Source organism: Prunus mume, linkage group LG5 (assembly GCF_029339155.1).
Source record: "Prunus mume cultivar Tortuosa linkage group LG5, ASM2933915v1, whole genome shotgun sequence".
Lineage (NCBI taxonomy): Eukaryota > Viridiplantae > Streptophyta > Magnoliopsida > Rosales > Rosaceae > Prunus > Prunus mume.
The window spans coordinates 5188714-5260317 of record NC_142702.1 but is presented as its reverse complement, the minus strand read 5'-3'; the positions used below and the strand labels follow the sequence as shown (position 1 = coordinate 5260317).

The window sequence follows — 71604 nt, the reverse complement described above, 5'->3', positions numbered from 1 at the left end:
GAGAGCAGAATCAAGAAGTGGAGTTACATCTGAAGCAAATAGTCCAAGATCACATACCCAAAGAAGTTCTCCTTTGAGCTCTCCATTTTGTAGTGGTGATAGTTCGCAGAAGGTGTTCTATTTTTGCCTCTCTTGTTAATTCCATGTGTAAAACTGTAATATACAAGTAAATAGTCTTCTTATAACTGATGCAGGATGGTGTGGAACCTTTTCATCTTCAAGCTACATTTGAAAGCCCTCCAAAAGTTGGTTTGGAGAAGGCTTTATCAGATGTCATGTTATATGCCCTGCCTCCCAAAATTCCATTTCCTTCAGACGCTGCATGTGGCTCGGTCCAGTCTCTGTCATCAGGAGGTTCAGATGGAATGAATGGACGAATAAAGGGTGCAGGTGTGGATGCTTTTAGAGTAAGTTTATCAAGTGCTGTTAGCTCATCAAGTCAAGGCTCTGGTCATGATGATGGTGATGCTTTAGGGGATGTTTTCATTTGGGGGGAAGGCATTGGTGATTGCTTTCTGGGTGGAGGATCACATAGAGTTGGAAGTTCTTCTAGTTGTAAGATGGACTCTTCTGTGCCTAAAGTCTTGGAATCTGCTGTAGTACTTGATGTTCAAAGTATAGCTTGTGGTGGACGACATGCTGCTTTCGTAACCAAGCAAGGAGAGGTATTTTCTTGGGGCGAAGAGTTAGGAGGCAGACTTGGACATGGTGTGGATGCTGATGTTTCGCATCCGAAGCTCATAGATGCTCTTAAAAATATCAATGTTGAATTTTTAGCATGTGGGGAATACCACTCTTGTGCTGTAACACTTTCCGGTGACATGTACACATGGGGTGGCAGTACTTGCAATTTCTCGCTCCTTGGCCGTGGGTTTCAATCAAGTCAATGGGTCCCGAGAAAGCTAAATGGACCTTTAGAGGGGATTCATGTCTCATCGGTTTCTTGTGGACCATGGCACACAGCTGTTGTGACCTCTGCTGGCCAATTGTTTACTTTTGGAGATGGAACTTTTGGTGTTCTAGGTCATGGGGATCGAAAGAGTATTCCGGTACCCAGGGAGGTTGAGTCCCTTAAGGGTCTCCGCACTGTGCGAGTAGCTTGTGGTGTTTGGCACACTGCAGCAGTGATTGAAGTTATGATGGGGTCATCAAGTTCCAGCAACTGTTCTTCTGGAAAGCTTTTTACATGGGGAGATGGAGATAAAGGTCGACTTGGACATGGTGATAAGGAAGCAAGACTTGTGCCCACTTGTGTTGCTGCTTTGGTTGAACCCAACTTCTGTAAAGTTGCTTGCGGACAAAGTCTGACTGTTGCACTTACAACTACGGGCCATGTTTACACAATGGGAAGCCCTGTTTTTGGTCAACTAGGGGTCCTTCAAGCTGATGGGAAACTTCCATGCCGTGTTGAGGGAAAGCTAATGAAGAGTTTTGTTGAAGAAATTGCTTGTGGTGCTTATCATGTTGCAGTTTTAACTTCAAGAACTGAAGTTTACACTTGGGGAAAGGGTGCAAATGGTCGATTAGGTCTTGGGGATACAGAAGATAAATTTTCACCAACATTAGTTGAAGCTTTGAAAGACAAACAAGTCAAGAGTATTGTTTGTGGCACTAACTTTACAGCAGCTATCTGTCTGCATAAATGGGTCTCCGGTATTGATCAATCGATGTGTTCTGGCTGTCGCCTTCCATTTAATTTTAAAAGAAAAAGACACAATTGTTATAATTGTGGACTTGTGTTATGCCATTCATGCAGCAGCAAAAAGTGTCTCAAGGCTTCCATGGCACCAAACCCAAACAAACCTTATCGTGTCTGTGACAACTGTTTTAGCAAACTTAGGAAGGCAACCGAAACCAACTCTTCATCTGGACCTGCTTTTAGTAGAAGAGGAAGTATGAATCAGGGATTCAATGAACTAATTGAAAACAATGTTAAGGAAATGGAAAGTGGATCTTCCAAAAGAAACAAGAAACTGGATTTTAGCAGCAATTGCGTTACTCCCATTCCAAATGGAGTTTCTGAGCGCCGTGCAGTCAATACGACTAAATCTTTCAACCCAATGTTTGGATCATCCAAAAAGTTTTTCTCAGCTTCGCTTCCTGGATCCAGAATTGCATCCCGAGCAACATCACCAACATCAAGACGATCTAGTCCACCTCGTGCAACAACCCCAACCCCAGCTCTTTCAGGGCTTACTTTGCCAAAAGTTGTGGATGATGCTAAAAGGACAAATGACAGTCTGAGTGAAGAAGTTCTTAAATTAAGAGCTCAGGTATATTGATTGTTTTTTGTTTGTTTTTTATTTAATGTCAATTTGTGTGGAAAGTTGCTTCTGCTGTTCAGTATATAGCTATCCATGTTGGTAAAAAGGAGAATAATAAATTCACTTTGTCCAGAGGATAACTTGTCCAGCGGTTTAAGTAACAATTTAATGTTGTTTGCAACTCCTGAGGTGATAACTAACTGTCTTTATTACTAATTGTAGTGGGTCTGTTAAAAAAAAGAAAAAAGGTTGTAGTACTAGTGATGCTTATAGTTATATAACAAGTTTTTGGGCTATGAAAAGCAACAAAGTATCTCAACTATCTTTTCTTGTTTTCTTACAGTTGTTTCTTTCATGCTAACTTACCATGGAGATTAGGTTTCTAGAGTTCATATTTCTGGTAGAACGGAGTCTATGCAAGTTTACAATTTCCACACCATCTGTGCTTTTTATTGTGTTTCCTTTGCCTTCACTACGCAAAATTACATGGATGAGTCTAACTTCGTGCTTTTCAACTAATCAATCTCATTATGTAGGTTGAAGATCTTACTCGTAAAGCTCAACTTCAAGATATTGAGATGGAACGAACTACCCAACAGTTGAAGGAGGCTCTCACAGTAGCAGGGGAAGAGACTACAAAATGTAAAGCAGCGAAGGAAGTAATTAAGTCGCTCACAGCCCAAGTAGGTTTCATGCTCATGTTTATTGTGTTTTTGCATAAGGAAGGATGTGTAGTGTTTTAAACTCATCTGCCTTATTTATAGTTTATAACCAATAATATGGCAATTCTATTAGGATGTGCTAAAATCTAAGTTTTATCAGTGATGCGTCTTATCCAAAAAATCTAGGACAAGGTGCAAACAGAAGTCAAAATTATTATGTAGTTAAGAAAACTGCAACTTTATCCCTTTTCAGAAGCGCAGTGCAGTCCCTATCATGTGTAGGACGTTTCATATTACCCTTTATTTCACTAAGCCTTTTGAGTTCCAGGATAGTATGACATTCTTTTTGACAATGCTATAGCCACTTAACCATGTAGCTGAAATATCATTGTCTCAACAATCTGAATTAATGCCTTGTTTATTTATGTTAGTTAAAGGAAATGGCTGAAAGGTTACCGATTGGAACAGCAAGAAACATTGATACTCGTCCATTAGACTCTCCCAGTCCCACTCATGAAGTTTCTACTGCAGCCATTGAGAAAACAAGCAGTCCATTGACTTTCCATGAACCATATTCAGTTGTATCAAACAGCTTGACGATTTCTGACTTGCCAAAGTCCTACAATAACCACACTTCAAATCACACTGAAGTGACACATTCAGAAGCAACAGCTAGGCATAAGAACAGGGGAACAAAAACTGAAGCAACACATGGGGTTGAATGGGTTGAGCAAGATGAGCCTGGTGTATATATTACCCTTGTTTCCTTGCCTGGAGGAGTCAAAGATCTCAAGCGTGTCCGCTTCAGGTATGTCTCCTTTTGTGATTATGTCGTGCAGCCACTTTTTAACGATAGATTCTCCTAAATCTGTTCTGAAATAAATTTGTGTCTGTTTCCCAAAGTGGGACTTAATGTTGTCATTGTACGCATATGCATACCACAAATTAGGAGCTTTCTAATCTAGTCGAGGGCTAATGGAACTAATGACATTCCACAACTTATGTATTGCATACATGGTAAATTTCAGGGCCTGCTCATGCTATTAGGTTTTCATTTTGACATTCATAAATATGAAGTTTCACCTTATCGAAGAGTATAACCTTTAAGTCTAAAAGTTGGTGTGTATTTAATCACATCTCTGTGTTAACCTTTATCTTTTATTTCTTTTCATCTTGCTGCTAGTAACTCTTCTTCATGGGTTCCTGTATGTCTTTTGCTTAAAGGCCTATGTATTTTCTTAGTAACGGAAGATGACATCTGTGTTAACTATACTTTTTGCCTATTCTATCAAATTGTATTTGTATTTAAATTTTTTTTTGCCATGTATTTAATTGACAATGACTAAATTTTAAGTGCCTGAATTCTGTCAGTCGAAAGCGGTTCAGTGAGAAACAAGCAGAACAGTGGTGGGCGGCAAATAGGGGTAGAGTATATCAGCAGTACAATGTTCCGGTGGTTGAAAAACCGGGTATTCCCATGGGGAGAGAAGGGTTAGCTCATTGAGCTTGTAATGTGAAGATAAAAGTGGAAGGGCATGGGGAGAGAGAATGGTTAGCACATTGCACCTTTAGTTTTTCATTTTAAGGAGGCAATATGGTATTTTTTTCCTCTCTTCCCTTGAATTTTGTCGTTACCCTTCTTATTCTTTGGCCCTTGAATGTATTGTCAACTCACCTATGCCTTTTTCTTTTCTTTTTTTATTTTCTTCTTTTGGGGAGGGAAGTGATAAGAGTAGGTAGGCCATGTATATTCTTTGTAAGTACTCGAGTTAAATTCAAAGTAGCTTTCCTTGTAAATCCTTACTGAAGAACTATTTACATAAACAGCTCAAAAAGAAAAAAAAAAAATCAAATACAAAAGTTTCAGAAACTTATCTTTTGCTGGTTACCATGAATTACAAGGTGATTTTCTGATCCCCTACTTTTCCTTGGGTCAGATTTCTGATGCCTATTTCCTCATTCTTGAAACTGACTCAGTTTGATCCCTCTATGCATGAAACCTACGTATTTAGGCTACCAAAGAATAAGAAACGAAAAGGCAACAAAATATAATATGATCTGCAAAACAAGAGGATGTCGTTGTTAAGCACTGCCTTTTTTTTATTTAAGAGGGTAAAACGTCCTGGCGCTTAAATTCAGTTTTACAACTAGAATTATCAGTGGCATGATATATATAAATTAAAAAAAGAAAGTCTTATCAACGGGCCTAGCCGAATGGAAAAAGATCTTGACTTGTATTCTAGAGGTCTCAAGTTCGTATAGGTAAGAGATTGTAATACAAAAATGTTAAAAGGTTTCTCCTTTTGTTTCTATTTATTATCCAAGTTTGATTTATTTATTTATAGGTCTAATGACATTTTAGTCCCTAGAGGTTTAGATTAGTATCGAAATGGGCCCGATGTTTGATTTCATCAATTTACATACATTTAAAATATAACCAATTTACATTACATTTGATCGTCAGGTCTGACGTTAAATGTTGACGTGACATTCGTGGGACCCACCACAAAACCTATTTCTCTCTCTTCCCCGCGTCTCTCTTTCCCCCCTTCAAACAATGACTGTTCGTCTTCCTGGCTACACAACTCCGCCTTCTGGGCACCTCTTATATCAACACAAGTAGACTAACTAGGGGAGCAAGTTTTGTTCTCGAACCCCAGCCAAAAACTGACCGAAATTGATCCAACTCTCAAATCATGAAATTGATCCAAACTACATATACCAACAACAAGAACACGTAGAGGGGATTAAGTCAATAGCCGTCGGAATAGGCATCGAAAGGCAAAACCCTCATTCTCCCTTTCCGAGCTCGTTTTGGAGTTGTGAGGAATTGGGGAGGTCGAGCATTGGCCTAGACATGGTCGATGGAAGTAGCCGGTCTTTTCCGACCAGTCTCGTAGTCGAAGGTGGCCGAATGGCGGTGTTGTGTCACCAGGAAGACGAACAGTCACTTTTTGCACAATGACTGTGTCGAATGGGAAGAGAAAGATGTGGGGAAGAGAGAGAAATAGGTTTTGTGCTGGGTTCCACGACTGCCACATCATCATTCAACGTCTGACCTGAAGGTCAATGTAACATTCGGTGTAAATTGGTCATATTTTGAAATGTCAGGTATGAAATTGATAAAATTAAAACATTAAGGCCCATTTCGATACTAACCCTAAACCTCCAGGGACAAAAATGTCATTAGTCCTTAATTATATATATAAGATTTTGAAAACTATTCTTTCTGTTCATTTTATAACCGGTCAAGTCAATCTGTAAGTAAGAATTTACCGGGTTGCCATGTTCTTGTGGATCTTCTATCTTTTGTGGGAACGTTAACAGAAATGCTACAATGGAGGAGTTGTGAAAAGGATTCAATCCCACCATCCAATGAGATAAAATATTAGACTTGAACTTTTTTAATGATTGAGTGGTTGGTTTGAACCCTCACTCAACCCCCACTAAAATTCCTCCCGGACGGTTAATATTTTGAGGATTTTGTTTGGGCTTCGGCCCTCCAAATTACCCACACGCAGAAAGCCTTGGAACGATTTAGGATCATGGAGTGAAACAATAAATTTAATCGGCAATAAACATTACAAGCATTTTCTTTTCCGGCCTTACGTTAACTTAGACCTGAGCACTTGTAGAAGCCATACTACTATGATACAATTCCCAATTAAAAAATTACTATCGGATGCTCCCAAAAACAAAGCTGAAGCAAAGTTGGCTTTGTTGGTCAAACACCAATCACCATAAATGAGTCCTAAGATCTGCATTTGATTCAATTGTGGGCCTTCTTGACGGAAAATGGCATCTGCAAGATATCAGCAAAAATGGCAGGTTATCAAAAGTTGTCATGCAAAAGTTGTCAAATGTTCTTGACGACTATGTTACATGACGGTCAAATTCCTGGACAGGGAAAAAAAGAATAAATGAGCAAACTGAACCGTAAAATATATCGATAGAAACTAAATAAACATGCTACATTGAAGAACTTCTGGTAAATGTCTCAAATAACCACAGGTTAGCAATTATTTCATTCTCCATATAAAAAAATCACCCATTTGATTATCCTATGTTGTACATGGCCACACTAAAATAAATAAATAAATAAATAAAAGAAAACAAGAAAAGGAAAGATTGATGCAAGCTGAAAGAACAATATTTCACACCAAGTTAATTCTTCTGTAAATCGTTTTCTCATAGCAACAAATAACTTTCCAATAAAATGACAAATTACATTCAAGTCAAAACTCCCCAATCAAGAGAAACTATACTAAAACGGAATATCTCCAAAATGTTTGAACAAAATGCCCAGGGAGAAACAAAAAACTTATCCTATCCCAAGGTGCTTCCACTTTCTCCTTGGCATCAAAGATCTATTCATTTCCAACCAAACAGTCCATATAAGAGCTAAGGCCGCACACCTCCATATAGTGACCACCTTGTGATTAGAATTACTTAACTGTGACCTCACTGTTGAGTATCTAGAGTAGATAAAAACCCCTACATAGTACAGTCAACAATAAGATCACAATTACTTTTTTTAAACGAAGACAGAGGGGTGGAGCCGGGACTTGCAAGATCAGTGCAATACTGGAGTCCACTCTTTGCTCATCAAGAAGCATGTATGCCTCGAGTTTACCAAATTTGACCGCATAAAGTTATATTCTAGATTTTTCCATATCCAACAGACGGGGGAGGGAGGGAAAACTTCCAACAATAAAACTATCCTCACAAAACACAAATGTCAACCACGATTGCTGTCCCGAAGCCAGCATGTGTATTTTATGCTAATTCAAGGTATCACACAGAGATCTAGCACAATGATATGCCATAAAACATCATGCACAAACCTTTACATAGGATTTGTCCGCACAAAGCTAATTTGAGACAGATAATTGCTCTCAGCAAAATCATGTAATGAACGGCGAGTTCGTGCCCCTTTAGGGTCAGATTTTCCAACCTCCTCCTTTAAAAATCTTCTGCACTCATCAGCATCCTGAAGCAACATAAGTAAGTATATAGCTCACAAGTTAAACACTACAAACTGAAACCATTGCTAGAGTTTACCTGTAAGAACTCCAGCATTTGCTCTTCAATTGTACCGCGCATTGCAAGAGTTTCCACGTGTATTGGACGAGTAGCACCCATCCGATGAGCACGACTAACAACTTGTTCCTCCATGCTAAAGAAGTTTCAACCAACAGAACAAATTAATGTCATGTGGGAAACATTTTGACTACGGTATTTATAAACTATTAAAGTAACTATGTAGTGAATCAAATAAATAGCTTTGATCTGTGAAATAGACAGGTTAGAACAGAAAGTGAAAGTTCTTTTCCAAGTAGAAGAGTTGTTATTTATTTATTTTTGTGAAATGGGCATGTGATATTTTTTTTTAGAAAAAAAAAAGAAACATGATATTAGGAATTTGAGAATGATAACCTTCTGTCCCATATTGGTTCCATTAAAAATACATGTGTTACAAAGCTCAGATCGAGACCCAGTGCAGCACTTCCATCCATCAAAAGAACCGTGCAACTAGTATCATGCTGGAACATCGCCAGTGACTTCATCTGAACCAATGAAAGTAAATTAGTTTTACACCAAAAAATAAGAATTTGAATTACCTAAGAGCATATGACAATAAACAAAATATATAATAGAAGAGGAAAAAACATGTACCTTGTTGCTAGAATGCATTGGACTATACATCCCAGCATATTTAATACCAGCAATGGTCAACTGACAAAAAAAGAATGAAGTTGAAATCCCATTACTTATACAAACACACATAACAACACAAATCCATAACAGGGTATGGTATACAATAGTCACCTGCTGTTCAATAACATGTATATGCTCAAGAAATTGAGAAAATACCAAAACTTTTTCCAAATTTGTTTCATGAGTCTTGGTGGTCCTTTTAAAGTCATGAACTTGCCTCAGTCCTTTTGAATTGCTCATCTCAGACAGACAAACTAAATTGTCAGTGCGCATGGCATTATTGTTGTCATCCGGAGGGCAATCAACATTGCTATTAGCTTCCTGCAGTGCTTTCAATTTCTGTACAACATAGGTGACTTTACTGCTAGATGTTGACTGCCAATCAGGATCCCAGTTATCCTGCATAAAGCAAAAGGCAAACATCGGTAAAGTTCGTCCCAAAAAAAACAAAAAGCAAAATGAAAATAGTTAAACTTGTCTTGCCTGTTTATATGAGGGTTGTAACTCAATAAGATCTTTGGGAACAGGCCACTTAGGATTGGGATTTTCTGGCCGAGTTAGTGCATCCGGAGTTTCCATCTCATATAAGTGACCACAGCCAGGATATGTACACCTTTCACTGTCCAAACCAACACAATCGAGGCACAAAAGATGCCTACATGGTGTAATGACAGGTAACCGACACCATTCCTTGCATCTAATAACATAATATGCAATCAATAATCAGTAATCAAAATTTTCTGGCAAATCTATGATTTTGTGGCAGGAGTGACAACAACTAATATTACCTTATACAGTTGCCACCATAAAGGAGATTATATTTTATAAAAGCATACTCCTCAGACGTGGGATCTAGACCATCTTCAGCTAGAATATCCATAGTTTCTTGAATATCTTCACCAGCATCTGTTACTTTTATATGCCCAGCCACACAGCAAGATAGTCTGACATTTCCAATAGTTGTACTTCGAAATTTCCACTGTTTTGGATTCAAAAGACTCTCAACATGAGAAGGATCATTCCAGTCAGCCATTAATATATTGCGCCGCACTGTAACTACCAATTCGTTGTAACTTCTTGCATGCTCCTCTGTAAAATCAAGATAAGTAACTTTCTTGATGCAGGGTGGAATAGTCTGCAAATCTACCTTTCTTGCACTAATCATGCACCTATGCAGTAAATGCAACAAACGAGATCGTCCTTCTTCCATTTTTGCTTCAAAAGGCCTAAGAATCCCAGCTTCCCAAGACTTATGATTCTTCCCATAAGCTTCCTCATGAAGGAACTTAAGCAATGGTTGAAGATGCGACAGCTGACTGTTGGGTGTATTAGGAGTTGGAGTTCCAGTCAATATCCAACGGTTTGAAGCCATCAACGAAACTGCCATCTGCATTTTGTTTGTCAAGCTAAGACTTGAGCCAAGGGTATGCCCCTCATCTAACATGACTCTAAGCCAATGCACTTGCATCAATGCACTTTTCTTACGAGGGCCCCACTCTGCACTTAAACGATTGAATGTGGTTATGACAACATCGTAGTCCCAAGCTAGACTGTGTGCAGAAGGCTTCCTATGGTCATTCCAAAAATAAACCCGTAGCTGACCAGGCCTTACATGCTTCTGGATTTGGGTTTTCCAATGATCAACTAAGTTGGTTGGAACAACAATTAGGGTTGCTCTTGAAAGATACAGCCTAACTGAATCCAATGGTGCACAAAGAGCGATTCTGAGAGCAGCAACGTCGAAACTCATATTGTGAAGATTTCGTGGGTAATACCACCTATTAACACCCTTTTCTACTCTTCTTTTGAGACCAAATGCTTGAAATATTTTTTGAAACCCATAGGCATCCTCACCAGGCGTTACACAGGTGCTTATGAAAGGACTTCGCAAACCAATTGTCTCCATTGCTGAGAGCTTGTCAGAAGGAAGTTTAGCCAACCAATTTAGGGATTTCTTTGTTATGGAGTTTATCAAGGCATAATGCTCTTTAAGTACACTGATGAAGAAAGAAACGTTTTGTTCCTCTCCTCCAGATGTCTCCTTTGTGTAAAATCCCAGTAAATATGTTATTGGCCGGCAATTATCCCAGGATTCTTCAGGAACACTACAACTCTGGTAGAAAGGATCGGCATTCATGCTACAAAACCATGCTGCACTAGCATCAGAACTACTACTTTCTGGAAGCTTCCGCCACTTGCAGCAAGCATCACACTGAACCCAGGTGTCGTTATAATCATAATTATCTCCATTAACCTTCCCAAGCCTCTTGTGACTGTTTGAAAGTCCATGTGGCATACCAGCTCGCTTTTTCTGAGTGACATGTCCTGGACCATCAGAAACATGATTCATTCTACTAGAGTTTTTCCCCGCTTTTCTTTTTCTGGATTTGCTAGATGCTACGTCAAATGCAGGAAAAAGATTTTTACTGATGCGACTCAAGTTTTGGGTGCATCGAACTACACACATTGCTGGATCAGAGTATGCACCTGCTGCTGTTTCTATTCCTTTACCAGAAGGTCCAGGACATGAATTATTGAATCCTGGAATTTGCTCATCAAGAAGTACCTTAGCTCTTTTCGATCGGTAGTATTTGGAATACCCAAGAATATTTTGAGCATTCTGAACCATGTCCCTCTTTTCCAAGAGCATGTTCCTATCAGTGGCATGAACCCCATTAAGCTCATAATAACCACATCTCTGGTCTCCATTATGCATACACCAGTTAACAAGTACCCCATCTGGTGGATTTGACAGTGTTCCTTGTGTCTTCAGAATAAGGGAAAGAGCAGTTATAGTCTTGCCTAATCCAGGCTCATCACAGAACATTCCCCCGTGAAAATCATTGACAGTGGGAGCCACCCCAGTGATTATTTCCCCAGATATGGTGTTTATGTAGAAAGAAAATCCATCTTCAGTTGAGAAAGCCATGTACAACGGATGTGGCAAGACGTCAGCATTTCTCTCACGTTGTAGCATCCACTCAACTGCTGCTTGCTGATGAGGAAACAGTTTAAGTTTCATGCATGGCATGATTGAGACAGCCAGCAGTCTCAGATGGCGGCAGGTTGCAGACACCCTAACAAGGTCAATTGGGCTAAGCACAGCAAGAATACCAAGTAAAATGTCATCAGATATCTCCGAAATACCAGATCTACAAGAGTCATCACATGACTGTATTCTAGAAGAATTAGGTTTGCCAGTCGTTGCAACACTAGGTAAGCTCTTAAAAATTTCATGAAGCTCAAATAGCTTTTTCTTCGAAGAATCAGAGAAATTATGATGCAGCTTGCAACCAAAAACATGGCAATCTGAAAGATTCCATATGCTTCTATTTGTTCCTACAGTATTTTCGAGATAATCTCCATTGATGAGCATTGCGCTTCTCTCTCCCCAATCAGAACTGCAAAGTGATGTTGTTGAACTTGTTAGGGTGACAAGAACGATATAGAGGTTTTCAATTGTTGGGTAAAGGACCCTTCACTGAATCTGAATAAACCAACTGCAGTAAAACATATAAATAATAAAAAGAAAACAAATTGAAAACTGCAACAACCATTTTCTTAGTTAAGGCAAGTGAAATTGTGTCAAGGAGATAATGCAACAGACAAGAATAACTAGGATTCATAACATCTCTCTTAAGCTGGCCAATCAAAACCTAAATTGTACACATGCCAACCAGTGCTCTGTACCGGCATATTAATATTAGAAAAGACAAACGTAGACACGGGTGAATGGCAGGGACATCCTATTTCTGGGGTGTAAACCAATGATTACCATCAACGATAACTTAAGTTGTTTAACCAACTCACGCCAATGTGATACTGACACCTCATTGGTGAGGAACTTTCATTAATCCATGTTGTTTTCTTAAGTATACAAATCTAATTCCATATATAAATATATATGGTAATGTTTCTTGCCGGAATGTAAATGAGGAACTCTAATTAATCCATGTTGTTTTATCAAGTACAAATGTCTAATTCCATATATAAATATACGGTAATGTTTCTTGCCGGAATGTAAATCAGGATGGCTGTCTAAGTGTCTAAGTGAGGAGAGTCTAACATGTCAAAGTTTATTTCTCCCCTAACATTCAACATTTCCAAATTAGCTAATCAACATCTAATTGATATACACAGATATAGACATATAAACGCATATACACATAAATATTAAGAAAAACGAAAGAGTGCCGTCTTGCATGTCACCTCAAATGTCGGAACAGAGCACCGGCGACGGAGCCGGACCTCGGGAACTGCCAACCAGACAATAATGCAATTGGGAGATAGACATCAACCAGCAAAACAGCCCTGACTTCTCCATTGGCACCGGCCTCAACCCGAACCAATCGAGCATCTATCATCAAGCACTTGTTCATAACCAAAGAGTGAAGCTGGTGCACCACGCTTATGCTCCCATTCACCAGCCCTATACTCCTCTTCCGCATTCCTATCTTCTTCGAGACCTCCGGGGCCTTCCTCTTCTTCCCCAACTCCGAAGAAGAGGAAGCCTCGCATTGCTCCGAATCATTATTCGTCGAATCATCGGCGTTGGGGTTCTCGTCTATGGGAGATAGGACGACGTCGTTTCTTGACGTGAAACTCACGCCGATTTGGGAGAATTGGAAGCGGGTGCCGAAAGGTAAGATTTGGCGGAGATCAGGGTGGTCCGGGGAAGTAACAGTGAGAACGGCACAGAGGAAACCGCTGAGCTTGTGGTCGGAGAACGACGCCGTATCCTCCTGCTCCTCCATGGAATTGACACAGGGATGGATTTACAGAGATTGAGAAGAATTTAAATAAGAAAATTAGTGCATGCAATTGGTTAGGGTTGGGAGTGCGTGCGAAGGTACATTGGTTGATAAATCAGTGTGTTTGAATAACGAATATTGAATTGAATTGAACAGGGAAACATGGGATGGGATGATGATGAGGAGGCTTGTTTTGGTCCTGATGAGGAGAGGAGACTGCTGTAACTGGTGGGGTCTGCTTTCCGGGTAAGGGCTTTGTTTATCGCCACATTTGGGAGATTTGTAAAAGCAAGTCCAATTTAGGGAAGATTTGGGAACATACTCTCTTCTTAATTAATTAATATCCAATTGTAGTTTGTCGGATTTTCCACTTTGGTCTCTATGATTTTAAGGCTATGTCTACATTTTTATCCAATTTTTGTAATGGAATAAGCATGTCTCTCTTGTGTTGAGTATTTTAGATGGAAATTTGGACTTGTCCCCAAATTTTGATGGATATTAAATTATATATGGCAAAATACGATAATTAAAATCAAATGGATCAAGGTACAAAATCCAATAAGGAAACTACATGAAGTAACATTTTTCTCATAAATTAATGTCTCTAGTATTATGGATAATAAAAAAAATATACCCGAAGTTTTAAATTTTATTGTTTTAGCAAAGCCTAAAAGATGTCTAAGTGCCAGTTTGAAGATGCTTAATTTGAGTGATAAGTGATTTTAAAAAAAATTTGGGAAGCCCAACCCATTTGGTAAACTATGAGAAAATCACTTATTATTAAAAATTGATGTAAGAGAAATCTATAAGGGAAAGTAGCTAATTAGGTGTTTTCATTTTCTGATTATGCAGAATCAGTTTTGAAGAGGAGTTGGGTTTAATGGTTATGCCACAATTATTGTCTGATTATATGGAAATCAGTACCAATAACACTTTTAACAAAAAGTTTACCAAACGCCAAATTGCTTTCTCTCACAACAAATCTAACAACCATTATTTTCACAGCACAGTAATGCCAAACTGGCCCTAAGTCTATAAAATTTGATTGGAGAGACCTACCATCATATTTGTTTTGAGGAATGTCATTGTGTCTTTCGTCTTATTGAGAGATTCATGTCTCTTTTAAGAGTCAATATTCAACATTATCGCAATTCTCTAGAAAAAAAAATCCATTCAACTAAAAAAAAAAAGGAAAAAACATTCAAGATTATTTTGTATTTAATTATCCAACAAGAACCATCAAATATCATAATAATATCACCAAGATGAATCGAATGTGCTAAGAATATAGTACAAATATATCCACGTACGGACAAATTGAAATTAAACTTTTTTTTTTTTTTTTTTTTTTTACCAAACGGATTGAAATTAAACTTCAACGTTGGACAATTAAAATGTTGGGCAGATTGGAATAATAATAACACAGGTTATGTTTTCTTCTTTTGTTAATTCAAAATAATAATACGATTTGGAATTTCAAATAACGCAGGTTAGATGCGAGTTTCATAGATTTGGACCAAGAGGTTGGACATGGAGAATAAAGAAGGGTGGACTATCTATTTTTTGCTTTCTCAGTTTTTCCACGGTTTTTTTTTTTATTTATTTATAAAATTACATCTAATTTTGAAAATGAGTTGAATGATAAAAGTTCGGCCACTATATAATTTTTAATTTTTTAATATATATTATTTGTATTCAATAATATGTGAGAATATATGTATAATACGTGAATTTTGTGTGTATTATTAAAAATTTTGTAAAAAAATACATACGTACAATATTAGTATTGTAATATTTCTTTTATAAAAAAAAACAAAAAAAACCGAGCATAGACGCCAGGCTATACTATTTATTTTTCAAAATTAGGAAAAACCAAGTATAGTGGCGCATTATACTATTTCTTAAAAAAAAATTAAAAACTGCCGCTCAGCTATACTATTGCTTTTTATTATAAAAAAAAGGCTTTTTATCACAAATGGTCCTTCACGTTTTCGAAATTATCACGAATGGTCCTTGAGGTTTTTTTGTGACACTAATAGTCCTTAACGTTTGGACTTTTTATCACAAATGGTCCCTACCGTCAAAAATTATGTTAAGTGTCTGAGGTGGAAGAAAAGTGGAACCCACATGTCCAATTACATCGTGACATGTGGATTAAATAAATAAAGAAATATTTTTTTTAATGAAAAATCATTAAAAAATCATTTAGCCTCTCTCTCTCTCTCTCTCTCTCTCTCTCTCTCTCTCTCTCTCCGTCTCTCTATCTCTCTTTTCCTCTGCCCTCTCTCCTTCCTGTGCTTTCCCTCTCCCTCTGCTCTATTTCAGCCAAGACCAATTGAGCCTCTCTGTTGTTTCGTTTTCTTAAGAAATCTATTTCAGCCAAGACAAACCAAATAGCTGGGAATGCCTTAATTTCCCCAAGCCCAATACTTCAAGATCTTAATTTTATAATTCCATCAATATTTAATCAACCAAATACAAAATGAAGCATCAAATATCAGTCCCACCGAGCAGTAATCTTCACTTTTGCCAAATATCCGTACAAAATGTGCAGATGATGGGCTGACCGAGCAGTAATCTTCACTTTTGTCAAATATCAAAGTTAAAATAAAAAGAAGCCGGTTTTTTTTATTTTTAAAATTTTCCCTACAGACCAACCAATGGGTACTCAAAGTGAAGAATATTGAAGATCAAAGTGAAGATAGCACCAAGCAGTTATCTTCACTTCACAAATACTTCAAGCTAAATGAAATCTCGGATCGTGAGCAACTCACAGATAGCTAACGAGCATCATTGCAGGTCTGACATCAAGAGAAGAGCGCGCTCTTTGGGGACTTTCATCGAACAATTTGCAGAGGTCGGGGTCACTTGACCACCCTTGCTCCTCTGTGGATCCGTCCCTGAGAGCAACTATATATCTTATATTTTTTTCTTGCAGGTGGCAGAGGGAAAGAAAAAAACAGAGGGAGAAGAGATGGAGAGCAAAGGGTGGAGAGCAAGGGCAGAGGGGGAGAGAGACGGAGTAAGGAAGGGGATGAAAAGTTGCAGAAAAAAAATATGGAATTTTCATTAAAAATGTATTTAATTATTTTTTTAATCCACATGTCACAATGTGATTGGACATGTGGGCTCCACTTACCTTCCACATCACACTTAACGGAATTTATAACGGCAGGGACCATTTGTGATAAAAAATCCAAACGTTAAGGACTATTAGTGTCACAAAAAAAGGTCAAGGACCATTCGTGATAATTTCGTAAACGTTAAGGACCATTTGTGATAAAAACCAAGTATAGTGGCGCAGTTATACTATTTCTTTAAAAAAAAAAAATTAAAAACTGCCGCTCAGCTATACTATTGCTTTTTATTATAAAAAAAAAGGACCCTCCTATTTGCATTAGTTTATACTTTAAAGATACTAATTTGGTATAGCCGCGCAGCTATACAAGTAAAATGTGTATGCGTTTTATGCGGCAAAAAATTTGGCAAATTACGACGTCAAATTTCGGCCACTATTTAATATGAGAATTTTGTGTGTATTATTGAAACTTTTGTACGTACATATTTTTCATTTTTAGTACACATATATTTTACAAAATTTTAATAATACATGTAAAATTCACATATTATACACATAATTCACATATTATATAGTGGCCAAACTTTTAAGTTGTAATTTGCCAAAATTTTGTAGAATAAAACACGTACGCATTTTACTTGTATAGATGTGCGGCAATACCAAATTAATATCTATAAAGTATAAACTAATGCATAGAGGGTCCTTTTTTCATTTTTCTTTTTATAAAATAGTATAGCCGTATGGGTATACTCGGTTTTTACCTTTAAAAAAAAGAAAAAAAAGAAATAGTAGTTGCGTGGCTATATTATGTTTTTCTTATTTTTTAAAAAGAAATAGCACAATACTCGTATTGACCATGTACGTAAATATTTTTCATATTTAATACACTTATGTTTTACAAAATTTTCAATAATACACACAAAATTCACGTATTATATAGTGGCCGAACTTTTAAGTTGTAATTTGCCAAAATTTTGCTGAATAAAACACGTACTTTTTATTGGTATAGCCGCGCGGGTATACCAAATTAATATCTATAAAGTATAAACTAATGCAACTAGGTGGGTCTTTTTTTCCTTTTTTCTTTTTATATTAAATAGTATAGCCGACCGGCTATACTCGGTTTTAAATTTTTTTAGAAAGAGATAGCATAGCCGGCCGGCTATGTTTTTTAAATTCTTTTAAGGCACAGTATAGCCGCGCGGCTATACTAGGTTTAATTTTGAAAAAAGAAATAGTACAACTGCGCGACTATATTTGGTTTTCCTAATTTTTAAAAATGAAATAGTCGCACGGCTATACGCGGTTTTCTCCGTAATATTTTTAAAAAAGAAATAGTATAGCTATACTCGGTGTTTTCCTAATTTTTTAAAAAGTAAACATATATTATTCGTATTGAACATATACGTACGTATTTTTCATATTTAATACACATTTTTTACAAATTTTCTATAATACACACAAAATTCACATATTATACACATAATTCTCATATTATATAGTGGCAGAACTTTTAAGTTTTAATTTGCCAAAATTTTGCCGAATAAAACGTACGCATTTTACTTGTATAGCCTCGTGGCTACACCGAATTAATATCTATAAAGTAGAAACTAATGCAACTAGGAGGGTTCTTTTATTTTTTTATTTTTTATTTTTTATATTAAATCATATAGTCGGCCTGCTATACTCGGTTTTTTATATTTATTTTTTATATTTATTTTTTGAAAAGAAATAGTACAATACTTGTTTATACCATAATCAACTGAGCATACCTGGGACTAGAGGACCAACGCACAAACAAACCCATTACCTGTCGAATGTAGTGCACTTCTGAGAAACCTTAGGTACCAGTGACCTTATCTTCTCAACTATCAAAGACACCTTCCTCCGATGTATCAATTGCCTGTCAAGGTAGTTGCTGAAGCTCTCAAACTATAGAACTTAGAACCACTGACATGTGTCGCCACCACAACAACTTCCATAAAGTCCCACATCGAAATTTTTTGCAAACTCTCAATTTCACTTTCCTATGAAAGAGGAATAGTGCCTAGGTAAAAGGGGTAACTACTTTTGACATTTACTATTACCCTGCCAAAATTACCACGCATCCCACACTTGTTGACTTAAGCATCGAAGAGCTTTCGGCAGGTACCATACTGGTGCCCTAAGCTTGACGATTGCTTCTTCTTCATTTTCTTCCACAGGATCTCTCCTTGCCAAAGGTCTACAATCCTCTTGCCCAGCTGAAAATTCAACACTTCTTTCACCTAAGTTGACTTCCGATTTTGGATGTCAACAATACTCGTATTGAACATGTACGTAAAGTTTTTGTAATTGGATTTCAATAAAAACGCAGCAAATGACTAGTCAACTATATTATAATGCTGTCCAAGTTTTGGAACCGATCCAAAATCAATTGGTCAAACAAATTGGCCACTTTAAGTTCGTACTATGAAGGGAGTAGTCGAAACATTGCATAGTTTTATTAATTGGATTTTATTAGTAACAACTCACCAAATGACTACTCCCACCATATTATGATGTTGCCCAAGTTTTGGGCCCTATTTGAACTCAATTGATCAAAGAAGTTGGTCACTTTAAGTTCGTACCGTAAAGGAAGTGGTTGGAATATTACATAGTTTTAGTGATTGGATTTCACTAAAAACTCACCAAATGACTCCTTCCGCCACATTATGATGTTGCCCAAGTTTTGAGCTCGAACTGAAATCAATTGATAAAAGAATTTGGTCACTGTAAGTTCTTATCCATGCTCGTCCCCTAAATGGATTGGTTACAATATTGCATAGTTTTAGTAATTGGATTTCATAAAAAAAACTCACCAAAAGACTTCTCCCTCCATATTATGATGTTTCCCAAGTTTTGGGCTTGATCCGAAATCAATTGGTAAATGAAGTCGGTCACTTTCAGTTCGTACCATAAGCTAGGTGGTCGGACCATTGCATAGTTTTATTAACTGGATTTCAGCAAAAACTCACCAAATGACTCCTCCCACCATATTATGATGTTGCCCAAGTTTCTTTCTCGATTTGAAATCAATTGGTCAAAGAAGTTGGTCATCTTATGTTCGTACCCAAGTTCGTACAATAAAGGGAGTGGTTGGAACGTTGCATAATTTTAGTAATTGGTTAAAGAAGTTGGTCACTTTAAGTTTGTACCGTAAAGGGAGTGGTTGGAACATTGCATAATTTTATTAATTGGATTTTAGTAACAACTCACCAAATGACTCCTCCCACCATATTATGATGTTGCCCAAGTTTTGGGCTCGATTTGAACTCAATTGATCACTTTAAGTTTGTACCGTAAAGGGAGTGGTTAGAACATTGCAAAGTTTTATTAATTGGATTTTGGTATAAACTCACCAAATGACTCCTCCCACTATATTATGATGTTGCCCAAGTTTTTTGCTCGATCCGAAATCAATTGGTCAAAGACGTTGGTTATTATAAGTTCGTACCCAAGTTCATCCCATAAATGGATTGGTTACAACTTTGCATAGTTTTAGCAATTAGATTTCAGTAAAAACTACCCAAATGACTCCTCCCACCACATTATAATGTTCCCCAAGTTTTGGTTCGATCCGAAATCAATTGGTCAAAAAGGTTGGTCATTTAAGTTTGTACCCAAGTTCATACCGTAAAGGGAGTTGTTGAAAAATTGAATAGTTTAAGTGATTGTATTTTAATAAATACTCATCAAATGACTCCTCCCACCATATTAATGTTGCCCAACTTTTAGCATAAATCTGAAATCAGTTGGTCAAAGAAGTTAGTCACTTTAAGTTCGTACCCCAGATCGTACACTAAAGGGTGTGGTTGAAGCATTGCATACTTTTAGTGATTGAATTTCAGTAAAAACTTATCAAATGACTTCTCTCACCATATTATGATGTTTGCCAAGTTTTGGCCTCAATCCGATAGCGATTGGTCAAAGAAGTTGGTCACTTTATGTTCATACCCAAGTTCATACCGTGAAGGGAGTCGTTGGAACATTGCATAGTTTTATTAATTGGATTTTAGTAAAAAAAAAAATCACCAAATGACTTCTCCCACTATATTATGATGTTGCCCAAGTTTTGGTTTCGATCCGAAATCAATTTGTCAAAGAAGTTAGGGACAATAAGTTCATATCCTAGTTCATAAAGTAACGGAAGTCATTGACACATTGCATAGTTTTATTATTTGGATTTTAGTAAAAACTCACCAAATAACTCATGCCAATATATTATGATGTTCCCTAAGTTTTGGGTTCGATCTGAAATCAATTGGTCTAAGAAGTTGGTCACTTTAAGTTCGTACCCAAGTTCATATCATAAAGGGAGTGGTTGGAACATTGCATAGTTTTAGTGATTGGATTTCAGTAAATACTCACCAAATGACTCCTGCCACCATATTATGATGTTGACCAAGTTTTGGCCCCGATCCGAAATCAATTGCCAAAGAGGTTGGTCAGTTTAAGTTCATACCTAAGTTCGTACCATGAAGGGAGTGGCTGGAACATTGCATAGTTTTATTAATTGAATTTTAGTAAAAACTCACCAAATGACTCCTCCCATTAAATTATGATGTTGCCCAAGTTTTGGGTTCAATCCTAAATGAATTGGTCAAAGAAGTTGGTCACTTTACATTTGTACCCAAGTTTGTATCGTAAAGGGAGTAGTTGGAACATTGCATAGTATTATTAATTGGATTTTAGTAAAAACTGACCAAATGACACTTCCCACCATATTATGATGTTGCCCAAGTTTTGGAATTGATCCAAAATCAATTGGTCAAACAAGTTGGTCACTTTAAGTTCGTATCCAAGTTTGTACCATAAAGGGAGTGGTCAGAACATTGCATATTATTATTAATTGGATTTTAGTAAAAACTCACCAAATGACACCTCCCACCATATTATGACGTTGCTTAAGTTTTGGGTTTGATCCGAAATCAATTGGTCAAAGAAGTTGGTCACCTTAAGTTCATACCCAAGTTTGCACCTTGAAGGAAGTGGTTGAAACATTACATGTCTAAAGCATATATTGAAGATAGAGAAATTTCACAGTAAAACAATCTTAGAGTTCAATTTTTTCTTCTTCTTTTTTTAAGAGGGAATGTTTGTCTTTTATCTACCTCATTCTCTCGAGTGCTACTAAATTCATTTATAGTTAGTAAAATATGGAACTGAAAAAATATGAATAAAATATGTACCTGTTTTATTTTTCAAAATTTTGGCAAATTACAACTGAAAATTTTGCCTGATACATAATATTTTAATATGTATTATTTTACCGAGTGTTTAAGACATGTACAGAAAACGGATGTATTATTGAAAAATAATTACTTATGTGTATAATGCGAGTATTAAAGGCAAAAATGCTAATTTCTTTATACGAGTAATAATTTTGGAAACGTTAAAAATAAAAAAGGGACAACAGAGACTCGAGTAATGCCCTAATAGTAATGGATAATGCTCTAAACTACTATTATTGGAAAACGAAAATTGGGGAAAAAAAAGATCCCAATATATATAAAGAATATAGGCGTGTGGCTATAATATTTTGAAAACTAAATAAATAAATAAAAGATTAAAGCCGGGCGGCTATACTATTTTATAAATAAATAAATAACAAACACGAATATAAAAACTAAATAAATAAAAAAAGACGAGTATAGTTGCCCGGCTATACTATATACATATTTATAATAAAAAAAGCCTCCTAGCACCTAGGGAATAGGCAACCAAGTGCCAAAAAAGTATAGGCTATACTATTTTAAAAAATAAATAATAAAACAACCTGAGTATAGCCGCGCGGCTGTAAGATTTTATAAATAAATAAATAAGAGTTAAGCCGTGCGGCTATACAATTTTTAAAAATAAATAATGTAAAAGACGAGTGTGGCCATGCGTTTATACTATTTTATAAATAAATAAATAAATAAAACCTGAGTATCGCCGCGCGGCTATACTATTTTTTTTAAAAGGAACTTCCTAGTTGCATTAGTTTATAGATATTAATTTGCTAGTTTAAATATATCTAAAGCATACATTAAAGATAGAGAAATTTCACAGTAAATCAATGTTAGAGTTCAATTGCTTTTGTTTTTGTTTTGTTTTTGTGGGAATGTTTGTCTTTTATCTTCCTCGTTCTCTCGAGTCCTACTAAATTCATTAATAGTTAGTAAAATACGTAATGTGAAAAATGCGTATGTGTTTTATTCTTCAAAATTTTGGAAAATACAACTAAAAAGTTCGCCCACTATATAATATTTTAATATATATTATTTTACCGAGTGTTTAAGATGTGTATAAGTAATGGATGTATTATTAAAAAATAATTACTTATGTGTATAATACGAGTATTAAAGGTGAAAATGCTAAATTCTTTATACGAGTAATAACTCTAGAAAAGTTAAAAATCAAAAGGAGATAATAGAGACTCAAGGAATGCCCTAATAGTAATGGATAATGCTCTAAACTACTATTATCTGAAAATGAAAATCGGGGAAAAAAATTATTAATTAAAAAAAAAAAAAAGATCAGTATATATATATATATATATATATATATATATATACAGAAAGCATTGAGGATCCCTCAAATAAGCATTTGAGGGACACCCCTTATAGGCCGCACTCTGGATTGTATTTCACTAATCCAAACATTCTATTTTGTAGATACTCATTCAAAGATCATCTCTACAAAAAATCACTTGAATCCAATATTATTTGACCACTCAATTGAGTTATTGAAATTTTAGTACTTTCTTGAAGCACCGTGTTCATTGATTTTGTAAGACACAATTGGATGTCGAAACGGTTTCCGATTTGTCTAATTTTTTATAAAGATGATCTATGAATGAAGACCTAAAAAATAGATGGTTTGGATCATTAGGAAAAAAATTGTAGGGTACCATAATGGGCGTCCCTCAATAGAAGGGGACTGTACACACACACACACACACACACAAAGCGTATAGCCGCGTGGCTATACTATTTTTAAACTAATTAAATAAATAAAAGCGTATCGCCCCACGGCTATACTATTTTATAAATAAATAAATAAATAAAAACACGAGTATAGCCAGCTGGCTATACTATTTTAAAAACTGAATAAGTAAGTAAAAGACGATTATAGCTGAACGGTATAGTATTTTAAAAACTAAATAATAAAAGTATAGCCGTCCGGCTATACTATTTTATAAGTAAAATAAAAAAACCAAGAATAGCTAAGCGGCTATACTATTTTTAAAACTAAATAAATTGAAAAGATGAGTATAGCCTCTCTTTTTCTTTTATATTTTTTTTCCGATTTTCATTTGTCAATAAGAGAAGTTTAGAACATTATCCATTACTGTTAGGCCATTACCCGAGTCTTTATTGTCCCCTTTTGATTTTTAACTTTTCCAGAGTTATTAGTCGTATATAGAATTTTACATTTAATACAGTATTATACACGTACGTACCTATTTTTTAATAATACATCCATGCTTTGTAAATGTCTTAAAAACTCAGTAAAATTCACATTTTTGAAAAAGCAAACATACAACACTCTTATTGAACATGTACGTACATATTTTTCATATTTAATACATGTATTTTTTACAAAATTTTCAGTAATACAAAAAAAAATCACATATTATACACATAATTCTCATATATTATAGTGGCCGATCTTTTAAGTTGTAATTTGCCAAACTTGTGCCGAATAAAACACAAACGCATTTTACTTGTATAGCCACGTGGCTATACCAAATTAATATCTATAAAGTGTAAATTAATGCAACTATGAGGGTCCTTTTTTCTTACTTTTTTAAGAAAGAAATAGTATAGCCGCGTGACTATTTAAAATGAAACTCGAGCATCATTGCAATTTTTTTTAATCAAAGGATATCATTGCAATTAAAAACCCTTTCTTTTTATAAATATTAAAAGCGTGTGGAAAGGTGTCACAAAAATTAGAAAGGGAAATTAAGAGATTTGTAGTTCAAGTGGTTAAGAGTAGTTACCCATTACCCGACTTCATGTGTTTGGATCACCCTCCCCCAATATCATTTGTATTAAAATAAAATAAAAAATCCATAATTAAAAAAAAAATTGTAAAAATTCAAGACTCAACGGAGAAAACCTTTTAGTACTTTTTTTCATACGCTATTCCCTAATTTAAGGTATTTCTATGATACTACTACATAAATTTATGGGGAAGGCATATGCCAAAATCTACTTTGCATCTTGTTTTTCATTTGTTTACCGTTTGTGGGGTGAGCTTGGTCACCATCTTTATTAAAAGATGCCATTTAGCAAAAACATTTGCACACCTGTTGACTCAAAAGTCTTCACTGGCAGCCGACAGGTTGGTTCCAAGAATAAAAAAAAACTTTTAATTATGCCCTTGCATAATTTTGTTTGCCTTCTCCCTTTACTTTGGTCTCTCTGGTCTGGATATAGAAACCATCAGCAACATGGCAATTGGAGAGGCCTTTCTCTCTGCGTTTCTTCAAGTTTTGTTTGATAGATTGGCTTCCAATGAATTTGTAGGCTTACTATGTGGCAGGAAATATGATGATATGCTGGACAAGTTGAAGGTCACTCTGCTGACTGTTACTACTTTGCTTCATGATGCTGAGGACAAGCAGTTTCACAACCATGCAGTACAAAAATGGCTGCACATGACCAAAGATGCTCTATATGATGCAGAGGACATGCTAGATGAGCTCGCTAGCGAAGCGTTGGCATGTAAGATAGCAGCTGAATCTCAGGCCACCACAAATAAGGTATGGAATTGGAAACATATTTCCACCTCTCTCAGTCCATCTAGTAGAGGGATAGAATATAAATTGGTAAAGATAATTGAGAGGCTAGAATTGATTGCCAGATATAAAAATGTCTTGGGTTTGAAAGAGAATGTTGGAGGCAGGTTGTTTGGCTTTAGAAATAGATTACCAACAACATCTTTGGTAGATGAATCGTGTGTTTATGGCAGGAGCTGTGATAAAGAGGAGATAATTCGAGTTCTGTTATGTGATGAACCAACTAGTAGTAAAGTTGGTGTAGTTCCTATAGTTGGGATGAGTGGTATTGGCAAGACAACTCTTGCTCAATTAGTTTACAACGATGATAGAGTGGACGAGCATTTCGATTTGAGAATTTGGATGTTTGTATCTGATCATTTTGATGCAGTGAGGGTGACAAAAACAATTCTGGAGTCAGTGAGTACAGAAAAAGTAGATCTTGATGACTTGAATCTACTTCAAGTTTGTTTGAAAGAAAAATTGGCTGGAAAGAGATTCTTGCTTGTTTTGGATGATGTTTGGAACAAGAGAAATAATGATTGGGATCTCTTGTGGATTCCATTGAAATCAGGAAAAAGTGGAAGCAAGATAATAGTAACAACACAGAATAGTGATGTTGCATCAAGCATGGGTACGGTTCGAGCTCACAATTTAAGAGGTTTGTCATTTGAAGATTGTTGGTTATTGTTCAGGAGTCAAGCATTTGAGAATAGAATCGTAGATGTTAATTTTGAGGCTATCGGTAAGGAGATTGTCAAAAGGTGTGATGGCTTGCCCTTGGCAGTGAAAAGATTTGGAATCCTATTGCATCCTAGAATGGAAGAAGATGAATGGAAAGACATATTGAGTAGGAAAATATGGGATCTACCAGATGATGAAAGTAACATCCTTCAAACTTTAAGATTAAGCTACAATCACCTTCCTGCACATCTGAAGCCGTGTTTTGCATATTGTTCCTTGTTCCCAATGGAATTTGAATTTGACAGGGATTCAGTTGTTTTGTTATGGATGGCAGAAGGTTTTCTTGAGCAACCTAAAGGAAATAAAAAATTGGAAGCTGTTGGCTGTGAGTATTTTCAGGAGCTGGTATCCAGATCATTCTTTCAACAATCAATTCATGATACATCACGATTTATAATGCACAACCTCATGAAAGAGCTAGCTCAATTTGTTTATGGAGAATTTTGTTTCAGGTTGGAGGATAAGATAAAGGAGAGTGAAGCGTTTGAGAAGGCTCGTCATTCTTCATATATTCGTCATCAGCGTGAGGTAAATACAAGGTTTGAGTCCTTCAGCAGACTTGAGTACTTACGCACCTTCCTTTCATTTGATCCAACTGATGGAATTGGAGTCAGCTATTTGGCTAATAAAGTTCCTTGTGATCTGCTGCCAAGGTTACGATATCTACGAGTGTTGTCTTTCAATGCCTGTCGTATTACTGAATTGCCAGATACAATAGGAAATTTAAAACATCTACGTTATCTGGACCTTTCTCGCACTGCAATTGAAAGGTTGCCTGATTCAATAAGTTTGCTTTGCAATTTACAAACTTTGTTATTAGTGGAATGCCGCTCTCTCACTAAGTTGCCAGAAGAGATGGGGAACCTAACAAGCCTACGTCATCTTCATATTACTGGAAGCAGATTAAAAGAGATGCCACTGCGAATGTGCAGACTGAAGAATCTCCAGACCTTGTCTAAGTTTATGGTGCGCAGAGACAGTGGATGGAGAATTAGAGACTTGAGGGACATGCTGCAACTTAAGGGATCACTTCTCATTTCTGGACTACAGAATGTTGTAAATTTTGTAGATGCAATGGAGGCTAATATGAAGGGAAAGGAGGAACTTGATCACTTGGTATTCCAATGGAGTGACAGTTTCGATTATTCACTCACTCATACAGATGAAGAGGAAACTCCTAACATGCCACAACTGCATAGCAACCCAGAAGATCTCAGCATCAGAGGTCAAAGTGTTGCAAGATTTCCAAGTTTTAAGGAAACCATGGATGCTTATAATCAAGAAGCCATTGAGTTCAGATTGAGACAGAGGAATTTGGATGATTCAAGAAATGAAAGAGTTGAAATGGTTGTCCTTGAGATGCTTCAACCTCATAAAAATATAAAAGGAGTTACAATCAAAGACTACGGAGGCACAAGATTTCCTGGTTGGATTGAGTCTCCATTGTTCTCTAATATCATAGTTTTAAAGTTTAGTGATTGTAAGAAGTGTATGCAACTACCGGCACTTGGACAACTACCTTCACTAAAAGACCTCATTGTTGAAGGAATGGAGGGGATAAAAAGTATAGGACCTGAGTTCTATGGCGACTGTAATTCTCCTATCCTTCCATTTCCGTCATTGGAGACTCTAAAGTTTGACAACATGATAAACTGGGAGGATTGGTCATCCTCTGGGGTTGAAGGCAGGGAAGACTTCTGTCACCTGCAGAAGATTGAAATTCTAAACTGTCCAAAGCTAAGAAAGTTCTCACAACACTTTTCTGCCTTGAGGGAAATGAAAATTAAGTGCTGTGAAGAATTGATTGCTCTTCCAAACCTTTCAAGAGCTTACGACAGCTTAGAACAAGGCACAGAATTCCCTTACCTCTGCGAACTTTCTATATGGACATGTCCCAACTTGAAGGGGTTACCTAGCCTCTTTCCTTCTCTGCAAGTACTCGAGATAAATGAATGTCAAGAATTAGCAGAACTGCCCAAACTCCCTTCAATCCGGGAGTTGGAATTTGAAAAGTGCAACAAGGGGGTACTACAAAATATAGTTGGACTTACCTCAGTTACCTACTTGCATTTGAATCAAATTCCACAGATACCATGTCTACCTGAAGGGTTTCTGCAACACTTGACGGCTCTTGAAGAGTTGCAGATTGCACATTTCAGCGAGATTACCACTTTGTCTAATGAGATTGGATTTCCCAACCTATTGCACCTCAAACGCTTGGAAATTTTAGGATGTCCATTCTTACATGAGCTGCCACAATGCTTGCACAAACTGTCGTCTCTCAAGGAGTTTAAAGTCTCGAGATGTTCCTCGCTTTTGTCTTTTCCTGGAACAGGCTTGCCATCCATGCTTAGAGGCCTTGAGATCAAGGGTTGTGAGGCATTACAATTCTTACCTGAGTGGAAGATGCAAAACAGTAACAAGTTGTTGTTTCCACTCGAGTATCTGGTAATTGAAGATTGTTCTTCTCTGAAGTCTTTCCCAAGAGGAGAGCTTCCTAGTACACTTAAACAACTTGAAATTCGAAACTGCATAAACTTGGAGTGCCTTCCCAAGGATATGATTCACAACAACACTTGTCTTGAAATTCTAAAGATTTCCGGGTGTCATTCTGTTACCTCCTTTCCGAAAGGTACTTTCAGTCTCCCTGCAGTAACATCTGCAATGGTCATGAACCTTAAACAGCTCATCATCAACAACTGCGACAACTTCCGGTTGTTACCTGAGGGCCTACACAACCTCAAGCATCTCCATCACTTGGAAGTTACTGAGTGTCCACTTCTCCAGTCTATCGCGGAATTTGGCCTGCCAAACTCCATGCTGCAATCAATTAAAATTTCTGGTTGTGGAAGCCTCAAGTCCCTACCAAATCGTATGCACAGCCTCACATCCCTTCAAGAACTATGCATAGAGAGTTGCTCTAATCTTGTGTCATTTCCAGAGGGTGGATTACCAACCAATCTATCGTCGCTGTCGATCTTGGACTGTGAGAATTTCAAGCCTTCATTTGAGTGGGGGCTGCACAGACTCACTTGTCTCAACAGCCTCGCCTTTGGTGGTTGTCAAGGGCTGGTGTCCTTTCCAGAGGATTGGTTGTTGCCTACCAGTTTATCATCTCTTCAACTTCAGCGACTGCCAAATCTTGAATTCCTTCCCAAAAGACTCAATCTCATCTCTCTTGATAATCTGGAGATGTCAGAATGTGACAAACTTCAAACTTTGTCTGAAGAGGAGCAACCCAAGATGCTTCAAAATTTTGAAATTTTGGGATATCCTCTGAGCAGCGGTTTTGTGTAAAATTAGTTCTGGTCTTTCACTAAATCCAAAAATGTGATTTTGTATGTAAAATTTCTTTGTTGTACTTATTTGTACGGAAGGGAGGTCAAGATTAGTTGATGATTGATAAGAATGATAACTTATTTGTTCTGCCTTTTGATAATCACGTTTGGTACTTGAATTCTGATATGCATTGTAAATTTCATTACGAACAAAGGATCTACCTTCAACATTAAAGAAAAAGGAAATTAATTCGAATATCAAATGAGTCATTTTCAAAACAACTGTTCCCCATTTCAAAGGTAAACCACAATTCCTAGCGGTAATGGCAAACATCTCTCTCCAGAAAGAAGCATTGTGCTAATTAAGGCCAACCTCAACATCTTTACTGATCAGAAGATGTGCATGCTTTTTTTGTCATAAGAAGCGCCGGAGCTTTCATTTCTTTAGACAGAAGAAAGCATCTGCGCCGTTGCTTCTACCAAGTAACAATAAAACCAAAAAGAGCATACCGGAATTTAAATGATTTTTGCTGCTCAACCAAAGCCATCTCAATGAGTCAATTCTAGGCCGATGTACATAACAATAACAAAATTGAACAGATGACAATTTTCGGTACTCCAGTTTGTAGCTTCCACTGTCTGCCCAGGGTTAGCCCTGAAATTTGATGGACATACTATGGACACTTTACGCCCAGTCACTCCGGATAACTCGTGCAATTTTCTTGTGTTTGCTCGACAAAGCCATCTCAATGTGTCACTTCTATGCTAAAGTACAAACAAAGCTATAAGGCAAAGGTGAGGATTTACATACAAACACGCTGTCCTGAAACGAGGGGGAGAGAAGAAGAGGGGAAGGGGGGCCTAGATAAGTGAAGTCGGATAGAAAATGGTCTACTGAGGTGTTTGCCCATGCGGTGGCGGACCTGGTGGAGGTTGAGGCATAGCAGACTGACCCCTAGTCTGCAATAAGCAAAGACAAGGACACAAAAGCTTCAGCTGAGTAATGTCGAAATTTATGAAAAATCTCTACCACAGATTTTTAATAGTCTGCAGTGCATCGAGGTACATATAATTCTGTCTTACCTGGTAGGGATTATACCCTGGATGCATTGGAATTTGCCCAGGTTGACCCCGATTAAAGGCGCCACCCTGAGGATACATTTGGCCTCCACTTGCATTTGATGGGCCCTGCATGTTTGGCATACCATTTGCAAAACCTCCAACAGGTGCAGATGCTCCACTTGTAGGTATGGATCCTGAGTGCATTGGGTTCATGCCCATGTAATGACCTTGCGGCAATGGATGAACCATCTGATTCATTGTACCTTGCATTCCCTAAAGAACCAAACTAATGTTAATTACCATTATAAGATTTGCAAATGAAAGTTTCTTTTATTTTTTTTTAAATTAATAACACTAGAATTTTCCTTTTCATTAGTTATGTTATGGAAGTCTGCCTTAAGAGTTTCAATTTATCACTTAAAGCATCCACAATGGGCTCCTTAAACCACCTCCTTAGACAAGTTTTTGGGAGGAATTGGAAAAATACAACTCCAACCATGCTTCCTATCCACCTCCTAAAATAGGGAGACCTTCAGGAGGCTCCTATTTTTTATATATGAGGAGAGAAAAGACTCCTAGTGGCTCCTTATAATTTAATGATGCTTTGTTTTATGCATAGTTTAAACTTTTAATTAATGCTAACTATTTTTTATATTAATTTTTTATAGATATGGACCAATCATATTGAAATAAAAAATAACTATAGTATTTATGACCCCCTAAACTAGGCAGTATGATTTGAGTTCAAATTTAATAAAGAGCTCCTAAAATAACTTTTGTGTATTTTTATTTAAATTTTAACTAAAAAATTAGGAGCATGATTGTAGATGCTCTTAAGAAAGCTAAGAGAGATGTCATATCGATTTTTTAAAATTCTAAATATATCACTTGACACTAATTCCACCCAAAATTCTATTAAAAATTGTCATATGGCTTGCACATCCTCATCATCCAAGAATGTTTCAGTACTTTAACAAATGAAAACATAAAACACATTCAGAAAAGAACAAAAGAAAAGGAAACCCATTCCTTCCCCAAACCATCCCCAACATCCATAGCTACCTGACTCCCCCACCCACGCCAACACCCTATGTTCATCCTCCAAGGATATTTCAGTAATATAACAAATAAAAACATTTAAAAAAACTCAGAAAAGAAAACCCATTCCCTTCTCCTAAACATTAAAAATTCTAAATATATCACCCGACACTAATTCCACCCAAAATTCTATTAAAAATCGTCATATGGCATGCACATCCTCATCATCCAAGAATATTCAGTACTTTTACAAATGAAAACATAAAAAACATTCAGAAAAGAACAAAAGAAAAGGAAACCCATTCCTTCCCCAAACCATCCCCGACATCCATAGCTACCTGACTCCCCCACCCATGCCAACCCCCTATGCTCATCCTCCAAGGATATTTCAGTAATATTACAAATAAAAACATTATAAAAAAAAACTCAGAAAAGAAAACCCATTCCCTTCTCCTAACCATCCCCGACATCCGCACCCACCTCTCTCCCCCACCCACACCAACCCCCTTTCTCTGCACCCACCCCTTCCCAACCTAGACATCACATATGGAATGGACATGAGAACAATGCCTGCTAAAACCAGCCTTCGTGTGCACAATTGGGTCTTAGGGTGAGAACTAAGGGAGGGTTTGGTTGAAAAGGATTGTGCAGCAGAGGGTGCAGAGCAGAGGGTGAGATATTGTGCTGATGATGGCCATTGTTAAGAAGAAAATAACTAATTGCATTAGTACTAGGTCAACCTCAAGTCTGGCTTTTGGGGCTGGTTCGATGGATGGTTGGGAAGGTGAGGAGGGAGGAGGAGGGAGAGTGAGGTGGCTGGGGATGTCGGAGAAGGGAATTGGGATTTGTTCTTTAAATTATTTTCTGAAAGTTTTTATGTTTTTAAGATTTTTAAATTTTTTTAAATTTTTCATTAGTAAAATTACTAAAACACCATACAGTATGAGGCATGTGCACAGTAAGTGACAATTTTTAACAGAATTTTGGATGGAGTCAGTGTCTAGTGACATATTTAGAAATTTTTAAAAATTGAGATAGACATCTCTACATATATTATATATTTTTAAAGGTGACAAATTGAAACACGTGTATACGTTCAAGGGACATAATTTAAAATTTTCCCATTTCTTAATTGAAGCTTTGGCAATAAACATTGAGGGAAGACTGACTTTTGAATTGTAAGCAAGCCAAACGGATTGTGAAGCAACCTTCCCTAGTTCTTACTTAAAATAAGAATCTCTAACTTATAAAGCAATCCCCCTTGGTAGATCCAACTTATATAATGAGAACAGGTGAATAAAGTAATTAAATAATTCTGTGAGAAGAAAAAACATACCATTTGCATTGAATGTGAGGTAGGAACTGATGAAGGCATAGGCAAGGATCCAGGCACTGATGATGGCATCCCGAGTGGGGGCATTTGGGGTGGCGGGCGATGTAAATGAGGATGGGGCAGCAACGGTAAATGGGATGGAGGCTGTAGATGTGGCATATTTGGAGGTGGCATAGGCATAGGGGGCATTTGCTGTGGGTGAGCTTGGTGTTGTTGATGTTGCTGTTGTGGGATCTGTTGAGGATTTTGCTGATATTGTTGCTGCTGATTAGAAGCAAGAAGAGAGGGGTGTGGACCAGGAGGAAGAGGAGGAGCCCCTAAAGGCATTGAAAGTGCATGAGGTTGCTGTTGCTCTCCCTGAGTTGATGCATCAAGAGATAACGGCATAGCAACTCCAACGCCTGGAATTGTTCCTTCATTTCGAGTCAACCCAGGAGGAAATGGTCCTGGAGTTGGTGGTCCTTCAGGTACTGGAAAGTTACCAGTCATGCGACCACCAAAAGCAGGGTTCTGCTCACCAAAACCTGCGAGAAATAAAAGTAGCATTGATGCTTTGCTCAAGTTGGGCCACATCCACCTCAATTTAAACTACAAATTCTTATGCAAGGTGTTGGTGGGTGGGTTTTTGAGTGTGTGCACACACACACACACATATATATATATATATATATCACCCCTAGTATGAAGCACTTAGAGCAGAATAAATCCAAATTTCAGATATACATCCAAGTATGCTGGCATATTAATTATTTATGAAATCACAAAAATACCCATAAAGGGTAACATTTACCATGCTTGCTGCTGCACAGGTGAAACTGGGTATACTTTTAAAATAACATTCTATTTGATAAGATAACGAACTACATAGTTTTCACATTTAGATTTTGGGTTAGGCAAAGTACAACCTTGATTCTGACCAATGTTAAATTTATCACGACCGGTGTCTCCCGGCCTATTTCTGCACCAAAACTTCGTAGTGTGATCGTTGCTACCACTGCAGAAGAACATACAAGTGAATGAAGCCATTGCTAATCTTTGTTGAAAGCGTACTAATATTATTCCATATAACAAATCCAAAACATCAAGATGCCTATGCTTACAGGTAGGAAGTTCAATTTGGACATGCAACTTGCCAAAAGTATATAGGTTTAGGTGGTCCTTTTGTTGGTCCTTACCCCAACATTAGACATTTCTAGCCAAAGTCCAATCATTACAAAGAATTTGGACTTGGGTAAAGGTAGAGAATACAAAACTCAAAGCTGAACCAATAAGAGCCAATCCATGAATTGTGTGTGAGAATCCAGGGCACAAAGAATTTCCATATACCACAAACATCCCTCTGACAAACCACATGGTTTCCAAATACATTACTCCCCTTGATCTAAATTCTACAATGGTTGCATGTCAATTACGATACTATAAGGAAACAAACTTACATTTGGACGTGTTCTGCTCCTTTTTCGAATAAAAGTTTACATTTATAAATTCTTTTACAACAGCATCCCATAGCTGATGCCTAGCAAAGTAATTAAGGACAAACTCTAGCCAACAACCTCTTTAGTAATTCAATAAGCTTCAACTCTTCAGCTGGTTTCCTTTATGATTAGTTCCCTTAAAATTCATTAAACGAAAAAAAAAAAAATCTCATCGGAGCATCTCGGGGTCTACTACTATATCATAAGACAAAGTGCTCTGTCGAAAATTGCATGCCTTAATCAGATGGCTAAAGAAGATCATATCTTTCAAAATAAGTGGGCAAAATTAGGCCACCATAGAAGATCATTTTATAAGTATAAAACTCTTCTTAAAGTGAATTGTTTAGAGAGCATTCCACCAGTTTTTGGCGATCTTCACATGTACAACAAAACTGTTCAAAACGGGGTAGGTCTTAATAATGAAAGGGATAATACACTATGAAGAGCAGTAAAACATACCTGCAGAGAAGATAACCAATAGGATGCCATGCAAGATCCCACACACTGTTATCATGTGCATTAGGAATTTCAACCTGGGGAGTATCATGCCTGTGCATCAAAATAAATTTAATTCAGATACAAGAACTATCAAAACTTCCACACACAAAAAAAAGGACTAACAATACTGAAAACTTGCTATGAGCATCAGTCATTTTTCTCCAGTCATCCAAAAGGCAATGGAGAATGCAATACAGTTTTGCAATCAGCATATCGGTAATTAGATTCACATGGTTGCACCATCATTTTATGAGGGTTTCCTTACTTTGTACAAAGTTCATTTCCTTCTTTAAAATACATTACATATTGCACCAAAGACAAGGCAAAAATAATAGGTTCATGAATATTCGCTTGTGTATTAAGAATTAAATCAGGCAAGAAACTGAAAAAAACTTTCTTCTTCTCTTTTTTCCCCGTTTCTGATGGGTAAACTGTAAAGAATGAAAGACATGAGTGTAAACTATTCTATAATGCTGACCCAAAGAAGAATAAACCCATAGAAGGGTACTAGATTTAAGGAATAGAATTTACCCAACAAGCCAATGGTAAATGGATCCATCAAAACTCCCACTGACAAAATATTCTTCATGAAACGGATGCCAAGCCAGAGCTAATAAAAATTTCAAAGAATGGTAACCATAAGCATTATACTCATACAAAACCTTAACAAATATAATGAGTGCGATAGCTTTGGCCCACCAATGGCTAGGCATGAGCATAATAAAGACAGAAGGAGGAAGTTTTGCAGACAGAAATTTTCTACTAAACTAATAATACAACTGGGGCTTTGGAATAGAAGTTTTGCAGACACATTGAACGTGGCACCTACTAATTATAAGAAAAGATAAAGTAGGCTTAGGTGATATGAGAGGAAACTTCACTAACCAGTCACGTCCTTTCGATGGCCACGAAAAGATTCAAGTTCCTTCATAGCCCTTATGTCATAAACCTGAGAGCATGTGGTGCAACAATATCATCAGCCATGGGAGGAAAATTATAAATTTCCGAGGAAAAAAAATCCCATATCAACTCATGTGATAGCTGAGGAGCAAAAAATTGGCCACCAACCTTAATGATTTGATCCTTGGAAGCCGTTAGCACCCAGTTACCATTTTGGTTCCATTTAACAGAGAGCACCATATTTTTGTGGCCATGACTGCAAAAACATGCATAACATCTATAAAGATTTTCAACTAATAAAACTAACTTATAGGTTTAAGTGCCATATTTCTCTACTTACAATGAACAGAGTTCTCGCCCTGACTTAGCATCCCAAAGTTTGACAAGATTGTCTTTCCCACCTAAGTACAAACCAATTATATGAAATAAATAGTCAAAGACTTAACTTTCAAAAAGATATTAATATAAACTCAGAAGAGAATTGTTGCAGACACCTGAAACTAGTAGAGATTTTGTAGGGTGCCAGTCAACACTCTTCACATCCCAACCATGGCCTGCCTGAGTTCAAACCACATAGAGAAATTCTAAGGTTACTCCATGCACTTCTTAAGCATGCAAACCCCAAGAGCATGATGTCAAAATTTATTAAAGAAGAACGCTTAATGCAATTATGAAACTAAAATAACCTGTTCATAGACTTTATGCTTTGAACTCAATAAAGTACACTACTAAGAGACCTAAAAGTATCCCTAAAACTGATAACACAACATGCTTGTATATCCAAATGATGTTAATCAAAGCCACCCTAACCTAACCCTTAGTTCACAAACTTGTGATTTTCAACCAGACATGGTATACATTTAACTTGGTGATATAAAATATCTCATGTCCTACACAACCCAGGTTAAATAAATAATTTTTCAAGAAAACTAAACATAAATAAACAGACAAAGTCTCAACTAACACCAGTCTAATGGGATGTCATAATTTGTAATGCAGATCATAAGGAATCCCCACAAACAACGTAACACTTCAAAATGAAGTGTAGTTTCTAGCACAACATTCCAATTCAACTGACAAAAATAGATAAATTCTGGAATACACCAAGGGCTACCAATTATGGAAAAGCTGCTGAAGGTGTGTTAGATATTAAATCTAACCTCCTCTCAAGGATACTGAGGGATCTGCGTCTTCATCACTAAATAAATAAACATGAACTCATATAGAAAGTGGATGTTCATGTGTTCAGAACTTTTGGATGAAGGAAAAAAAAGGCAGGTATTGCATATTTTTTATAGTCAGATAACATATCAATAAATCAGTACAGTATGGCATTGAGCTACCGAATTAGGGTCAACAAGCTCATTCCATATCTGTTGTGTGGTCAAAGCACTTTACCAGTCAATGTGCGCTCTTCTTGACAACGTGCAAAATCCCAAACTTTAACAGTAGTATCATCAGAACAGGAACAGAACTTCAAGTCAGTCTTACAGAAGCTGTAAAAAAGGGCCAGTTAAGACATGCCTCAAGCAGAATGAAGAAAAATACACATATGTAAACACTTACCTTAAATCACGAACAGATTCTTTATGAGCAGATTTATTGGCCTTCACATTATTCATGTTGTTCTGCCAATACCTAAAAAGTACACCCATATGCAAGAACACGTTAGGTTTATTATGATTTTTATTTTAAAAAAACTTCTTAACAATTGAAATTATCTGTAATTCTAATTACTTTATTGAGCCCCCATCATCACCAGAGACCATCCAATTGTCATTATGACTCCATACCATAGACCTGATTGCTTGATCATGCGCCTACAAATTGAATTAATGAAAATATAAAAGGCTCTCATTCTGACATCCATCATAACTGTAATTTAGAAAAAAAAAATATATCTATAATTATTAACCTGAAGAATCATTTCAAAGTTAAATGATTGTCCATTCCAAAGAGTGAATTCCCCACTTTGAGAGCCGGTAATAAGACGTCTCCCTGTAGGAGTCCACTTTGAAAAAAGAGGGGGGGTCAGCCAAATTTAGAATGATAGCTCAACTAAAAACAATAAAGTAACGTCAGAAAATCCTATTATCACCCAAACAAGTTCAACATCATAACCCAATACTATATGAGAACACTTAAAATAACGTTTTGCCCGGCTCATGGCCCAATAAAACAGTTGGGCCTAATTAATGTATATAGGAAAAATAATGGAATGAAAAGTTTACCCACTACCCCTTTAAATATTCCTTTCATTGTAGTGGTAGAGAATAGTGTGATGGAATACATTTGAACCCTAGAAAATAGCAAGTGATGTTACTATATTAGCTATTGTCTATGCAACCAAGACAGTAGCATGCATAATCGTCCAACACGTAAAAACTTGGAAACCAGTACAAAGCCTTTCAAACCAACTGGGGTCTACATGTCATTGATTTCAAATGCCAATCCAACAGCTAAACAATAAGATTAATTATTGCTCAAAAGTGGTTGGGTCATAGCCCAGCTGGTAGCCACACAACTCCCTACAAATGGGAGATTCCCAAATACCACACTTTCCGAAACAAAATAATAAGGGAGTTTCACTAAAACACCCAAAATGGGGGCTGAAATTATAAAAAAACCCAACACCCAAAACACTTTATAAACACACCCAAAACTCATCATTACACACACTCAAAACCCATTTATAAACACACCCAAAAAATATACAATTGTTGATTTTGGGGTTGATTTTGGGTATGTTTCTATGTTTAAATAATGCTTGGGTTTTTTTATAAATACATGTCTAGGATTGGGTTTATTTATAAATTTGTAAAATAATAATAATAAGAATAATAATGATCTGTTCATAAGTCACACAACAATATAAATTTAAACTCCAAAAAAGAAACATCAATATGCTCAATGCATAATGGTTGGAAAAACATAAATACATAAACACACACATAGAGAGAGGATTTAAATGTACTTCTTACCAAAAATGGATCGTATGTAACTTACCAAGACCCGATTAATCGAACAACGATTTTTGTTTAAGGACGTATGTACAAACTTTGCAGCAAAACTAGTGGAGGGATTATCTGAATAGGCAACTGTCGGCAACATCTACACCAAAAGGGCAAACTATTCAAGTAAAATGAACGCATGCACCAGGTTCAGACCAAAATTAGACTACCATCATGCTTCCAGTAAACCATATTTTATGCACAAAGAAAATATAATATAAATAATAAAGGACCACTCACATCAATTGCTGCTGCCGGTGTAGGTTGCAATACTGTCCTATCCCTTGCATCACGCTGCCACATTCGAATCTGGAAAACAATGATATGTAATTTTAAGATATTCAATCACCAATATAAATTTGCAAGACTAAGAGACAATGGCAACCAGAATCTTTCAGGGCTCTTTACATATAAAAATGAAATAGATATATCCAAAGAACACACGTGTACTGATGTTTTGTGAGGTTGACATCTATATTAGAATTTTTTTTTTTTAAGTTTTACTGCGATGTTTGCTGTTCCGCTCTGTACTTCGTAGGGTTCTGCTGAGGTTGTTCTGTGGTTGGGTCATTACTGTAAGTTCTGTGATACTGTTTGCTGCCCTGACTTTGTAGGCTCTCTAAGGAAACCCTGTTTAGGCATTTAGTTTGGTTGGTTTCTAACAAATTTCTTTAATATAATTTTTTCAGTTTTCTAAGAAAAAAGGGTGCACATGTGGGTCCATGTTGACAGCATATTATTCATAACATTTGAAAAAGGACAGTATAAATAATTTGAATGCTGCAAAACAAGGAAATTCCTGACATACAATACTTAAACATAGTATCATAACTTCTGAAGTTCTGACAAACATATGAGATCAGGATAGATTAGAACATTATACAACATGTCTAATCTACACCACTAGAATACGGAAAGAGATAGCATGACCACCACATGTGAGATGGTAGTCAACTTAGAACCAACATGTACGAATAGAGACATGAAATGCAATTAGGTTAGTGATGCCAACATCTAAAGAACATAAAACACATTTGGTTGTTTTTCCCCAGTGTTGTGTTCTGTGCAGAAAAGGAACGCAAAGAGTGCTTCATTGCCGGTTGGATTATTTTTTAAGGTTAAGGTTGTTAAGGAAGCCCAATCTGTGCTGGGTTATTCCAGCTTCAAGTGATACTGTATTTTCTGCAAGGCTTAAGTTCTTACGTGGGAGGAATAGAAGTGTGGTTCTAGGAATATGTGCTATGATTGTAAGCTTCCAATAATATCGATGGAATGGAACAGGAGAGATTTTTATGATGTCAGGGAGGAGGAGATGGATTATTTGTGGGAGGAGAGCTTTTTTCCAGATTGGAGAGCAGCTCATTCTTAGATCTTGTTATGCTTTCACTGATTTTTTTTTTTGTTGGTTTGAAGTTATTGAGTGTTGTTATATTGACATCTAAATCATGGAAGACCCTGTCCCTATTATGTAAATTTCCATTTTATTAGTTAAATCTTGTTTTTTTATAAACAGAGAGGGAAAAAAATAGAGTCAGTATGAACTTATTCAACTATAACCAAGAGCACCAAGAGCACCAAGAGCAACCCCAGAAATTAATTAGCTACAAATATATAAATCATGGTCATCTTAAAACCTTTCCTTAAGTAGAAAAAAGACGTGTATTGTAGGATTTCAGCAAAATGTAAAGATACACTGGGCCGGATAACATAAAATGTTAAGATTCGAGGATGATGACTTGCTGAAATGATAACTGCAGGAAGGTTTAAAGAAAGAAAAACCAAAACATAATGCAAACAATTCAACTTCACCTGCATATATCGCACCACAGTGCTAGTGTAATCAACTGCTCTCCTCTGGGTAAGCTTTCTCATCCTTTTTGCAGCAAAACCGTCAGGATGAGCTGCAACAGACATTTCATTTGTCGTCCATTAAGAAAGAAACAGAAAAATCATAATCTACACTAAACTTCTAACAAAATTCTACCGCCACTTCCCAACCATCGTTTACACCTTCAACCTCACTGGCACACCCTTGTAAATTGCCAATATAAAAACTTCAGGATCCAAAACCAGGTCTAGGGGTCTAATTTAAAACTCATTTCTTCAAAACCGTGTACTTTAAAGATGTAAATTTCAAAGTTGAAAACCCCAGTCAATAAAAGAAGTAAAATGCAACCAAAATCTTTTCTAGGATTTCCTAACATACTTGACTCCACATGGTAAAACACTTCCATACATTTGAAATTCTTTTATTTTCTTTTCCTTTCCGTTTTCCTAGAAACCAAACAGAACAAAACCAAAATAAGAAAGCCAAGAGGCATAATTTGGAACAAACCATCGTAAGGAGGAAGAGGAGGAGCGGGGCCAGATGGGTGGTGATACTCTGGGGCCATATTAGTTGAAGAGGCCGACGGCTGACGCATCATTGGCGCCTGCGGCGGGGGGCCCCTGTGAAATTCTCCACCTTGCTGCTGATGCTGCTGATGCTGATGCTGCTGTTGGTGGTGTTGCTGTTGAGGATCAGGGTACATCATTGTCGCCCCAAATCGAAGAACTGACCCTAACCCTAATCCTAAAAGATAGAGAAATGCAAATAATGAGTGAATGCAGCAGCAAATAAATAGTGGGTTGACAACAAAACCTGAGAGTCAAAGTTTTCGACAACTGGGAAAAACCAGAAGCCAAAACAAGAGAATTCAAGATAAGTAATTATCGATGTCTCTTAAATTAAATGCCTTTTTTCAATTCCAAATTTACAATTAACAATCAAACCGAAGAACTAGTTCAACCAAAAATGCACCATCATCTAAATTAAAAAGAAAGAAAAAACAAAACAAAACAAAAACCAAGTCCTCGTGACGACGTCAGTACACCATAGCAAGCTGAAAAATGGAGAAATATGTACCTTCCTTATGCTGAATAAACCTCCTTTGACTGAAGCGGGTTTATGAAAAATGCCAGTGGTTTGGTTCTTGCAGACGAAGAGTGAAGATGAAAATATCCAAGAGGGTTCAAATTTGAAGTAACAAACTGAGAAATTTGAGCATGCTGAATTAAAAAAAAAAAATTAAGCCAAAAGGGAGCTTGGGTCTCTCTGTTGAAGCGGGTTAGGGATTTCGAACCAAAAAAATAAGCGGGTTAGGGCAATCGGAAACCTGATGTTTTACTTGGGTCCCTGTCTTCAAGCGGGTCATGTTCACTCAAAATGGGCTGAGATTTGCACTTAAATCTAAGCCTTTGTTTCCATCCAACGGTGGAAATTACAACTCCGCAACTGCTACTAGAAATTTAATATACAAATTTATAAATAAACTCAATCCTAGACATGTATTTATAAAAAAACCCAAGCACTATTTAAACATAGAAACACACCCAAAATCAACCCCAAAGTCAACTTTTTGGGTGTGTTTATAAATGGGTTTTGAGTATGTGTAATTATGGGTTTTGGGTGTGTTTATATGTTTAAATAGTGCTTGGGTTTTTTTATAATTTCAACTCTCATTTTGGGTTTTTTAATGAAATTCCCAATTTAATATGAGATTGCACACCAAATTAGAGGTGTGCACGCTTTGGTTTGGTTCGGTTTACATCCAAAATTTAAATTGGTATTTGTACTGTTCATCTAATTTGGTTCAATTCAGTTCAAATAAAAATTTATTAACTAAATCAAACCAACCCAAACCAATTTAGATCCAATTTAGTTTCGTTTTTTTTTTATTTAGACCTCTAAGGCCAATTGATAATTTTTTTTTCCTTTATAGATAAATAATGAAAATTAAAAAAATAATTATAATAATTGTAGATGAAGATCAATTAGAAAACAAACGCAACCAACAACGCTTCCGCAAAAAGCAATGGAGCAAATCGACGAACCGTTCAAGAAAAACTAGATCTGAACCTTCTTAGCCAAAAGATACCAAAAAATAAAAGAGAAAGAATCTATCCAGCAAACCATTCTTTGAACCAAGAAACAAAAATTGACATTCCAAGATTCATAATAAAAATGAGAATCTAAAGAAGACTAAAAGACCAAAACAAATCCAATCGATGCATAAAAAGAGAGTAAGAAACAGAAAGAAAAATAAGAAGGAAGTTGAGGTTCCACCCCAAAACCAATTAGCAATGGGGGGAGTAGCCCAACTCCTTATAAACCTAGGTTAGGTCCCTTAACATTTCAATGTGGAACAAACACTCTCAACACGCCCCGGCACGTGTGGCGAACTTTCAAGCCTAACACGTGGACAACACATATTGGGTGATGTGGGAGCACGTGGCCGTTGGGCCCAACACATGAAGCCTTACTTTGATACCATGAAGGAAGTTGAGGTTCCAACCCAAAACCAATTGGCAATAGGGAGAGTAGCCCAACTCCTTATAAGATTTTGCTAGGTTTCTCAACTTTCAGAGAGGAAGAAGATAAGAAGAAGAAGTAGTAGTAGCGGCAAGGGTTTTCCTCAGGGGAGAGAGAGAATAGAAGCATGAGAGAGAGAGAGAGAGAGAGAGAAGGTAGCTGATGGCTAGGGTGAGAGTAGGGCTATCAATGGGTCGAATCTTGTTCTGAATCTGATCCAAATTCGATGCAATTAATAGGAGATGGATCTAGTGGTAAAATCTGATCATCCGATTATGTACCAAATCAGTTAACCAGTTTAGTTAACGGGACAGATCTGGATGTGACATAATCCTATTTGATAATGATTCGATCCAATTATATATTTATATTTATATTTATATAATATACATCAAAATTTGTGTGAAGATGGACACTATATCTGTGCCTATTACTCCATGCGCACATTAGCCCACACCTACCTCTCTCTCTCTCTCTCTCTCTCTCTCTCTCTCTCTCTCTCTCTCTCTCTCTCTTATGATTATCCAACTCTCTTCTCCTCAAACAATTAAAACTACCTTTATTTATTTATTTATCTATTGCTTAATTTATTTCTGATCTCTCTCTCCCTCTTCGTTTTGTTTATTTTATTTCTCACTTTCCTTTTCTTCTTAACCCTAACAAACAATAATACATACCCCATTTTTCGCTAGCAGTAGCAACCAACCATTTTTTTTCTTCTCTTCTACACTTTTCCTCCATGACTCCTCAAACCTCATCTTCTTCCATTCTCCTTCTCTCTCTCTCTCTCTCTCTCTCTCTCTCTCATACATATTTTCTTTTTTCATTGTTTCCTATCTTCTCTTTCATTTCTCCTTTTTTTCTATGTTTATTTTCACTGTCTTCTCATGCTCTCTGGTCTTAGAAATGTCGATGGCACTGTTTGGTGGTCACTCAGTGGATCGATTTTGAGTTCTTTTAGTTTCCGTTTGGAAAATTCTAGGATTGGATTATCGGATCCAATATCTGATAATCCATCAGATCGGATATGGATCTAATTGTTTAGGATCCGTCGGATTATTGGATTGGATTGGGTTGCAATGTTTTTTTTATTTCGGATCGGATATAGGTGGATTTGCTCGATCTCCGATCTGTTGACAGCCCTAGGTGAGAAAAGAAGAAAAGAAAGAGAGAAGAAAACAATTTTTTTAAATAAATAAAAAAATAGAGAGAGAAGGCCTACCTGACAACGAGAGAAAAAAAAAAAGCGTGCTTTTCAATTTTCGGATAACAAAAAGTACTTTTTTTTTTATTGGGCTTGGAGTTAGGATTACGGTATAATTGATAGGTTTAGGCCCAATTGTTTGGGCTTGAAGCTGGGAATGGAAGGTTGAGGTAAAATGAAGCCAACTGCATATATACAAAATAAATTTTAAAAAAATACTAATTATATTCAAGCCAGTTTGGTTCAGCTCAATCTGATTTTTGGAGGAATGGAATCATAATCGAAATTGGTTCGGTTTGGTTTATTGATCGGTTGTTGACTTTTTAGTTAACTATATATTTTTTTCTAGTTCTTCTCTATGTGATTCAACTCAACTTTCCGGTTTGCCATTTTGAATGCCCACCCTTACATAAAACCCTCTAAATTTTGAGTATAAATCCTATGTACCGATTTTGCATGTGCCTTATGTGTCCCCGATGTAATTTGACACATGTTTTTTTACTTAACACCTACATAATAGTGTTAACTTCTAATAAAATTCAAAAATAAATAAAATTCATGAAGAAAAAAGGAAAAACCCAACAACCAATACTAGATGTTCGGTCGGTTGCCACTGAAGCTCCACATCCATCCACTACAACCACTGCACCCTGTCAGTGGCAACCCCCTCTCCTCCCTCCTTGCCACTAGCAAAGCCTATTTTTTGGTTTTTTCTCCACCATACCCAATTTTAAGATTTTCTTCAAGTCGATCTTGATTTTAGAGCAACATCATTCTCTTTTCTTATTGTTTTATGTGTAGATTTATAACATAGGCTTGTTGAAACTAAAAAATAAAATTAATTACGGTGCTTGAAAATGAAATAGTTGGGAAATTGGAGAGAGAGAGAGAGAGAGAGAGAGAGAGAAAGAAAAGAGAAGAGAGAGAAGGCACATGACGACTAGGGTGAGAGAAAAGAAGAAAAAAAGAGATATTTTGCAAAGGCTTGGAATGGAGAAAAGAGAAGGAGAGAGAGGTGAGGGGAAGCTAAAACCCACTTCAAGTTGAGGTGGAACCCAACTCCAAGTCGATTTGGAACCCAGTTCCAAGTCGAGGTAGAGCACTAATCAGTTGAGTCGAGTTAAACACTTTGGTGCTCGAGTTGGGTCCACACAGGGGCTTCTCACAACGGGAACATCGATGACAAACTTTCCCTCCACTTAGATTTTTTGGGTGACGGCAACAAGGTCGAGGCCTTCTTCCTGTATGCGATTTCGATTGGTGAATTCAGCTAGGTTTTGTTGCTTTTTATCCCCGCAAATTTTGGTTAGGCTTTCTTCATTGATGGTCTTCTTAAGCCAAGTTTGAGGAACAATGGTGTCTTGTCTTGCTCTCAAAGTGTTGTTTTACTCTCAAATACTGCCAGTTGACTAGTCAATATTATGCAATCTTGATTCCCTTGAGATTGACTATGTCCATAGAGTATTTTTAAAAAAGAGAAGAGAACTTTGTGGCTGGATGGATATAGACTTGGTTTTCAAATTTGGCTCAACCCGACTATGCTCTATGCGCTTGAGAATTTGATCACTTTAAGGTTAAAATAACTCCAACATTGCTTTGGTTTCAGTAGAGTCTGCATAAGCATACCCAGCAAAATGTGAAACCTAATCTTCATATTACCTTTCATAATCTCAATTCTTCTATGGATGTCCAGTAGGATTGTATCCTTGCCTATGCCTTGTGTGGTGAATTAATCCAAGCATGTAGTAGACCTAGAAGCAAATAATGATTCAGGTTCAAGCCATTTTGCATACAAATCTTCAGTAACCGGCCAATTTTCTCTATAGATAAAAAGAAAGTTGACGAGATTTTTGGCTTGCTAGGGTTTGAAAGAATGCATTCAGATAGACTCTTAACCAAAGCCAATAGTAAAACATCTAAACTGAAGCAAATGAAATAAAGCAAAAGAAGTAAAGAGCAAGTTTAGAAAGTCCTATGAAATTTAAACCAATGAAATATGCTAGCTCAAGGGATTGAGATACACCTTGAGGGGATTTATGATGGACTAGCTCATACAAAATAATAGGATTAGCTCAGAGAAAATAGATAAAAGCTTAGGGAAATCTAATAGTCATGTGAATAAATAGGACTCTTATTGAATCTTCACCATTGCAGAGATTTGATACACTTGACTTAAAGAAAGCTAGGTTGCATCATACATTTTTCCTTCCTTGATGAGGAGAGAACCAAAGAAGGCCTTTCCTACAAGGTGATCAACTCAAGAATGTCATTCTTGAGTTGTGCTTCAAGGGTAAAATATGAACTCACTTCTTCTCTAGGTGTAGAGTGTCTAGAAAATGGAACAATCTAAACTAAGCCTAAAAGATACTTAGGGTTAGTTTTTGTTTAAGCTCAAAGATTCAATATTTACTTCATGTAATCTCACCTCTGTGGCTTAATGAAACTAAAGTTTTTAGAATTTCCTACATCTTTGGCACAACAAATTGGTATTAGAGTTTTGGTTCTGACTTGGGTGTTGATTGTGAGTAGATTTGATGGTTGGAGACAAAGAGGAAACGGTTAAAGTGAAGTTGTTGACTTCATCTTCATCTTCATCTAGATCTATATCTAGTTGCTAATACGAGATTAGAGGTTGATAGATTCAATAGCTCTAATAATTTTGACGTGTGACATTGTGAAGTTATGGATGTATTATATCAACAAACGCTAGATATGGCTTTAAGGATAAACTTGAAGATATTGTTGATAAACTTAGCAATGCCCACCCGCTGGGAATGTCCTTGTTGCCAATATGGTTTTTAGAGGTTGTCATCACATTACTGATAAAATATAGATAAACATATGTACAAGTGTTTTTGAATAATACACACCTTAAGACTGCTCATATTATGATGTTCTAATAGTTGCTTGATATATTAAAGTATGCACAATATTATAACATAACAAGTAGCATATAAAACATGTTGTTAGTTTATGTTTTGCAACTTAAGGTTGCCAATCTCATGATGGCACTGTTTAGATCTCAATGTATATGTAAATAGGCCAAACTCATGATGGCACTATTTGCATCCCCGCAACTTTTAAATGGATTAATGACTTGCTGATGGGTTTATGAGCATGCTATTGAATCTTTTGATTCCTTGCCAGAATTGATTCTGCTGTTGTGATGATCTGTTGTAGTTAATATTGTTGTTGTGAGAAAGTAAGCATGCCAATTTCGACAATTTGTAATGATTTTACTATTGTAATGAGTTGTTAATTTGTTGTTGTAATGATAGGTTTAAATGATTACAATATATGAGTATGTTGGTGAATCCTTTGAGTGTTTTGGCAATTGGGTACTTGAGAACACCCACCGTGAGGAGAGAGTGAGAATGTGTAATTGATTGGAAGGAAAAATATGATGTCTCTCTTTGTATGTACTTTCATTGTTTCTTATTGCATGACAACTATTTGATGAATGAGTATATTTATCTTTGTAGGTCATCTAATAGAGTTTGATCTATATTGTTTGCGATTAGGTAAATGGAGATGAAGAAATTGGGGTCCAGGTTCCTTTAAGAGTGCAAAAGAGTGAGGTAATTTTGAATGCATAAAAATGATTTCTACATCTATAAAGTTTGTACACCATGAATAGAAAGAACATTTCTATTACTTTTGCCTTTATGATTACTTAAGCAATAATTGCACTTTCAGTATAATTTCACAATTGGTATAAAGTATGACAAGTTGTGTTGCCATTTCTTAAAGATTCTATTTAATTTCTCAAATTTTTTTGTCCCAATTCTATATTATGCTAGAAGTGCAGCCTGTGACCATGAAAACCATTGTAACAATCGACAAATTGTTAAATTCCCCTTTTGATTTTTTGATATTATGAAACTGCTTCCATCCTTTTTGGAAGAGAAACTTTTGTTGACTGGAATCTTCTAATTCCCAGATTTTGCCAAACCTTTAGTTAAACTTAATGATTGCAGTTAATTATATCACTTATTTAATTTGTTTCATCTACTTTGTTATGTTTCTATTTTGAAAGATGCTTATCATATATTTTTTGTTGTTGTGGATTTTCAGCTTTTCCAAAATATGATCAATATTTTAAGATGACAAGCAACATATAAAACATGTTATTAGTCTTTATTTTGTAACTTAAACTTGCTACATATTTCATAACTTTATACACATTTCAGACTGTTTTAAAACCCGCAACATCCCGCGGGCACCTTTTCCAGTTTTGTCTAAAACACAACTAATAACAACAAAAATTTCAACAAACTAGAGCCAATAGCAATAAAGAAACTAAAAATTTGATCAATCACACTCAAACATGAAAGGTTCAACTTTGATAATTTAACTAATATACAAAGAACGATAACACATCGGTTTTGAGCATTTTTTTTCTCTTAAAATATAATCACATAAAACTAAACTGAACATTCAAATCTCATCCTTTAAACATTCAAAGCTCGTATAAAATTTTTTAAAAAAATTTCAAATCAACTTAAAATACAAAAAATTTAAGCAAATTGATAGAACATGGTGGTCAATTTATTAATATGAAGAAAATAGTAAGTGAACAAAATTCTTGAGACAAAAGCAAAAGAAAATTAACCAACCAACAAAATTTTGTCTAAAACAAACAAGAGTAGCTATTGGAGTTGTTGGCGCTCAAAACTGGAAAAACAGTAGTGGGCCCAACTTAAGGATGAGGAGAGATCTAATCTACCTTCAATAAGCACTTCCCTTCAACAAGCTTAAGGTTATTTGCAAGGAGAGAAAGGGAAGAATAATGAGCGAAGACCCTCCAATGCTAAAGTTAGCTGTGAGAGAGGAGTTAGTTATTGACAGCAAAGGCATAAGTGTCAAAGTATCCTGAGGCAAATGACTCTTATTTATAGAGGTTTTGGGAGTTCTCTTAGTGTAAAATTTTGATGTATGACTCATGGGAGTAGCCTGGAAGATTGCCAGGTGTCCTAGAGAATATACTAGTAAGGAACCCAAGAGATTCCTACGAGATACCTTTTGGGGGGCCGAATCGGCAAGGCGGGCTTAATCGACATGGGGTGCTAAGGGTGCTTGTCGACTGTTGATTGTGAGCCTGCGCGACTGGGATGATTAATGTAGAATTAGTAGTGGGTGTCGAGGGCACCTACCAATTGTAAGGTTGGGCTAACCATCGTGGGCTTCTGGGGCCTGCTTGGTGTCACGTCCTTTCCACGTGTCATGGCATGAGAGGCCAGTCAGATATATATAGTACAAACATGAGTAGCTACGACCTCATGCACCTCAACCAACAAATAAAATATTTTGTATGGGCTAATTACCTCAATGAATAAAGTTGCTACGGGCTCTGGAAAGTTAAATTTCAAATCTTCAAAAGAAGAACTACTCTAATCTAAATAGCTTTCCATAGCGATCTATGATTCAAATAGGATTTATGGTTTGATTTATGATAGGAGAGATGAATAGTAGTGGCAAGAGAGCCTGGCTTTGTGAGAGAGAGAGAGAGAGAGAGAGAGAGAGAGAGACTAGTAGGAGAGGATCATGGCAAAACAATATAATCAAAGGTTTCACAAAATGTAGTTTGATTTTGAGGATAATGTAGTCTTTCTAAGTAGTTGTCCTCTTTTCCCTCTAATTTCCCAACCTCCCTTTATTCATTCCCTTCCCAATGGATTATTCCCTCTATTAATTCCCGCCCAAAGTCTGCAGATTTCCATTTCATTAAAAAAGAGCCTATATTAGAAGAAGTAGAAGAGTCGAGGCACTTAATTGGAGGAACTGGGTCAATGGAGTCCTCTCTTACATTTTAGAAGATCCCAAAATGTCGAGGCACTTAGCTTGTGACAACCCGATTCGAGAATAAGAATAAAATCCTACAATTATGATATGATGAGAAATAGAGCGAAAAATATAAAAATTCACTTAACAACACAAAATTAGAGTCGCAGTAGCTTGTAGTTAAATACACACTAAGATATTTATCAAACGATTGATTACTTACAAATATTAATTACACAAATCAACAACAAAAGCCTAGTAACTTGGTTGAAACCCGCTTTCTTAAACTTCACCTTGAATCTTGCACAATCTATTAGGGTATGAACATTCTAATGCCTAGTAGAATACCGTCAAACCCCTCAAGGTCAGCTATCAGAGTTAATCAAAGTGTTATGTATCAAACAACAGAAGATACATAAATTATGTAACAAAACCAGATAAATAAATTTGCATAGGCGGTAATGCCATGAACTCACTTCCTTCTAATCTCACTAATTCATACCTTAGAGCAACAAGTCTGCATGTCCCATACCATGCGTTTTATCATTGTGGCTTCGAATACCCTAAAATATGAACTAGTGTTCATCCGTCCCTTAACCTATTTTTCTTTTGTTTAAGAATTTCTCAACTTCCACTTTTCATTAGAAGCCTCCCATCACCTCAATATATTCAAGTCCTACTCCCATCATCTCAATATATTCCACATTTTTTTTCCAGATATATCTAAGGCCTTCTCCCACCCCTTAGATATACCTCGACCCAAACACAAATCCAAAACACAACCATATTTATGATGCACATGTAATGCAACTCAAACATTATTTATCTCTGCGGAATAATAATACAGATAATAACAATAATATTTTAAGTTTAATCACATGAATAATAATATTCACCCAACATCAAATAAAATTCATGGAGAAACATCAATAATAATATTCACATAACATCAAATAGTATTTCATCGAAAATCAAATTATATTCATCGAACAAAGCAATAATAATATTCATATTTATAGTACTATCTATAAGCACCAAGAATAAAAGTGACATAGCCCAATCATTGGGAAATCAGGAAACCATACCCCATGCCCACCTAGCTAAAGTACCAAATTTACCCTTAAGAAGTTCTCAGAGTTGTTGAATTTACACTTTTAATCCAATTTCTGAACAAATTCAAATTCAAATTATTATTAAGCAGTCTTCACTCTATTTCACATAAGACCAGTAAACCTCAACTTAACACCTCAACCCTACACATTTCAAAGATTTTGCGTAAAAATGACAAAAATGCCTCTAGGACCAACTCGGGGTCCAAAGCGGCCAAATCTCGTCCAAAATAATCTAAAACTGTGTCCTATACCCTGTCAACAGCGAAACAAGGCCAACGACACCCGTTATCCAAAAGTTACTATTTAGGTCCCGTGGAACTCACAACAACCGATACTTTAAACAAAATCTGCATCGACATACAACCTCGTATTGACTCAAAGCATATACCATCGGACTCGGGTTGAGAAATTGAATCGAATGGACTACAAATATGGTGTCGAAGGTTGGCTGTCGGAACAGCAACCACACGCCGCCACTCGTTAGATATGCAAGTCGGCTTGGCTGTAGTTACTGGTCATCATCTTCTAAAAAAAAATTATGCAAATTTCCCTTGTTTTTCTAGACTAAAACTCAAATTTTGTGAGACTTTTTGACTAACCAAAACTTAACGAAATTGGGCACAATTACAGTGACTTTGAAGCTTATTCCCTCTAATTTCTAACCTAACAAATTGCATTGAAAACGATGCTAAAACGAAGGAGAAAACCGGCTCCAAAATTAGACTCATGGCTGGTTTTTTGTAGAAAACATATTTTTTGTCCAAATTTTGGATATGTGTTTGATGTATCAAAATTCAACAAAATTCAACGAAACCAATTGTGTTTTGTTCCTTGCCACGTCTAGTTTAAAACCCAACAAATGGCTTCTTTACTCTCAAAGGAGTGGGAGAAAAAGAGAACCAAAGTAAGGCTCACGGACTGCAAATATCCAGAGAATGCAATTTTCTAGATTTGGTTTGAAGTCGTTTTCAACCATTCTCTCACTCCCAGGTTGTTCCTAAGGCTTCTAAAACTCTTCTAAATTTCATACCTATCATTACAACTCATTAAAAACTCAAAATGAAACCAAAATCATAAACACCCACACTTGCTCTATGCACCCAACCCGAAAATGAAAGTTCAAACTCTTCCAATTCAATTTCCCTATCCCTCAAGTGAATCGAAATATTCTTTAAGGGACTAGAATCACATAAACAAAAAGTTAAAAATCAAAAATTCATGATTTGACTCACCTTAGAGATTTTTTCCTCTCTTCCTCACCCAACTTCCATCTCCTTCATCCTACAATATTACCTTAACTTAAGCAATCATTACACTTAGCCTAGACTAGGTGAATCATCTCTAATAGGTGAACAACTCACCCCTAATTGAGATCAAAATCAGATTTTGAAAGAGAAGGTAATAAGGAAAGGGGGATGAATGAAGGGAAAGGAGGGTTTGCCTACACATTGCAAAGCTAAATATTTCTTCTCTCTCTCTCTCTCTCTCTCTCCTCTAAAAGAAATCAGAGAAGACCCCTTAGGTTAAGTGAGTCATCACTTTAGGCTGGTGACTCATCCTTTCATAATGGAGGATTTGAAAGCCTAAGGCAAGTGGGGAAGAATGAGAGGAGGGTGGGTTGATGCCCTCCACATTTCAAAAATATTTTTTTTTCCTACAAGGATATTTTGGTAATTTTTCATACATATATTTTGGTAATTTTTCATACATAGGGGTATTTTGGTAATTTTTCATACATAGGGGTATTTTGGTCATTTTGGCCAAAAATTCAGAAACGATTTCCTACGTTTTCGTTAAGTCAACTGCTATCGTACTACCTAAGAGTCATAATTGTCTCACCTCAATGTCTTAAATGTGCTTTGAAAAATTCACAAAATGTTATGTAAAGGCATTTTTGTCATACTTGAAATTAAACAAACTTAATCCAATAGTTTCAATCCAAAATCACTTGATGAAATACCCATAATTATTCTTCACTACAATATTATTTTTTTCACTAAAATAAAAAATTCCACTTTTAATTATTCAGGGTATTACATACTTAGAGGGAGTGGGTTAGTGGAGTCTAAGCCGAGCACTTGGATTACGTAAGATGACATTGTACGCATCTGCCGTTGTACAATTATTTACTTTTGTTTGCTTGGGAGTGGTTTAAGTTCAATGTTTTTCTGACCACAAATTTGTCTTCAGGAGTATTAGCCCTACTTTAACTCTTTGTCAAGTCCTGAATATTCTTTGGGGGAGGATGGGCTACCAATCATTTTCCAAAATTCTATTTTCTTGACAATACACATAACTCTCATTGATTTTATCACTGGGCAACTCGCTAAAAGCTATCCCATCCAAATGGTGAATATTTTTTACCACACCTGAGAATTTTTAATGGGTATATTCATTGGAGTTCCTTCTCATCTTCTACTATCTTTGTCAAAGGTTTAGATATAGTAATACTGACTTTGTATAATGGGTTTACCTTCAACAGAAAGGGCAACACTACGTGGTGCTAATCAATATGCATACTTCCTTTCGCATAAGGTCTACACTGACACTGTAAACAAACAAAGAAAAAACACTATTCCATACACGAATGGGAGGTACCATTCAAATGACCAACTTTGGATAAAAGTGAATTACAATGACTATAGGATCAAGAAAATTAAATATGGTACTGTCTTGTATAGGAGGCTTGTTGATTTTCCTTCTCGTACAACGCAGTCACGTGACACATGCTTTCAAATGTGCCAATATGAGGTGACTCGAGCCTATTACGATCAATACTCGGCTCAAGAAAGCATCCATGGATTCCACTATAAAGCATGCATTTCAATGGCTATTTAATCCTTATCTCAACTTCTCTATTTCCTTTTAAGGACAATATAGTCATTCTAAGCAGTTGGCCTCCTTTCCCTATAATTTCCCAACCTCCCTTTAGTCATTCCCTTCCAAATGGATTATTCCCTCTATTAATTCTCGCCCAAAGTCTGCAGATTTCCATTTCATTAACAAGCAAGCCTCTATTAGAAGAAGTAGAAGATGTCGAGGCACTTACTTGGAGGAATTGGGTCAGTGGAGTCTTCTCTTACATTTTAGAAGATCCGAATTGATGTTGAGGCACTTACTTGGAGGAAGTAGGTTAGTGGATTCTAACACTACAAGCATGTGAAATTGTTTATTATGTTCTTGTTAGAATATTTGTAGGTCTTCTTTGTAGGATTACAACAATAGTAGTTCAATGTTGGTATTGACTATTGAGTTACCAAAAATTATCAAATATGAAGCATTGTAGTTGTTCCTATATATTATTCTTGCATGAAATGAAGTAGATATTTCTTAGTTGAATTGATGATGCTGAAAGCATTTTAGTGTTCCTCTGCACTTTCATATTGTTCCTATCCTTATCTTGTTTCTTTTTGTAGAAGAAAATGATGGAAGATTATGAGAAGGCCAAACAAGAATTGGCAGAGAGTTCAGGAATTGAACTAGATCATATCACAGTCTCTAAACAATAGCAATTAGAGATCATGACTGTAGAACTTGAGGTTGCAAAGGGAAGAAGAATACAAGGCTTGGGCTCTAATCTACGAGTGGAGAGTTCACGTACGTGATCAAACTACTGCTACTTCTTCTTTGGTTACAAAGCAAAAGTTTGAAGAGCTTCAAGGCACAGTAAGTAAACTTTTGGGTGTTATCGAGTGGATGTAAACCCATGTGGGTTCTCTGCCCCCAGATATGGATATGGGTGTTCCTCCTCAACATGTTGGTGATCCAACCTATGGTGATGATAATGATGACAGTGTTGGTTTGGGTCACTAGTTTTTGGTTTTATTGAATTGTCTTGATGATATAAGCTTTGGCTAGTTTTTGGTTTTACTGAATTGTCTTGATGATATATATCCTCTTGTACAGCTAAACTTTTAAAACTTTTATTAATGTTAGTCAATTTTTGTTACTTTTATTTACCTAAATTTAATGATTTTCAAAATAATAACTTTTTTTATGGACTAATATAAAGTATAAAAGCTTAATAATATCCCAAAATTAAATATAAATGAAATTAATTAAAACAATAATGTATATTTTTGGTGACCATACATTTGGTTGCCAATATTCGCTGCAGTTCTACCAAAAGTGCATTTTGTGACCAAAAAAGCACACTTTTACAGATGAAATAACATGGTCGCAATAATTGAAAGGTGACCAAATATCTATTTTGTCTCGAAATGCCTTCCAATTCAAGGGAAATTTTGGCATTTGGGCACAAACCACCAACTCATTGGCGACCAAAAAGGATCCGATAAACGACGAACTATTTTGGTCGTGGAACCTCTTTGGCGACCGAAATATTGTTTGCTCGCTTATTATTTTAAGCCAAGAGCTTTCAGCGACAAACGTAACGACGAAACAAAATTGGACGATAATGATGCTTGGCGACAAAATTTGATCTTTTAGCCACCAACTGTGTTCATCACTAAAACGATTTTTCCTTGTAGTAAGTCGAGCATTTGGATCATATAAGATGACATTGAACGCATCTATCGTTGTAGAATTGAGGCTAAAACAAAGGTTTGTTAGAGTCATGGTAGACATCTACCTGTACTAGTTTATATGTGTTTATATTATTTAGCCAACTTTTTACTAGGGTTGGTAGTTTAGATAAAAAAAACTGCAAATACCGACCGAGGTTTTACCACATCTAAATAGCCCTATTACAAAAACCGACTGCAACATTTGGTTTATAAAACCGACGGCAATATGCGGTTGCAGTTCCACATATCTAAATAATGCAGTATACTACAAACCGCAATATAATTTAATCAATTATTAAAATAAATCCTTATAATTAGTTTATATTAGCTAACATAGGCTAGGACTTCATCATTTAGATGAATCTTTCTCTCTTCTCTCCTATTCTTTTCTTCTTTTTCTTTTTATTCTCTCTCTCTCTCTCTCTCTCTCTCTCTCTCTCTCTCTCATCTTCTTCCTCTCTGTGGGACTCACCTAGGCTTTGATTGTATTACTAATGAAGTGTATTCTCCGCCAATCTCTTGAAGTTCGCTCTATTATTATTATTTTTTAAATCTCAACCTTGAAGAAATATCATTTGAATATTTAGCGAATTAATATAACTTAATCAGATAATTAAACTTTTATCTAGTAGGAACCTGGGTTTCAATTAGTATTGCAAACTCATATGTTGTGTTAGTAATGTTGTTAGGTTGTTAATATTTCAACAGTATTTTTAAGCATGAGCAAATTCTTTTTTTTTTTATTTTGGATAGAAAGTTATGTAATGTTATGTTGTTCCTTATGCCGACAATTGCGGTATACCAACATACGGTATATCGCAATATGTCTGTCGGTTCATGGTTTGTCTTTTTAACATACCACAATATGTCGGTCGATTAACGGTTTCATTGAAAAGTTGCAGTAATCGAACCGCAACCGCTCATACTTTTTACAATGTCATTTCATGATCTATCTAATCTGAATTAACTAGAATTAACTTATGCAAATTATCTCATTGCCCAACATATAACTTATTTGAAATTTCAAATTCAAATACATGCGGGATAAAACGTAAGTTCAAACTATGGACATTCACACTGGCAAGTAGAGATCAAGGTCTTTGAGTAATCCAAAACAAGTCATAAAAAGCAAATTTCACAATGTGATATCAATACTCCCAAAACCACTAGACTATTTATTAATTAAAAGAGATTAATAAGTTTGATAAATACATATAGAATATTACATACAAATAATCTCTCTTTACATAGCAAATTAACTCCTCATGGTAGAAATTGATGAGCACTATATATAGCTTTCAAGTGCCATGGAACGAAAAACTTTAAAGTGATATTGTACAAAAGGAAAGTATACTAGATAGAGACTCAAGTGTCGTAATAGAGGCTTGAAATATTTAATAATACTAAATACTAAATATGAATATGTACCATTGGCATGACTAAGTCTACGAAATCGTGCTGTTTGGTCTTGTTAGTAAGTACAGAGGTTAAGCCATGCCTTAACATATTATATAATTGATTCATACACTTTTCTATCCCAAAAATCTCAAAAGCTTCCATTTCAATACGTACCTCCTCTCCAACAAGCTCAATAGTGAACTCAATGTCATGATGGGGAGGTAATCGAGGAAGGTCATATGGAAACACATCGAGAAACTGTTGCACCACTGGAATATTCCCCAATATCAATGTATTATCCTCAGTATCAATCACATGAGTTAGATATCTCGTACATCCCTTTCTAAGCAATTGTCTCGTCGTTAAGGATGAAATCAAGAAAGATGGGAGAATTCTACCCTCTGCACTAAAAGTTACCACCTGTTGTCCCTGGCTTCAAAACCGAACATCCTTGCAACTTCACAAACCAATCCATCCCTAGAATAAAGTTTAAGTCCACAATCTCTAAAGGAATTAGATTAGCCCCCAATACCACGCTTCCGACTTGAACATGACAACCTCGAAACACCATTTTTGCAACAAGGACATTCCTAGCGGGTAAGCATTGCCGAGTTTATTATCAATATCTTCATGTTTATCCTTCAAAGAAATATCCAGCTCTTATTGATATAATACATCTAAAACTTCACATTGCCACATGCCAAAATTATTAGAGCCTTTGAATCTATCAACCTCTAACCTTATATTAGCAACCGTATATAGATTTAAATGAAGATGAAGATGAAGTTAACAACTTCACCTTAACTGTTTCCTTTGTCTCTGGCCATCAAATCCACTCACAATCAACACCCAAGTCAGAACCAAAGTTCTAATACCAATTTGTTGTGGAGAAGGTGAAGGAAATTTTAAAAGATTGAGTTTCATTAAGCTACAGAGGTGAGATTACATTAAATATCTAGGCAACAGGAAGCAAAGATTGAATCTTTGAGCTTAAACAAAAGATAGGTGACATTCTTGAGTTGATCATCTTTTAGGAAAGACCTTATTTGGTTCCCCAAGAAATCACCAAGAGAGGTGACCTCTAATTTCTCCTCATTAATAAGGGAGGAATGTAAGATGCAATCTAGCTTTCTTTAAGTCAGGTGTATCAGATCTATTTAAGAAGAGTCCTATTTATTCACGTGACTCTCACATTTCTTTCAACTTCTATCTATTTTGTGTGAGCTACTACTATTTTGTCTTAGCTAGTCCATCATCAATCCCCTCAAGGTGTATCTCAATAAATCCCTGAATCAGCATATTTCATTGGTTTAAATTTCATAAGACTTTCTATACTTGCTTCTTACTTCCGCTTTGTTTTAGATGTTGTACTATTGGCTTTGGTTAAAAGTTTATCTGGAGGCATTCTCTCAGCCTCCTACCAAGCCAAAAATCTGGTCAATTTTATTTTTCTCTATGGAGCAAATTGGGCGGTTACTGGAGATTTGTATGCAAAATGGCTTGAACTCGGACCATTATCTGCTCCCATGTTTACTACAGGCTTGGATAAATTCATCACAAGGTGCAGGCAAAAATGCAATCCTACTAGACATCCCTAGAAGAACTAAGAATTTGGAAGGTAATATGAAGATTGGGTTTCACACTTTGCTGGGTATGCTTCTGCAGCACCTACTAAAACCAAAGCAATGTTGGAGTTACTTTACACTAAAGTGACCAAATTCTCAAGTGCATCGAGCAGAGTTGGGATGAGCTAAATTTGAAATCCCAGTCTCTTTCCTCTCATTCATCTATATCCTTCAATGTTGCCATTGTGAGAAGCCCCTTGTGTGGACTCGACTTGGTTACCAAGGTGCTTGACTCAACTAGGCTGATTAGTGCTCCACCTCGACTTGGAACTAGGTTCCAAATCGACTTGAAGTTGGGTTCCACCTCCACTTGAAGTGGGTTTTAGTCCACACCGAAATAACACCTAACCAAACTGCTAAAAATCCAAACAACTACACTCATCGGGTGGAATCCCCTCTTTTCCTTGCTGCTAGCCAAGCTTCTCCTAATCTCTCTCTCTCTCTCTCTCTCCTCCCCCTTTTAAGCCTTTACAATATATTAATTCCCTTACTATTTGATTTTCAAGAACTGTAATTAATCCGATTTTTCAATTTCAACAAGCATATGTTATAAGTCTACACATAACATAAAAAGAAAAGAGAATGATGTGGCTATAGAATCAAGATCGACTTGAAAAAAAACTTAAAATTGGATATGGTGCGGGAGAAACAAGAGAGAGGAAGGGAGAGGCAGAAAGTGATAGACATAGGGAGAGAGAGAGAGGCTTTGCTGGTGGCAAGGAGGGAGGAGAAGGGGTTGCCACTAGTGGGGTGTGGTGGTTATGGTGGCAACCACCTGACCAACCTCTGTTAGTGACTGTTGGGTTTTTTTTTTTCCTTCATCAATTTTATTTATTTTTTAATTTTATTAGAAATTAACATTGGTATGAAAAATTAACACTGTTATGTAGGTGGTAAGTAAAAAGACATGTGTCTAATTACATCGGGGAATAGAGAAGGCACATGCAAAATCAGTATAGTTGATCTATAGTCAAAATTTAGAGGGTTTTATGTAGGAGTGGGCATTCAAAACGGCAAACTAGAAAGTAGGGCTGGCAATGGGTCGAGTCGTGTCGGGATATTAAACGTGTCAAGAATGCTCAACTCGAACCCAACCCATTTAATAAACGCGTCGTGTCGGGTTCGGGTCGTCTTTTATCGTGCGGGTTTCGAGTCGTGTAACGGGTTGATAAATAATAACATGCATGTTACAAAAGTCACAACTGAAAAAATTTAAATAAAAAAAATAGAGAGAGGAGAGAAAATATAAGGAAAAGAAAGAAAAAAAAGGATAGAGAGAGGAGAGAAGAGAGAAGGAAAAAAAAAATAGAGAGAGAAGAGAAGAGAGAAGGAAAAAAAATAGAGAGAGAGAGAGAGAGAGAGAGAAGGAAAGAAATAAAAAAAAAAAAGAGGAGAGAAAACTAAAGAGAAGTAAGAAAAGAGAGGAGAAAAGAGAGAAGGAAAAGAAATTAAAAAAGAGAGAGAAGATAGACGGAAAAGAAAGAAAAAAAGAAGAAGAAAAAGAAACATTATAAATATCAAAAGGCATAATATATAATCACAAAGTTATATCTAGCATGGTGGATAAGGTGTTGGAGAGTAATGAGGATGGAGGGGGTTCGAAACCCCATATGTGTGTTTTGAAGTCTCTATTTCCCTATATTTTTTCGCGGGTTGGCGTGTCGGGTTACACGGGTACATGTATTTTAACGGGTTGACGACCCGTTTAATAAACGGGTCAAAACGGGTTGACTCGAAAATTACCCAATTATTAATTGTGCGGGTTGAATCGTGTTTTTTCCGTGCGGGTTTCGAGTCGTGTAAGTCGTGTAGGAAATTGCCACCCCTACCAGAAAGTCGAGCCAAAACGCATTGGAAAAACCACAAAAAAACTAAGTTGACCAAAAAGTCAAAAATCGGTCAATAAACTGAACCAGACTGGTTCTTGCTGGTTTCGGTTTCAATTCCATGCCTCCAAAAATCAAACTAGGCTGAACTGAACTGGCTTGAATATAATTAATATTTTTTATTTATTTTGTATATACACAGTGGGCCTCATTTTACCTCAACCTTCCATTCCCAGCTTCAAGCCTAAACAATTGAGCCTAAACCTATCAATTATACCTCAATCCAAACTCCAAGCCCACTCCAAAAAAAAGTACTTTTTGTTATCCCAAGATTGAAAATCATATTTTTCTTTCTTCCCCTTTTTCTCTCGTTGTCAGGTGGATCTTCTCTCTATTTCTTTTTTCTTTTATCTTCTTTTCTCTCACCTTGGCCGTCAGGTGCCTACTCTCTCTCTCTCTCTCTCTCTCTCTCTCTCTCTCCCCAATTTCCCAACTATTTTATTTTCAAGAACAGTAATTAATCTGATTATTCAGTTTCAACAAGCCTATGTTATAAATATATGCACAACATAATAAGAAAAGAGAATGATGTTGCTCTTGAATCAAGATCGACTTGAAGAAAATCTTAAAATTGGATATGGTGCAGAAGAAACAAGGGATAGGCTTTCCTGGTGGTATGGAGGGAGGGGAGGGGGTTGCCATTGGCGAGGTGCAGTAGTTGTAGTGGATGGATGTGGAGTTCAGTGGCAACCCTCGACCAAACCTCTGGCATTGGTTGTTGGGTTTTTCTTTTTTTCTTCATGAATTTTATTTATTTTTGAATTTTATTAGAAGTTAACACTGTTATGTAGGTGTTAAGTAAAGAAAACATGTGTCTAATTACATCGGGGATAGAGAAGGCACATGCAAAATCGGTACTTAGGATTTATACTCAAAATTTAGAGGATTTTATGTAAGGGTGGACATTTAAATTGGCAAACAGGAAAGCTGTGTCGAATCCCATTGAGAAAAAAAAAAAATTTGAGTTGACCAAAAAGTCAACAATCGATCAATAAATCGAACTGAATGATTTCGATTACGAACTGAACTGGCTTGAATATAATTATTATTTATTTATTTATTTTGTATATATGCAGTTGGCCTCATTTTACCTAAACCTTCCATTCCCAGCTTCAAGCCCAAACAATTGGGCCTAAACCTATCAAGTATACCTCAATCCCAACTCCAAGGCCACTAAAGAAAAAGTACTTTTTGTTATCCCAAAATTGAAAAGCTAAAAAAAGAAAAGCATGCTTTTCTTTCTTCCCTTTTTTCTCTTGTAGTCAGGTGGGCTTTCTCTCCATTTATTTTTTCTTTTTTCTTCTCTCTTTCTTTTCTTCTTTTCTCTCACCCTAGCCATCAGGTGCCTTCTCTCTCTCTCTCTCTCCCTCTTGAAGAAAACCCTAGCTGCTACTACTTCTTCATTTCTATCTTATTTCTCCTTCTATTTCTTACTCTCTTTTTGCGCATCGGTTGGATCTGTTTTGGTATTTTAGTCTTCTTTAGATGCTCCATTGTTTTTTGTAAAAGCGTTGTTGGTTGCGTTGGTTTGTTGATTGATCTTGATCTACGATTATTATGATTATTTTTTTATTTTCATTATTTATTTATAAAGGAAAAACAAATTATCAATTGGCCTTAGAGCTGGTTCAAACCGGAAAATTGAAACCGAATTTGATCTAAACTAGTCTGAGTTGGTTCGATTTAGTTAATGAATTTTTATATGAACTGAATGGAACCGGATTGGATGAACAATACGAATACCAATTTTGATTTTAGATGAAAACCAAGCCGAATCAGATCGTGTCCACCCCTAATTTGACGTGCAAATCTCATTTTAAATTTCTACTAGCAGTTGCGGAGTTGTAATTTCCACCAATGGATGGAAACAACATATACCGTTTGGTTCACGGAATGAATTTGAGGGGAAATCATTTCCCATGTCATTTCCCAAGGGATGAGAAACGGAAAATTCATTTCCCACGTTTGGTAATGCTGAGAAAGTAATCGGGAGATAATACTTTATTTCCTTTCCCATGTTTGTTTTGAGTAGGAATGGAAAACAAAGTTCGTATAAATTTTCAATTATACCTATATTAAATTAAATTAAAAAAAATGCATTAAATGATATATTGTAATTCTAAATTGTTAATAGGGACAAAATGATCATGAAAAATGTATATTTAATGTTGGTTCATTTCAAACTTTCTATGAGCGAAAACAAAACCCAACTTACAAAACCCAAGTTGGGAGAATGGTTTTACTTTCTCCCTACTTTCCCATGAACCAACGGCCGTGCAAATCTCAGCACATTTTGAGTGAAGATGACCCGCTTGAAGACATGGACCCAAGTAAAACATCAGGTTTCCGATTGCCCTAACCCTCCTATTTTTTTGGTTCGAAATCCCTAACCCGCTTCAACTGAGAGACCCAAGCTCCCTTTTGGCTCGAACTTTTTTATTCAACATGCTCAAATTTCTCAGTTTGTTGCTTCAAATTTGAACCCTCTTGGATATTTTCATCTTCTCTCTTCGTCTGCAAGAACCAAACCACTAGCATTTTTCATAAACCCGCTTCAGTCAAAGGTGGTTTATTCAGCATAAGAAAGGTACATATTTCTCCATTTCTCAGTTTGCTATGGCACTGATAAAATTGGAATTGAAAAAAGGCATTTAATTCAAGAGACATCGATAATTGCTTATCTTGAATTCTCTTGTTTTGGGTTCTGGGTTTTTCCCAGTTGTCGAAAACTTTGACTCTCAGGTTTTGTTGTCAACCCACTATTTATTTGCTACTGCATTCACTCTTTATGTGCATTTCTCTATCTTCTAGGATTAGAGTTAGGGTCAGTTCTTCGATTTGGGGCGACAGTGATGTACCCTGATCCTCAACAGCAGCATCAGCATCAGCATCAGCAGGAAAGTGGAGAATTTCACAGGAGGCCCCCGCCTCCAGCGCCAGTGATGCGTCAGTCGTCGGCTTCTTCGACTAAAATGGCCCCAGAGTATCACCACCCATCTGGTCCCGCTCCTCCTCTTCCTCCTTACGATGGTTTGTACCAAATTATGCCTTTTGGCTTTCTTATTTTGGTTTTGTTCTGTTTGGTTTCTAGGAAAACGGAAAGGAAAATAAAATAAAAGAATTTCAAGTGTATGGAAGTGTTTTACCTAGTGAAGTCAAGTATGTAAGGAAATCCTAGAAAAGATTTTGGTTGCATTTTACTTCTTTTATTGACTGGGGTTTTCAACTTTGAAATTTACATCTTTAAAGTACACGGTTTTGAAGGAATGAGTTGTAAATTAGACCCTAGAACTGGTTTTGCATCCTGAGGTTTTTTAAATATGCAATTTACAAGGGCGTGCCAGTGAGGCTGAAGGTGTAAACGATCGTTGGAAAGTGGCCATAGAATTTTGTTAGAAGTTTAGTGTAGATTATGATTTTTCCGTTTCTTTCTTAATGGACGACAAATGGCATGTCTGTTGCAGCTCATCCCGACGGTTTTGCTGCAAAAAGGATGAGAAAGCTTACCCAGAGGAGAGCAGTTGATTACACTAGCACTGTGGTGCGATATATGCAGGTGAAGTTGAATTGTTTGCATTATAGTTTGGGTTTTCTTTCTTTAAACCTTCTTGCGGTTATCATTTCAGCAAGTAATCATCCTCGAATCTTAACATTTTATGTTATCTAGCCCAGTGTATCTTTACATTTTGCTGAAATCCTACAATATGGGTCTTTTTTCTGCTTAAGGAAAGCTTTTAAGATGACCGTGATTTATATATTTGTAGCTAATTAATTTCTGGGGTTGCTCTTGGTTATAGTTGTATAAGTTCATACTGACTCTATTTTTTTTTTCCTCTTAAAATCCTGTTTATAAAAAAACAAGATTTAATTAATAAAATGGAAATTTACACCACTAACCTAATTGTGTTCCATGTCTCGATTCTTACATGTTGGTTCTGGGTTGACTACCATCTCACATATGGTGTTCGTGCCATCTTTTCGGTATTCTAGTGGTGTAGATTAGACATGTATTATAGACTTTAATGTTCTTATCTATCTCGATCTCGTATATTCATCAGAACTTCAGAAGTTATGATACTACATTTAAATATTGTATGTCAGGAATTCCTTGTATTGTACCATTCCAATTCCTTATCATGTCCTTTTTCAAATGATACAAATAATATGATATCAAGAAGGATCCAAATCAGCGAAGTTCTTAAAATTTTGCTTTATTCTCCTTTTTGATTTGGTCCAATTTGAAACTCATCCCTTCCAATTTTTGCTTTCCTCCAGAATGCTTATTAATAAATATACTATACTGTATTGTCTAAATCAAATTTCTGATTCTCTTCTATCAAGATGCCTTGGTGATAGTTTTCTTCTTCTAATCTAACTCTAATGCTCCTAGTATGCTGCATGAGGATTAATCAAACAAATAGGAAATCAAGTGGTTGGTGAGCCATCGTTAGTTTTTCTTTCTTGGTCATAATATGTACTGTGTTCCCTTGACTTGTAGGTTTCTGTAAAGTTTTCTTATGTTTTCAATGCCTCTTGTGTTGTAATTCTGTACAGGTAGAAATTTCAAAATCTCCCCATAAAATGAATGCAAGCCACTTGTTCGACAAAATGTTTCAGACATGCAATTGAGCGTTGTTCTGACTATAACTGGATGCATGCCCGCATTTTATTTTTGAACAGGGCCTCATAAAGCTCAAAGGTGGCCCTGCCCCCTCTCTAGCAATAGTCGCAGCAGCAACATTTTCTTCTATGTCTTATGAAAAAAGGCTCACTGTTACCAGAAACGCTACCCCCCTCACTGCTCACCTCCGCGATAAGGTGCAAAAGGTCCTTGTGCAATCAGACACTCATTCAAACTCAGAAAAAAGTCCTGGCGCAGCAGCTGATTATGGTAGAGCTTCAGAAAGAATACAAGAATTTGCAGATCACTCCATGGTTGCTACTGCTAATGGTGATATCAATAGTGGCATTCATGAAATGAAATTGGCAGAAAACTTGGCCAATCTTGTAGAGGAGTCTTCTCATATGGATGAGAGAAGACCCAAAAGCCGAATGGAGCTCAAGAGGTCTCTTGAATTGCGCATAAAGAAGAGGGTGAAGGAACAATACATCAATGGGAAGTTTCGAAACCTAATGGCAAAAGTCATTTCCAATCCAGAAACTCTTCAAGATGCTTATGATTGTATTAGACTCAACTCAAATATTAACATAGCATTCAATGATGATAATACCTCTTTTGATTCTATTGCTAAAGAGCTGTGTTGTGGGAGTTTTGATGTTAATGCCAATACCTTCTCTATCTCAAAAAAGGGTGCAAGGGAAGAAGTTTTGGTACTTCCCAATATAAATCTGAGGGTCATTCAGGAAGCAATCAGAATTGTTTTGGAAGTTGTTTACAAACCTGATTTCTCTAAGATTTCACATGGTTATCGAAGTGGGAGGGGGCATTCTACAGCTCTGAAGTACATCAGCAAGGAGATTTCTAATCCTGATTGGTGGTTTACATTGCTCATAAATAAAAAGCTTGATGCTTGTATACTTGGTAAACTTATAACCGTGATGGAGGATAAAGTAGAAGACCCTAGCCTCTATGCTATGATCCAAAGCATGTTTAATGCCAATGTGCTCAACGTGGAGTTTGGTGGTTTCCCAAAAGGTCATGGCCTTCCACAGGAGGGCGTATTGTCTCCTATATTAATGAATATTTATCTCAACCAATTTGACCATGAATTTTACAGATTGTCAATGAAATATGAAGCTCTCAGTCCAAGCTTACATTCTGATCAAAAGTCCCAGTCTAAGCTGCGCAGCTGGTTTAGGAGACACCTGAAAGGTAATGATCTTGGCTGTACCGGTGAAGAGAGTTTTAGCATAAGGGTCCATTCTTGTCGTTTCATGGATGAGATATTTTTTTCAGTGGCTGGTTCTAAGGATGCTGCTCTTGATTTCAAATCTGAGGTTCTAAATTACTTGCAGAAGTCTTTGCACTTGGATGTGGATGATCGAGCAGAGTTATTGTCATGTCAAATGCCGCATGGGATCCGCTTTTTGGGCACTTTAGTTAGAAGAAATGTAAGAGAAAGTCCTGCTACAAGAGCAGTCCACAAGTTGAAGGAAAAAGTTGCTTTATTTGGTTTACAAAAAGAAGAGGCCTGGAATGCTGGGACGGTTAGTATAGGAAAGAAATGGTTGGGTCATGGTCTGAAGAAGGTAAAGGAGTCGGAGATTAAGCATTTAGCTGACTGTAGGTCTGTTTTGAGCCAAATTTCCCATTTTCGTAAATCTGGTATGGAAACTGATCATTGGTACAAGCACTTGCTGAAGATATGGATGGAAGATGTCAAAGCCAAAGCAGCAGAGAGTGAGGATGCTATCCTGTCCAAGTATGTTGCAGAGCCAGCTCTACCCAAAGAACTAAGAAACTCCTTTTATGAATTTCAGAGACAGGTGAAAACGTATGTTTCTTCTGAGACCACTTCTACTCTTTCCCTTTTGCCAAGTGCTGCTTCTTCCACCGAATCTGTCATTATCACTGAGATAATTGCTCCTGTTAATGCCATTAAAAAGCGTCTCCTACGATATGGATTGACCACATCTGATGGTTATCCCCGCACATCCGCTTTGCTAATCTTACAAGATAATGACCAAATCATTGATTGGTTTTCAGGTATTGTTCGCCGTTGGCTTAGATGGTATGCCGAGTGTGATAACTTTAATCAGGTAAAGCTCTTGATTTCTAATATAGTGAGAAAATCTTGCATTCGCACTCTAGCAGCAAAGTATCGTGTGCATGAAACTGAGATAGAGAAACGTTTTGACACAGAACTAAGCAGAATTCCGTCTACCCAAGAAGTAGAGCAAGAGATGGTAAATGAGACATCAGATGCTCAATCTTATGATAATGATGAGGCATTAACGTATGGAATTTCATACAGCGGCTTATGTTTACTCTCACTCGCAAGAATGGTAAGTGAGTCACGTCCTTGCAATTGTTTTGTAAATGGGTGTATGGCTCCAGCGCCAAGTGTTTATACTCTTCATGTAATGGAAAGGCAGAAGTTTCCAGGCTGGAAGACAGGGTTCTCAAGTTGTATTCATCCCAGCTTGAATAGACGGAGACTTGGGTTGTGCAAGCAACATTTAAAGGATTTGTATCTTGGTCATATATCACTTCAGTCCGTCAATTTTGGGGTATGGAAATGACTGCATTCAATTAAATATATCTTATTGAGCTATGGATAATTTGGGTATTAAAGCTCATTGATTTTGAAGCTTTCAATGGAGGCTTGAAAGTGCCAAGATTTCTCTCAGATGGCTTTGTAGTGTGTACCTGAAAAATGATGTCTGAATGCTTGTTGAGCCATTTACACGAAAAAACATGGTAAGTTACTTATTTTGTGGACGTTCTGATTTTTACCGTCAGAAGCAAACATGGTTTAGTTGTCACTGAAATATGCATTTGTTCATTTTTCATAGTTTTGCTGAAAGGTTGTTATTTAATTTTTCATCAATTAAATGTTTGTATGTTATATGAACTAGGATAGGTTTTCATGACATCAAAGTAATTTAATAATTTATATTAAATTCAATAAGGACAGCTGTCATTTTTTGGGTTTGTTTATAGAAATTCAATTTTGTAGAGTTTATTTATAATATTAGTGCTAAGAATGGGTATATCACTAAATATCTTTTTTTTTTTGGGGTGTGTAAAGGGGTTTGATGAGTATTTTGGGGTCACATTCCATTGCAAATTGTGTGCTCCTATTACCACTCCTAATTGCTCGAACTTTCTTCCTTTTGTTTTTTGTTTTAAAAAAAAAAATTACAAATATGGTCTTGCATAGAATTACTTAAAACAACACATATATTTAATCAAATGTGATATGATTTACGTGGTATTAATTTTTCATGAATTAAAAATTTAATTTATTTTTCTCTCGGCTTAGTGTAGGTTGTGATGCTTTCTCGTAGCTTTTCTTTGCATTAAATGAACCCATTTGTTTCTTCATCTGTCACTCCGAGGAGCATCCACACTTCACAACATCCTAAAATTTCTGTAAAGGTTTCAATTTTTATTATTATTTATTTTTAATACAATCGATATTGGGGGAAGGGAATAGAATCTAGGGCTTTGGGTGTAGAGGTAAATGATTTTTACAGCTTCAGTTACAAGCGCCCTGCAAACGGGTTCAAAAATATTTGACTAAAGAGATTGGGTAAAAGTTCTGTGAGGTTTTAAATAGATTCTCTCCAAAAAAATTGCACATTATTTTCTGTTCTTGTAAATTTGAGAACGACCCACCAGCAGCAGGATTGTGAATTGAAAGGTTTTAGTTCTCCAACGCCATTCTCTTTTCTCATTGTATGTTACATCACCAAAGTTCAAAGGGAAAATAATACTACTTTGAACGATGATGAAGCTGCATGTGAATTGTGAAAGTAGCTTGTTTTCATATCCTCAACCCAATCTGCCCGGAAAATGCATGCACATCTTCTTCTGGTAAGCAGTTGGAATGCATCAGTGTTTTGAAGCTACAAATTAAAGTGGGGAAATAGAAAGACATCATCAAGATTTCATCGAATCAGAAAAAAATGGGAAGAAGCATCCACCAATATTTTATGTAAGATATTTCTTTCTATATATTAATAATACCTCCATAATTTTTCAAGCTCTCAGTGATCAGTATTCTGTATTGAGGAGCTTATGACCAAATATATTAAACTTGCAAAGAATGGGGCCTCTTCCAGGTTTTAAATTGTCTCAATTCATAATATATATATATATATATATATATATGCGTCTACAATTCATAATATAACATTACATTTTAGAAGGGAAAAAAATCTCTTGAAGTCCAGTACTAACACTATGCTCTATTTTTAAGTTAAAAATTGATAACGCACTAAGAACCAATTAGAAAGTGACAAGTGGCTAATTGAGGGCTTTTTAGTTAGAACAAATTGAGCTAATTGGGGTGAATATTGGGTTGAAATCGAAATTGTGAGGTATAAGGAAAATCAAAAGGCCAAACAAAATTCAAATGAAATCAATAACTTACCAATATATTGGGCTATATTTTTGCGCCTATACTAGATTTCCGCATGGAAATTTGGGAAATTTTTTAAAAAATAGTATAGTGTTAGTACCACTTTGCAAAACCCAAGCGAATGTGTCGTATAGCAGTGTAGCTCGGAAGTCCGAGTGTGTGTCCACATAGAGTGGTGTAAAGAAAATAACATAGATGAAAAAGAACAATTGTGTTTAAGAAGTAGATTTAACCAAGATTCAATTAAAATAAAATTTAATTGATTAAAGCACTAAGGCATTGGGATTCAACTTTTAACATAAGCATGCAACTCTTATTAATTTGATCCACAAAATATTTTCCACTGTAGTTTTTAAAAATAATTAAAGCTCTGTTTAATTTCCTTTAGAAGTATTCTAAGCATAACTTATACCATTGGTAACAAACTATCAAAAAATAATCTTCGTCGAAATTCTATTAATTTTAGTAATTATTTCATCTTTTAAAAGCATGAAAGTTTTTTACTACACAATGGGAAAAACATGATTGAACCCATAAAATAGAATATCAAACATTCATCAATTAATTAAAAAGAAAAATTACAAATTCCATTTGAACAAAACTACAAATTCACTTTAAAGCATAAGTTTGGATCAAACTAATAAAAATTACATACTCATATTAAAAGCTTTCTCTCTAGCCTTAGCTAGGGAGTTAGTTTCCCATAAAATAAAACTAAAGAAATTAAAACTAGAATTGGAGGAAGGAGAGAGAGCTCAAGAGAAGATTGTGAGCTTGGTGTGTGTTTTGAAGCTTGAAGACTTCTCTATTTATAGGGCTAAGAAGGAGAAACATCATAATGGATTCTAACACCATCATTTCTATTTTAATGCAATACCTAACTCCGACTTCGTCTTGCCTATGTTATTGTGGTTGGAATCAATTCCATTGTTGAATTGTTTTCTCTTTTTCTTCCTTTCCTTGTGGCTTTCATCATCTTTTTAGATAATATGCACTGAATTTGAGCTTCTTTGGAGTGGATGACACCTTACAAGCATGTGAATTCAATTTCTTCTTGTTTTCTTCCATCCCATACTTCTTTTCCTTTCTTCTTTTGGCATGGGTGAGGCACTTCATGCATTCTTTTGAATTCTTTTCTTCTTGTGCTAGTTGCACTTCTTCCTTCATCATCATTACTTCATGGATATGTTGAAGTTCTTTAATTGGCTACTAGCATATTATCTTTGGGTGGCACACGTCTTGGCATGCAAATTGAGTTGGTTTTCACAACACACAAGCTTACATAGGAAGTCATTGATCAAAGTTATTAAACTGACATTAAACCAATTTGACCAAGTAAAAATATAAATGCATAAGATTATTTAATTACTCATTATAATTGCTTTGAAAGATATATGTTAAGGGAAATAAACATGTATTATTGTAATATTATCATATAGCAGTGCGGCTATACTCGTTTTCCTAAAAAGAAAAAATTAAAAATAGTATAGCTACACGACTTTACCTTTTGACATGTGGTGCATAGGCGCTAGCCGGGTCTTTTATATATATATATATATATGTAAATAGTATAGCCGCTCAGCTATACTAGATTTTGTCTGAATTTTTTAACGAAATAATGGCTATACTCATTTTTCCTATATTTTTTTAAAAAATAGTATAGCCGCCTATCTTTACTATTTTGACACGTGGCACCTAGGCGATGGGCGGGTTTATATATATATATATAAATAGTATAGCCGAGCCGCTATACCTTTTTAAAAAGAAAATTTAGTCTAGGAAATTTCGTCGGCATAGACCTGTGCCGACGAACTTTCGTCGAGAGAGGTTATTTTATTTATTTTTAAAATATAAAAATTGTAAGCATGCTAATTTCAAAAGCTCAGCTTGGCACATTTCTTTGTTATCTCGATAAAGCATGAAGCCTGCTAGCAACTTAGGATCCCATACAAATGGCTTTGCTTGGCATGTGTTTTGCTAAATAACATTTTCCCTTTTATAAAAAAAAATATATATTTATAAAAAGAATATCTACCATGGATATATACAAATTTGAAAAAGGCAAACTTCCAG

General features: G+C 36.2%; 4 protein-coding genes and 1 pseudogene across 10 annotated transcripts in view; 3 read left to right on the top strand and 2 right to left on the bottom strand.

Annotated features, from left to right (window-relative positions):
* The window catches only part of LOC103344187 (PH, RCC1 and FYVE domains-containing protein 1-like), a 9204-nt gene extending 4481 nt beyond the window's left edge, over positions 1-4723 (top strand). For both annotated transcript variants that reach the window (XM_089053109.1, XM_089053108.1), the window contains 5 exons: positions 1-112; positions 195-2273; positions 2801-2947; positions 3358-3734; positions 4298-4723. The exon at positions 1-112 is cut by the window's left edge. In XM_089053109.1, the coding sequence (XP_088909235.1) occupies positions 1-112; positions 195-2273; positions 2801-2947; positions 3358-3734; positions 4298-4430 (2848 nt within the window). In that variant the 3' untranslated portion in view covers positions 4431-4723. The remainder of the gene's footprint in view (positions 113-194; positions 2274-2800; positions 2948-3357; positions 3735-4297) is intronic.
* A 1739-nt stretch (positions 4724-6462) lies between these two features.
* LOC103344176 (SNF2 domain-containing protein / helicase domain-containing protein / F-box family protein) lies at positions 6463-13693 on the bottom strand. Of its 4 annotated transcripts, none has more exons than XM_089053251.1 (9): positions 12854-13689; positions 9433-12045; positions 9128-9341; positions 8756-9043; positions 8603-8662; positions 8363-8493; positions 7988-8102; positions 7771-7916; positions 6463-6823 (listed from the first exon to the last, which is right to left on the bottom strand). In XM_089053251.1, the coding sequence occupies exons 1-8, from the start codon at positions 13396-13398 to the stop codon at positions 7773-7775; spliced, it is 4110 nt and encodes a 1369-aa protein (XP_088909377.1). In that variant the 5' UTR covers positions 13399-13689; the 3' UTR covers positions 6463-6823; positions 7771-7772. The 4 variants fall into 4 exon arrangements, 3 of the variants coding, with proteins under 3 accessions (XP_088909377.1, XP_088909379.1, XP_088909378.1); XM_089053253.1 differs by having other exon boundaries at positions 9433-12144; positions 12854-12990; XM_089053252.1 differs by lacking the exon at positions 6463-6823 and adding an exon at positions 7061-7647.
* An 11242-nt stretch (positions 13694-24935) lies between these two features.
* On the top strand, positions 24936-29445 carry LOC103344289 (putative disease resistance RPP13-like protein 1 pseudogene; annotated as a pseudogene).
* Positions 29446-29514: 69 nt separating this feature from the next.
* On the bottom strand, positions 29515-41778 carry FY (Transducin/WD40 repeat-like superfamily protein). The gene is made up of 19 exons (XM_089052650.1): positions 41507-41778; positions 40937-41173; positions 40411-40502; positions 38842-38910; positions 38597-38701; positions 37506-37601; positions 37328-37410; positions 37157-37228; positions 36989-37086; positions 36085-36144; positions 35931-35991; positions 35759-35846; positions 35576-35639; positions 35222-35300; positions 34652-34741; positions 33623-33711; positions 32721-33241; positions 30368-30619; positions 29515-30244 (listed from the first exon to the last, which is right to left on the bottom strand). Exons 2-19 carry the CDS (start codon positions 41133-41135, stop codon positions 30176-30178), a joined length of 2187 nt encoding a protein of 728 aa, XP_088908776.1. The 5' UTR covers positions 41136-41173; positions 41507-41778; the 3' UTR covers positions 29515-30175.
* Positions 41779-62727: 20949 nt separating this feature from the next.
* Positions 62728-67959, top strand: LOC103343175 (Intron maturase, type II family protein). Of its 3 annotated transcripts, XM_089053092.1 has the most exons (5): positions 62728-63071; positions 63296-63514; positions 63949-64040; positions 65165-67204; positions 67308-67446. In XM_089053092.1, exons 2-5 carry the CDS (start codon positions 63337-63339, stop codon positions 67311-67313), a joined length of 2316 nt encoding a protein of 771 aa, XP_088909218.1. In that variant the 5' UTR covers positions 62728-63071; positions 63296-63336; the 3' UTR covers positions 67314-67446. The 3 variants fall into 3 exon arrangements, with proteins under 3 accessions (XP_088909218.1, XP_088909216.1, XP_088909217.1); XM_089053090.1 differs by having other exon boundaries at positions 62730-63071; positions 65165-67959; XM_089053091.1 differs by having other exon boundaries at positions 62731-63071; positions 65039-67959.
* The last annotated feature ends 3645 nt before the right edge of the window (positions 67960-71604 follow it).

Bases quoted from the DNA above. Each gene is read 5' to 3' on its own strand.
- FY (XM_089052650.1), bottom strand. From the start codon at position 41,135: ATGATGTACCCTGATCCTCAACAGCAACACCACCAACAGCAGCATCAG. The intron at 37,087-37,156 runs GTAAGTGTTTAC...CCTTTTTTACAG, and splicing joins GAATCTGTTCGTGATTTAAG to CTTCTGTAAGACTGACTTGA. The intron at 35,992-36,084 runs GTGTCTGCAACA...GTTTGTACTTAG, and splicing joins AAAATCTCTACTAGTTTCAG to GTGGGAAAGACAATCTTGTC.
- LOC103343175 (XM_089053090.1), top strand. From the start codon at position 63,337: ATGTACCCTGATCCTCAACAGCAGCATCAGCATCAGCATCAGCAGGAA. The intron at 63,515-63,948 runs GTTTGTACCAAA...TGTCTGTTGCAG, and splicing joins TCCTCTTCCTCCTTACGATG to CTCATCCCGACGGTTTTGCT. The intron at 64,041-65,164 runs GTGAAGTTGAAT...ATTTTTGAACAG, and splicing joins CTGTGGTGCGATATATGCAG to GGCCTCATAAAGCTCAAAGG.
- LOC103344176 (XM_089053251.1), bottom strand. From the start codon at position 13,398: ATGGAGGAGCAGGAGGATACGGCGTCGTTCTCCGACCACAAGCTCAGC. The intron at 8,663-8,755 runs GTGACTATTGTA...TTTTTTTGTCAG, and splicing joins TACATGTTATTGAACAGCAG to TTGACCATTGCTGGTATTAA. The intron at 8,494-8,602 runs GTACATGTTTTT...TCATTGGTTCAG, and splicing joins CAATGCATTCTAGCAACAAG to ATGAAGTCACTGGCGATGTT.